Raw genomic sequence first — 71,578 nt, forward strand, 5'->3', positions numbered from 1 at the left:
TAGGCATGTTTCCTAAATATGCATGCATAACCTTATGTTCGTCTCTGCATATGATGACAAAACTCCCCTTTCTAAATGTTTACCTCAACCCTAAATAAAAAGAACCCACTCACTCCTGCCTGGGGAGTCACAGCTTTGGAAGTTATTTCCTGTGATCTCCTTACTTGCTGCAGATAAAGTTTCCTTTGTGGACAACTCCATTTGGTGTAATTCTTTATTTGTAACTCAGCAAGGAGCAAACTCTTTAGTTAAGTTACAAAGGGATATATATAGTGTTACAATTGGCCAGGCCTAAGTCAAAGGGCTTTCTATGGTCAGGGTTGGGATCAGCTAGCTCCGCCTGAACCCTATAGTCTAAGAATGAGAAGTGGGTAGTTCCATACGAAAATCAGAGTGCGATTACTAGAAAAAACTAGACGCTAGGCAGGTGAAATCACAGATATCCATTACACAAGATGTGACAAGGGAAGTGCAGGGAACGTTTGTAAAAGACCTATTACATAGACTTTTATCCTTTTCAAACTTCCAAGTTGGGACCTGTTGGGAGAGAGCATAATCAGTGTGCATTTATCATTACTTTCAGTATCAAATTACCTCATCCTTTAACTCACCCACCTGTGGGGAGTGTGTTTGTGTGTGTGTGTGTTGGGGAGGAGGGTGTTGTGATCTATCCCATCCTTTCAACACACTTATCAGAACTGACCACTACTTTAACCTGAGGAGCATGTACAGATAGATTCCCAGAGGATTCTCAGTGTTACAAATCTCATGGAAACAGAGGGAGAAGGAAAGTGAGGACAGGATCCAGAAGGGAGCAGAGAGAACAGTGAAGGGGAGAATCAATGTCCTTTATTAAGACAAGGTAGGAGGGGGCGCCTGGGTGGCTCAGTGGGTTAAGCTGCTGCCTTCGGCTCAGGTCATGATCTCAGGGTTCTGGGATCGAGTCCCGCATCGGGCTCTCTGCTCAGCAGGGAGCCTGCTTCCTCCTCTCTCTCTGCCTGCCTCTCTGCCTACTTGTGATCTCTCTCTGTCAAATAAATAAATAAAATCTTAAAAAAAAAAAAAGACAAGGTAGGAGACTACCAAAAGGAGGGATAGCCAGTATCGTCAATCCCCAGGTTAGGGAGATATGCTATGGATTGATTATGTGTATTGCTCCCAAATTCATGTGGAACCTTAATCCCCAATGTGTTGGTACTTGGAGATGAGGCCTTTAGGAGACAAGTCATTAGGGTAGAGTCTTCATGATGCGTTTAGCATCCTTCTATAAAGAAGAAACACACGAGCTATCTCTCTTTTTCTCTCTCTGGTGTAAGGACACAGAAAGAAGGCAGCCATCTGAAGTCAGGAAGAGGGCTCTCACAAGAACCCAAGCATACTGGCTGGTACCCTTGATAGAGTTCCCAGTCTAAAACAGTAAAAAATAAATGTTTTTTTTAAAATTCTCCCAGTCTGTGGTATTTTGTTAAAGCAGCCTAAACTAAGTAAAAAGGATTAACACTGAGACGAGAAAAATTAATTCGATGGTTAGATAATCATTTATGACTTTGAAGGAAGAATTTCCATAGCCTGAGGCACGAACCCACTTAAGAACCGAGGGGCTGATGAGGAAGTGTAGATATATCACAAAATGAAAAGTGAACAAATTGCTTAAGAGACCAACAGCCTACTCTAGACAGAGCACTACGCTAGGTACCAGGGTCAGCCTCATGGGTGTGTATGACAAGACATTCTACACGGGGTACACACGAGCAAGGGGAGGGGTAGAGGAAGAAGGAGAAATAGACTCCTGCTGATCAGGGAGCCTTGAGTAGGGCCTTATCCCAGGACCCCGGGACCATAACCTGAGTGAGCTGAAGGCAGGCATTGAACTGACTGAACCAATATGGGATGCCCCATACACATTCATATATTTTTAATGCACTCATTAGGTCTAGAGGAATATAAATGGAATTTTGTTTTATGTTTTACTTTATATACTCCTTATTTAAAAACCAAGATTTTAGGAAAATAAAGCTATTATTACATTCAGAATATAGTGGTGGATAACTAAACTTACAGTATACCACAATTCCTCCTAAGAATTAACCTTCCTCCTTCCAAAATATTTTCAATTTCCATTCTCTTTAAGTTCTGACTCTGGCATAATTTGCTATTAATCTTAGAAAAAATCAACTCCTTGGTCTGCAGAACAGCTTCCTCATTCATAAAATGAAGCACACAGTCTAGGTAGTGCTTTACAACTACTGAAATTTGGCATGCTGGTGTCCTGAATGTGGATTAAGGAACTGACCTCTCCTGCAATGGGGCAGTTGAGAGGGGTCAGGGAGAGCCAGAGCTCCCTATGTCAGTACCTCTGGCCATAATCCACCTTGTTTAGGTCTCCTTAGAGCAGCCTGTGCAGAGCAGTCTGGGATATATGCCAAACCAGCAGCAAGCACTGTGGACAACAACCAGCACTTATAGTCCTGCTGAATGTGCACGGCCAAGGAGATGTCTGTCACATGGGCATCCATATGCAAAGCACTTCACTGCCGTCATGGACCAGAGAGATGTTGGAGCCAATTCTTGAGTGTGTGATCCAGATATCCAAGGGGCAGACCACACAGTCTCAACGGCAGTCTGTTAGAGGGTAAAAGAGGAGCCTGGGCAGAGTGGGGTTTCCAGTGGGCTCAACTCTAGGCAATGCCCTTAATATTTTTCTTAACATATAGTGGCTATTTCTACCATTTGTAGCAATGCACTCTTTTTTTGGCTAGCTGTTGACAATGCATGCATGTTCTGAAGGCTAGTTTCAATGTGGAAATCCAGATATAAAAAAAATACTATTGGGTTTCAAATCTTTTTGCATGTAAAAGAAAAGGAAGAGTTGTTATTCTTTAAATTTAATTGTAAATTCTGAATGTTTATATAAAATAGTTTGAAATATTTTATCACCCACTTATGTGATCAGAGTCCCTCACTGATAATTACTATTTGGAATATGATAAATTTATCATTAAGAAGTTTAGATCAGGGACACCTGACTGGCTCAGTTGATTGAGCGTCTGCCTCTGGCTTGGGTCGTGATTCCAGGTGCCTGGGGTCCAGCTCCACATGGGGCTCCCTGCACAGCCTGGCACCTGTTTCTCCCTCTGCCTGTTCCCCTCACTTGTGCTCTTTCTCTCTCTCTCTCTTTCTCTAATAGATAAATAAAATCTTAAAAAAAAAAAAAAAAAAAAAAAAAAAAAAAAGCTGGGGCACCTGGATGGCTCAGTTGGTTAAGCAACTGTCTTCAGCTCAGGTCAGGATCCTGGAGTCCCAGGATTGAGTCCCAGAATTGAGTCCCGCATCTGGATCCCTGCTCAGAGGGGAGTGTACTTCTTCCTCTGACCCTCCCCCCCAACCAACCCCCCGCCCCTGTTATACTCTCTCTCTCTCATTCTCTCTCTCAAATAAATAAATAAAATCTTAAAAAAAAAGTTTAGATCAGAAACTGCATAAAGTCACTTCAACCATAGAACCTAGTATGAAAATATATTCACAGAAACGAGTTCAAGTTGATCATTAAAAATGTGGAAAATTTTGATTTATTCAAATGTGATTTTTAATATCTTCTCTAGCACACTGTAATTTATTTTATAACTATGTAATTTAAAGATAATGCTATGAATTTTTTTTTTACCATTATTTAGATGCTTCCAAATCTTGTTTATGTAACCTAGGGTGCTATGCAAAAATTATCATTTTCTGTATGTGTTGTGATAGGGAAGAAGCAGAGAGGCCCTGATATAATTTATTTATTAATTATAAATTAATTAATAAATATGTCTGCCACGTCATCTCACCCTAGGGCCCTTGTCCCCTGCCTCCCACTCATATATTACAGGGATAGACAGCAGCCAAGGTTCAAGTCTCTATCCAACAAGGTCAAGAACTCCAGCATGGCTATTTATATGAGATACCATGTGGCTGCAGGGCTGGAGGGCAAGTTTACACAAAAACATAAAAAATAGCTAATGTCTAAAAATCACAAAGTCTGGATGAACAACAAACCTGGACAAATCCAAAGAGAGGAATCTATATTTACTGAAGGACAAAAGAGGAGAATAAATGGACTGACATACCATTCCTGGATGAAGTACTTATTATCACATCTCCCATCATTTCTCATATGAATATAAGAATTTAATACAGTTCAGGGATGTCTCAGTGGCTCAGTCAGTAAAGCATCTGCCTTCCGCTCAGGTCATGATCCTAGGGTCCTGGGATAAAACCTCACACCAGGCTCCCTGCTCAGTGGGGAGTCTGCTTCTCCCTCTCCTCCTTCTCTCTCTAATAAATAAAATCTTGAAAAAAGAAAAAAAGAATTGGGGCGCCTGGGTGGCTCAGTGGGTTAAAGCCTCTGCCTTCGGTCCTGGGATCGAGCCCCGCATCCAAGAAAAAAAGAATTGGGGCGCCTGGGTGGCTCAGTGGGTTAAAGCCTCTGCCTTCGGTCGTGGGATCGAGCCCCGCATCCGGCAATCTGCTCGGCAAGGGGCCTGCTTCCTCCTCTCTCTCTGCCTGCCTGTCTACTTGTGATCTCTGTATGTCAAATAAGTAAATAAAATCTTTAAAAAAAATTTAATACAATTCAAAAAAGAAAGAATTATAGCAATTATGATTGTTATTATTGATTAGGAATAACTTGGTTAGGAAACATCTAGACAAACATTCCCTATAGTGAAGCCAAAGGATCAGACTGCTTGATCACCTCTGAAGCACCTCTTAGGTACCTTGGTGTGGATACCATCTTCCCAAGGTCTTTAACTTTGTGTTTTCCTAGGTACTCCGTATTGATTAAGTTAACGCATGACTATTTCACAGTAATAAAACTCACAAAGCCTTGATGTATAAACAAATCACTAAGGGTATACTTTTTTCTGAACGTCTTAACTACTGTTTGTGGCTATCAGGAGTACCAGATAAGAATACTTAATGGCTCCCTTGTGATTTGGAATCATAGTAACAAGAGGAGTCTGGTTTGGAGGGTTATTTCATTCAAGTTGTATTAAGGCCTGGTGACTGGTTTCTCTCGCAGAACAGAGTACTTTTTGTTCATGTCTCCCAAAGAAAACACCTGTTCTGCTTGGCAGTGATAGATGAACATCAACAAATTCTTACTCTGTTTTCCCTTTTCCAAACTCCAAACCGACCGTTCCCCATTTGGTTTTTTGTTTGTTTTTTTTTTTTCCATTCTCCACTTAACACAAACTTTTTCAAAAAATTTATAATATTTATGATTTTATTTCTAATCTTTCCAAGGGCGGGCTTGATCAAATCTAAAGAAGCTGCTCTTACAAACTGCTACATTAAAATACAGGGCATTTCTAAGCAGGGCAGGGAAGACTTGTAAATTGTGGTCACTTTAATCAGTACCTTTGTTTAAACATGTTTAAACATTATTAATTTACAGTTCTCACAGGTGTCGGCGATCACCTAATTTCACTCCCATTTTCATTAAAAAAACACACACACACACAAACTAAAGCTCAGCGAGATCGAATAACTTAAAATTACTTGGTTAGATCAAGGATTATTAGATCTCTGGTTTTTAACTCTTTATCTCGCTCCTTATACTTCGAGACCGAGTTGGAAACATTAAAGTAAAACCCACTCCCGCAAAGGGAGCCTATCTGTCCATCTTTTAGAAACCTTGTGAATCGTTCCTTATATTAAATCCACAAGAACTGCTGCTTCAGCTCTTGCCACAGAAACCATGAGTTAGTAAACAGTGGCGACAGATTTCTTGAGTTCGGTGAGTACTTGAACTGACCTCGACCAGGTCGGCCTCAGCTCATTAAGGGTGAAATTTCACTGTCAGCCGCGTTTTTGAAGCCTTTCCAAGGAGCCCATTGATTCATGTAAGTCGGGGTCGCCAAGAACGTTCAGGGAAGCCCTCACAGTAGGCGTCGCAAAGAAAATGGTCTCTGGCATCCGGAAACGTGTGAGATGCCGAGAAGCCTAGAGGGCTCTTCTGCAACCTTTCAGTACAAGAGCGAAAAGTGGGGTTTTATTCAGGCAAGGGAAAGAAATGAATTCGTAAGTGAATACCGAGAGGTCTACGTGGGGGAGGGGAAAAAAAGGCCAGAAGAAAAAGAAAGGCCTTTTTCTCCAGTGACGAGCGGTCACAAGGCGTACTCCAGACGTGGGCGCTCACCATTCGCTGAGTCCGAGATGACGTCACCGCAGCCTCCCCGGCGCGAACGGCGGAAAGGGCGGCACCGCACTGGAAGTTGGCGAGGCGCGCGCGCTCCCGCGCCCCGGCCCGCCCCCGCTCCCTGCCGGCCAACCCGCTTGTCCATTCTCTTTTCGCGCCCAGTTGACCACGCCCCCTTCCCAACTCGCCCCTCCCCCACCAGCGCGGCGGCGCGCGGAAAGCGCGTCACGTGATGACTAGCCCCGCCTCTTCCTCTCGGTCCCATATTGAACTCGAGTTGGAAGAGGCGAGTCCGGTCTCAAAATGGAGGTAAAACCGCCGCCCGGTCGCCCCCAGCCCGACTCCGGCCGTCGCCGCCGCCGCCGGGGGGAGGAGGTATTAGGGGGAGAGCGGGGGGTTGATGGGTAGTGGTCAGCATGGGGGACCTAGCTCGGTGGGAGCGGGGAGGCCGGGTGGACCGGATCGGCCGTCCCGCGCTCTGCGTTGAGAAGGGCGGTTGGGGGGAGGGGAGCGGGCCTCAGAGGTCGCCTTGGGGCCCCTCGCCTTTCTCGCCTTCTTCTTCGGCTGCACAAATGGCCCTTCGGAGGCGCTGCGAGGTTGGGGAGATCTCCGGAGGCGACCCGGCCCGCCGGCCGCGCGGCCTCGGATTCGAGGCCGAGGGTGGCATGGCGGGCCCCGGCGGGAGCGGTTGGGAGGAGGCGGTGGGGGAGGGGAGGGGACGAGCAGTCACATCCGGGCGAGCGAGCAGGCGGGCGGTGGCCACATTGACATTGATCCGCTGCCGCGTTACGAAATGGCGCATTGGGCCGCAATGGCCGCCGCCTCGCTCCACCGCCCGGAAAGAGAGCGCGGGATTGGAAGGAAGCGGGAGGAGGCGGCCCGGCAGAAAATGCCACAAATGGCTTCGGATCATGCGGCCTACTGCTTTCGCTGAAGTTAATGCCGGCGCGTTTCTAGTCCTTGTAGATCTCTGAGGCGACGAGAATTTTAATTCTCCTGTTTTTTTCTTCTCAGTACCCAGTTGACAGTACGAGATTTTTTTAAAAGTTTGCTGCCTTAAAATACTTCTTTTTTGCCATTCTTGCTAAAACTATTTAGAATTACACGTATCTTCGCGTCGTGCGGGTCGACTCTGGTTGTAATTTCTTGGATTTTTGTTTGAGAGGACTGCAACCACAGTTGAATTTTTCATGTTAGAGATAATTTTATGTGGGTTAAAATTGTATTCTGTCATCTCTGTGTTCTATCGATTAATTACAGCTAACCAGGATTTGAAACGATGAGACCAAGTGAATTGATGCTTTAGGCTATTAATCATTTAACATTTTTTTCTAGCATGTCACAGTGTTTTCATATTAAATGCCTTAACATCTCTACTTTGGAAGACACAGGAAGACATTAGAATGTAAATGTGAGCCCCTTTATTTAAGGACTTTGGATGAACTATACTTAATGCATGCATTAAATGTCAGTTAATTTACTAAGGAGCTAATTCAGTTGCAAAACAATTCAGGCCATATCTTAATTTTTAAAAGTCTCTTTCTCGTGCTCCATTATTGTCAAAAAGCATATACTATATTTAATATAAGTGCAGCTTGCCCTGTTTGTGACCGTGTATTTTTGAAATTTTTGCCATGTGATACAAGTGCAAATAGGTAACTTTACAGTATATACCCTAAAACAAATTGGTTACAGAAAGCTATTCTGATATTGGTCGGTGTCTTTTTGTAATTTTGGGGGATGGGGGAAGAGTGCTGGTTTAGCCTTGAATTGAGGAATATCTGTTTTAACCTTGATATGCTTGAAAGTGATGGATTTTTTTAAAAATTTGCTGCTCAGAGCCTTTAAGTTACATACTTCAGTTTTGTGGTTTAACATTAAATGTTTGAAGTGTAGACTGATGAGGGAAGACCTGAAAAATGGTATGGATGGAACACTACTTATACAGCACTTCGTTTTCTTACTTAAAGAGAAGTTTGTCAGTAGCAACTTCTAAAATAATTTGTCCCCAGATACTTTAGTTGTAGTCCAAAGTTAAGGGACTTTTGATTGTGGAATTTTCTTGGACTTAAATGTAGTTGGAGTGATACTGGCATTTGTAAGGCTGTGTAGATTTTTTTTTTTTGGTATTTGGGTACCTTTCATCAGTTGGTGTGTGGTCTTACTCCAGTTTTTAATTGGACAGTGTTAATGGTACAGGAATCTGATACTGAGTTTATTAAATATTTGTAGCAGATTAAAGACATGCATCTCAGCAATTTACCTGGTAAAAGAAATAATTGAAATGTATTTGTTTCCTCAGGGCCATGATCCAAAGGAACCAGAGCAGTTGAGAAAACTGTTTATTGGTGGTTTGAGCTTTGAAACTACAGATGATAGTTTAAGAGAACATTTTGAAAAATGGGGTACACTTACAGATTGTGTGGTGAGTTACTAAAGGAACAAAAAAAGGCTGTTAAGGGGTGTAGGGCCTGTACAGATGTATTTCAGTACTTTAAAATTTTGTTTTATAGGTGATGAGAGACCCCCAAACAAAACGTTCCAGGGGTTTTGGTTTTGTGACTTACTCTTGTGTTGAAGAGGTGGATGCAGCAATGTGTGCCCGACCACACAAGGTTGATGGGCGTGTAGTGGAACCAAAGAGAGCTGTTTCTAGAGAGGTATTTTCATAATATTATGCTGTGTAATATGTGAGATAGTTGGAGAATTTGGTTTTTGACTAATTTTTTAATCTGTAGGATTCTGTAAAGCCTGGTGCCCATCTAACAGTGAAGAAAATTTTTGTTGGTGGTATTAAAGAAGATACAGAAGAGTATAATTTGAGAGACTACTTTGAAAAGTATGGCAAGATTGAAACCATAGAAGTTATGGAAGACAGGCAGAGTGGAAAAAAGAGAGGATTTGCTTTTGTAACTTTTGATGATCATGATACAGTTGATAAAATTGTTGGTAAGTAGAAACTTCTTGGAACTTGAATGAGAAAACAGAAAAGGTCCCTTTGTGCTATGTTAGATTTGCCAGATTGCGTTATCATTTTGTATTGCATTTAATAGCCTATAAAGCATGTGGTTCAGTTTTCATAAATGACATTCTGGAACACTCCCTCATTCTTGAAGTGACTACTTTCTTGATATTTAATAAGTTATGTAGTGATGTGTTTTTCCAAACATCAAATAACTTCTGTTTGTTTGTTTGATTAAAAAAAATTTTAGTTCAGAAATACCACACTATTAATGGGCATAATTGTGAAGTGAAAAAGGCCCTTTCTAAACAAGAGATGCAGTCTGCTGGATCACAAAGAGGTGAGTAGTACAATATATACACATAGAATAGGTATGAATGGCATTTGTAAGGTTTTTTTAAAGCTCTCCCTTTCTCTTGTTTAAAGGTCGTGGAGGTGGATCTGGCAACTTCATGGGTCGTGGAGGGAACTTTGGAGGTGGTGGTAACTTTGGTCGTGGTGGAAATTTTGGTGGAAGAGGTAAGAGGGTGATTGTGTCTACCTGAAGTTTACTGGTAAGTTGTATGTTTGGTTTTAATTCATACCTTGTTTTTCCTCAGGAGGTTATGGTGGTGGTGGTGGTGGCAGCAGAGGTAGTTACGGAGGAGGTGATGGTGGATATAATGGATTTGGAGGTGATGGTAAGTTTTTAATGGGTATTTGATATTTTGATTTTGTTTCTATACTTCATGGAAAGTTACTTGTTTATATTTTTAATTTCAGTTATAATTGGCATGGCTTGACTACATTAAAGTAGACTTTTCCCCCTTTAACTTATAACTTTAGCTAGTTCTTTTTTGGCCAGTAGCATTTATTGTACTAGCATTTGAGCTGAATTGTGTCTTGGGAGATAGTTTACCATTTTCTTTATTAGTGAACTTAAATTTCAAAAAACTAGATCTTTTTTTTTTTTTTAAAGTATGGAAAGATACTTAAGCATTCATCTTAAACTCTGTCCTCACTAGGCCGTGCTGCTGCCGCCGTTGCTGCTGCTTTGGACTGCACAGGCAGGGGAGGTGGGGAAAGGCAGAGGGAGGAGAAGAAGCAGTTCCCCACTGAGCAGGGATCCCGATGTAGGGCTCAGTCCCAGGACCTTGGGATCATGACCTGAGTGGAAGGCAGCCACTTAACAGAGTTAGTCACCCAGGTGCCCCAGCCCAGATTTTTGATGCTCTGTTAATGAGGTGTTAACTAGTCTTGAGTGTTAAATTAAGTCATTGATTTATTTCCAAGTTGATCAATTGTAATATAAATTAGAGTTCAGTAACTTAACACATTGATGTTTTTGTGTGACTTCCATTTTTCTTAAGGTGGCAACTATGGTGGTGGTCCTGGTTACAGTAGTAGAGGAGGCTATGGTGGTGGTGGACCAGGATATGGAAACCAAGGAGGTGGATATGGAGGTGGTGGTGGAGGATATGATGGTTACAATGAAGGAGGAAATTTTGGAGGTGGTAAGCTTTCATTTGTTTTATATGTTCAAGATGTTTATAGTTCATAACATATTTCAAAATGTGTTAAAATGCAACATTTGGTCAAATAGTAATACTAGAAAATACTAAAAAGATGAATGATTAAACTGAATTTTTTTGCTTTGCTGGCTGTTTAGCAAATTGGTAAAATATGAACATATTTTTATGTTCATACATTTTTATGTAATTTTTCAACATTTTCTAGTTTTTCAACGTTTTTATGTAATTGAATGGATGTGTCTCAGTAATGTATTTTTTGCTAGAATTTTGATTCTGCGCACTTTTAAATTGGACAAATGGGAACAGTAAATTGAATGTGCAGACACATTGAAATGAATAGAGTGTGGTCTGGAGTTCGGGACAGAAGTACTTTAAAGATTTTATTTACGTATTTGACAGATCACAAGTAGGCAGAGAGGCAGGCAGAGAGAGGAAGGGAAGCAGGCTCCTTGCTGAGCAGAGAGCCCGATGTGGGGCTTGATCCCAGGACCCCGAGATCATGAGTTGAGCCGAAGGCAGAGGCTTTAACTCACTGAGCCACCCAGGTGCCCCCCTAGGTACATTTATCTTTAAGCTATATGCCCAGCGTGGGGATTGAACTCATGACCCCCAAATCAAGAATTGCATGCTCTACCCACTGAGTCAGCCAGGCACCCCTAGAAAAATTTTTTTAACAGCCAATTTAGAATACCTTCTTTGTCACTGACTGAAAAGTTGAGCTAGTTCTAATTAGAGCAGTTCAGGTATAGTTGATGATAGTGGTATGAAGGCAAGAATGTGTGCTAGGGTGTTGGCATCTGATATGGACGAAAGATGGCACCTATCTGTATACATGCTTTTCCTGGACCATCTTTTTATATCCTCTCTTCCTACTTAATGCCTGAGGTCTGCTAGTGGCCCTCTTGTGGAGTCAGTACCTCTGTATATGGTTTTCAAAGGGTCGCCTTGTAATAGAGTGATGTCATGATTGTGGAAAGGTAATAATCAGTATATTAAAAAGAAGAAAATAATTGTGTAGGTTAACCACAATAAAACTTTTGTAATTTCAGGTAACTATGGTGGTGGTGGGAACTATAATGATTTTGGAAATTATAGTGGACAACAGCAATCAAATTATGGACCCATGAAGGGGGGCAGTTTTGGTGGAAGAAGCTCGGGCAGTCCCTATGGTGGTAAGTACTTTTCTTCGCCTCCCCACCCCCTACCCCTTTTGGTTAAAAATTATTGCAGATTTCTTAATTAAAAACTTATAACATTTTTTTTTAAACCTGTGTATTTCTAGGTGGTTATGGCTCTGGTGGTGGAAGTGGTGGATATGGTAGCAGAAGGTTCTAAAAAATTTTCAGAAGAAAAGGGTAGGTATCTTTAAAATTTTATCATGATGATAAAGAATATGTGGAACTGTTCACTGAGTGTAATAATTTTTTTATCCTGTATTATTCAACAGGCTACAGTTCTTAGCAGGAGAGAGAGCGAGGAGTTGTCAGGAAAGCTGCAGGTTACTTTGAGACAGTCGTCCCAAATGCATTAGAGGAACTGTAAAAATCTGCCACAGAAGGAACGATGATCCATAGTCAGAAAAGTTACTGCAGCTTAAACAGGAAACCCTTCTTGTTCAGGACTGTCATAGCCACAGTTTGCAAAAAGTGCAGCTATTGATTAATGCAATGTAGTGTCAATTAGATGTACATTCCTGAGGTCTTTTATCTGTTGTAGCTTTGTCTTTTTCTTTTTCTTTTCATTACATCAGGTATATTGCCCTGTAAATTGTGGTAGTGGTACCAGGAATAAAAAATTAAGGAATTTTTAACTTTTCAATATTTGTGTAGTTCAGTTTTTCTACATTTTAGTACAGAAACTTTAACAAAATGCAGTTTTGAAGGTGTTTCCTTGTGAGTTAACAAGTAAAGAAGATCATTGTTAATTACTATTTTGTATGAATTTTGCTAAAGTTAACTGTAAAGAAACACCTGCTGACTTGCAGTTTAAGGGGAATCTATTCTCTGCATTTCCAAACCATGAAATGAATGGGCTCTGACATGTGGAGAGAATAGATAATTTGTATGTTTGCAATGTGTGTTTTAGATAAATAGAATTGGGTATTTAAATTAGCATACTTGTGAATTTAATAGCATTAAGATTTACCTTCAAATGAAAAAAATCTCAAAATTTCTATTTGGTTTTTGTGCATTTTCTTTCAAAATGTAACCATATGATTTTAGTGTGTTAGTTTTGCTAAGAGTCCTAGCCATGTTTAGAGCATCTCCATTCTACATTCACCTTGGTCACATGTGAACTGCCATAGTTTTATTTGGGTGTAAAGAATGTCTACTGCCCTTTGTTTAAGTTCTGGAAAGGGGCAGTGGATGTTTTCCCTTCACTTAAAAACCATTCTTAAAAATTTAAAAATACAGGACCACTAAGTTTGCTGTGTCTGAGCAAATACTAGTGGCTACCATTTTTTTTTTCCCTTCCCGTTTTCAAAGCACAAGAGGCCCATAAATCTTCGGTTATTTTCCTTGGTTTAATATATATATTTTTTTGATACAAGCTTTCAGAAACAAGAGAATAAAAATCATGCGTTGTTGAACCCTTAACTGGCTGGCATGCTTTCCTGTTTGTACCCTCTCTATTGGATAAAACCAAGGACAGTCTAGATAAAATCGTAAATGACTTCACTGCAGTAGAAGTGTAGCACAGTTGCTTAGTACAAGCTTCTCACTTCCCCACAGACCTGAATTAAAAGTTGAATAGTCTGAGTTCTTGCTCACTTAAAATCTAAAAGAACACACTGTTACTCCATGTGTATGCTTGAACCTGAATCGTGTCGGTATGAGTTAACAGTTTGGAAGACCTTGGTTGAGAAGAGTTTCAGATAAGGTCATATATAAACACCAATGTCTACTGTTTCGCGCCAGCTAGTGCTTACAATTTCATTCGAGCCCTAAGTTATGTGCTCTGCTGTTACCTTTCTTTGGCAGTTGAACGTTGAATTCAAGATTATTTTTGTTTTCAGAAGTACTAAGCAAAACAAGCAATAAAAAGGGGAATGGGGCGTGCTAGTGTTTGAATATGCTCTCTTGTTGCTCTAATTCTGTGCCTCTGTGCATTATTAATATTTGGATGCATGCAATGCCAGCATGGAAATCGGTCTTCACAGATACTGCAGTTTTCCAGAAAACACTCACAAACCAATAAATGTAACAGACAACATTCCATTTGTTAATGGACATATGTGAATAAGCAGCGTAGAAAATAGGCTAATATTAGAAAATGGTTAAGTCTTTAACAACTTCAAATGTGGTTATATAAATGGACACTGTCAATGTTCATAACTTAAACCTGGGTACCTGGTCAAAGTACTGCTTGGGAAACATTTTATTAAAATTGAGCTAAATTGTCTCAAGTTCTTTTATTCATATAATAAAGGTTGAAGGAATGGGGGAGATTAACATTTCCTGTTGCTATGTTTGTGAAATTGTTTGACACAACCTTGACAGTATCCTTTAATGGCATATGAGGTTAATTGTACTGTTAACAACCTTTTTATGTTCTGGAACTAGTTTAATAGTGAAAATATTTTCAGTAAGTTGATGTTTGCAACCTATAAGCAGGTGAAATCTGTGTATGTGACCTGTTTATAAGTTGTATTAGCTTAGTTCTTGTGAACAGTGTGGAAAAGTAAGCCATGAGGAGAGCGATTTAACCAGCTTTAAAGGACCTAAGGTGTGCATTTTAAGCACAGTCTGGATCAAAGGAGACTCACTAAGACAGGACTTCAGCAGCCTTTTGAGTATGGACAAGTCAGCATAAATAAAGAATGACAAGGCAGCAGCAAGAGCTTCAACTACAGAGAAGTGAAGGCATAAGATACTATGGTGATAGTGAGCAACTTTCCAAAAGCTAGTTAAATCTGCTTATTACAACTGAAATATCGAAGAAAGTCTAGCAGGAAGGAGCTCTTCGCCTATTGGAACATCAATGAGAGATAGTTGCCACAGTCACTAGGTCTAGCATTTAGACCTGCAAGGAAGGGCAATAAGCATTAGGTAAGGCTTGAATTTGAATTTTTTCACTAATTAAAGAGTAATTTTTTGTAAAGCAAGGTAAGAGTAATCTTTTTGATTTGCAGGTTGAATGAGAACCCTTCTTGCCTAAATGAGGAATGTCTTTCCTACCATCTTAAATACGAAGGTTTCTGGCTGGGTAAGGTTTGTAGCTCACAGTAAAAGCTGATGACACCATTTGTTTCCCTACAAACACATATTACATATTTTCAAACTTAGGTCCACTAGCAAAATTATTCAGCTGATAACTTCGAGAACCACATCCAACACATTTTAAAACAGTTTTAGGCCCTGGCAACAACCATGAGTATTTTGAGTCAGCTATGGCTCCATGTATATGATTTATTCTTGGTGTCTTTAGGATAAAGTTAGTTTTCGATAAGAGGAGTAAGGTAATAAGCAGAACACTTGTAACAGAAGCATTAAGCTGCCAATCCTCATTCTATGAAAAACCCCTTAGAATGAACTTCCAAAATTGCCAGGCAATACAGACTGAAAAATGGTTTTCATTCAAGTGGCCTCAAATTCTCTTGCATGTAAATTCAGGGAATTACTTGAATAGGGTACATTTTTGGTTCTTTCTAACCAGTTAGCCAGAAGTAGTAGGGGCCTAATTATGCTATTCCCTTTTTAAAATATTTCCCAAAGAACATTTTAAATATTCCTGTCACTATTCATATCAGTTGGTGATTATTCATAAGGGCTATTGCTGGCCCAAAAGGGCTTACTAAAATTTGAGATTTGAGGGGTACCTGGCAGGCTCAGTTGGTAAGAGTTGAGCATGCAGCTCTTGCTTGGGTTTATGAGTTCAAGCCCTGTTTTGGGCAAACACTTGGGCAGGTTTAAAGCAGTTTCTAAATTATAAAGTTCATACGTAGTAGATTTAGTTCGCCAGAGTTTATTCTTGGAAAATGACTGGTTGGCTCTGTTTCTGTACCTAAATCAGGATTGAATTTCTACACAGAAGTGTTGAAGGTAATAGTATTTTGATGATTTTTTTTTTTTTTTTTTACTAAGTGGTTGTAGTGTGACATTAAGATAGGAAACATTTTTTTAAAAAGGCATTGTTCTTTACAGTCCATCTCATTTCTTGCAAAATAAATAGATTTTATTTAAATGTTCCATTGTCATTCCTGAAAATGTGCTCTTCAGTCATAGTAGCAGTTTAAAAAAAAAAGGAAATTCTAAGGAGGGGGAAAATGGTTGAGGAAAACATTTCAATCAGTCTTGTCAAGCCATCTCACATGTTACTGCTTCCCACGCTACATTTTTTCAAAAACAAACCTGATACACGCTGAAATCTTGAAGAAAATTGGGTAATACAGATCATTTAAGGATCTGAACAACTGAAATGAGCTTGTTTCTTAAGAGTTCCACTATGTAAGTTACAACTTGAAACATTTCTAGTTATGGACAGTCTCTCAAAGTTCCAGTAATTGATGTCACAAGTAGTTGAATGATTTGCAAGTTAATGCAGGGGTGAAGTAAGGATTGTTAGCCTATATAATATTCAAGATTACTTCTAAATTCAATGTTTTATCCTGATTTTTAAGACTTAAGAGGTGGTCTGTAATGGATTCAAATGTTTCATTTGTAGTATAATGAGATGTTTACAGAAAGATAACTTTTTCATTAAAATATTTTTAGAAATGTGTGTGTTGTTTTGTTGCTTCACAGTGTTGATGTGATTTAAACACTAGGTGAATATTACATTAGTAAAATAACAGGAAACTTGGAATGATCCTTTATATAGCAGTTAAAGATCATGGATTCTGTTCAGTGGAAAATGAATACACGACACTAGAAGTACATGTTAAAAAAAAAACCAAAAGCGTATTATTTAAGGATATAAGTCTTGAATACCAATAGGTGAAATGTTGGAGTGATGAGGAATCTGAACTTCTGGGGAAAAAAATACAAAGTTACGGATACTCGGGAAGAGATGGGGACAGGGTTTCGGATGTTGGATGAATTCCCCTCCCCACCCCTATCCAAGGCAGTGGATTGCTTGAGTCTACTGTGGTGTGATGGGCTGGGAGGAAAAAGCATGAAATTTTGTCACACTGCAGTGGTGCATTTTAATAAAGGTGATAAGAGCAAAGTGATCAACTGTAAGGGCTTTGAGAATTGTGACTTTTAGGAAAACTTTATAGCACAAGTATTTAGATTCTTAGTGTTAATAATAGCATATTAAATACAGTTGAAGCTGTGTGAGGAATTTGAGCTGTTAGGATTGCAACACATTTTGATCACAACACAATATATGCAGTGGTTTCGTATTTTGCAGCTTTAAGTACTTAATAATCCTGTTTTAATATTTGACTTCCAAAGTAACTCAGCAAGGGTGGACTTAATTTCTACCAAAATAAGTAAATTTGTCTTTCAGAGTGAAAATGATACTCAGGCAACAAAACATTGGAATCTTCCATGTATTCATAGACTAAATCTTCGAGATGAGTGTTTTGCAAAAACTGGACTTGTTATAGTTGATTTAAGTTAGGATTGTATAGAAAGTACCAAGGATTGGGAAGGGGTTAAGATTAATAGGTAAAATATGCCATTTTTGGTTAGATTTTTTTCAAAGACCAGTAATTACAGATTGTATTGAACTGCCTTTCAAGCGATAAAGGTTAAGTGAACACCATACTGAAAGCTAGTTAGGAAATAAGAATTTGCCCAAGATACTCCACTTGAACAATTTATTGATAAATTTAGATAAAGTTAAGTATAAGGTGTTGGCAGCTTTAAGGTATGAAATGGTTTAGTGTCACCTAATCCATGTATATAGGCATTCTAGTTGTTAAAAGGGCCTATATAATCACAAGGGCAACTCAAGTGTAACGTTGCACTTGACATCAAAATACATCATTAGTCTGTGCATTGTTGACAGAAATGTTGAATAAATTGTTCTTCAAAATATTTGGGAAAAGAACTGATAGGTGCTCTATTTGGATTTAATCTCATTTGTCTCTTACATCCTTAATAGGTTAGAAAATTCAGTTAGGTTTTTGTTTCTTGGAATCAAGTTTAACAGTAAAATACTTAATAAATACAGAAGTTTTGTGAGCTTTGGCAAGTTTACTTGGGGTTTCTTTTTTATGCATGCTACACTTAGGCAGTTGGGTGATGCCAGCAGACCCCTAGGAATGGTGGTTTTATATACATTAAATATGTAGAATTAAGCATTATATTGAAAATAGTAATCAAGGGACACCTGGGTAGCTCAGTTGGTTGGGCATCAAACTGATTGCAGCTCAGGTTGAGAGATAAGCCCCATTGTAGGGCTCTGTACTGGGGGCTCTGCTCGGCCTGGAGCTTGCATAAGATGCCTCCCCTCTCCCCAGTAGTAATCAAAATATACGAAGTTTAACTTAGTAGCATATGCTTCAAGTATTGAATGAGGCTAGTGGGATTGACTTTGGATTTTGAGGTTGTGATGCATAAATGGTATTCTGAAATAACAGGCAGCTGGTAAGGATTTTTAATAACCGTTAAAGCACCAGTGTGATTTGTTATAATATTGAAGGAAATGTTAAATTTCATTAAATGTCAATAACTCAGTTCAAAATCCTGACATCCTGTCCAGATTAGTAGCTGTTTTGACCTAATATTTTTTTCATTTATGAAATGGAGATTATACCTACTCTCGTTAAGTCTGAAGGTTAAATCTGATAATGGGTTTAAAGAACTTAATCTGTTACCTGGCCCATGGTCCCTAAAGATACTTTCGGTAATAATTATGGGTACTGTCTTAATATCTTAAAGCATAGTTAAAACTTTAATGGACAAGGTTAATTATGCCATTCTTTTTTCTTTAAAGATTTGAGAGCAAGAGAAATAGGGGGCACAAGTGGGGAGGAGAGAGAATCAGTCTCCCCACTGAGCAAGGAGCACAACTCCACTCTTTCCCAGCACACTGGGATCATGACCCTGGTGGAAAACAGATGCTTGACCTTAACTGAGCCACCCAGGGGGGTCCCTGTTATGCCAATGCCTTAAAGAGGTTTTTTTCCTCCACAAACTGAAAGTTTTTGAGATTTTTAAATTCTTCTCCAGCTCTCAAAAAGTATAAAATGCAACTGAAAACTGAACCTGTCCTGGTAAGTATTTTCAAAATAGGAATGAGAATTATTCTGCGTATGTTTTGAGGCTGAGAAGTATGGTATGAGAAGTACAAGTTGAGCAGCCACCCCTTCCCTAAAAATCCTGGCCTTGAGAAATCTCAGCAAGTTGTTTCGTTGCCTTTCAGCTAAGGTTTCTAAGAATGCTTGACATATGTCAGTGTAAAAGGCATAGGTACAGATTTTAAAACGAGTCAAATATTTCAACAATTGGATTGCCATACTTAATCTGAGGACACTAAAAAGTCCAGGTGGACTCAAGTCCAGATGAGATGAACACTTGGCTTCATTTTGTCATGAGGTTAGGATTTGGTGTATTTAAAATTGGGGTTTCTAACTCTGCATAGTATGGTTAGTACTTCAAAGTCAGTTTTTCGGGTACTGTAAAGAACTATGGTTACTTGAATGAATGAACTGCTCTCCGGCTAGAAGTCTGTTGCAGTCTGCCTGGCAGTGCTTTTCGCTCCTGTTAAGTGCCAGCCCGTTCCAGGTGTTCCAGGTGGGGCTGCTGGTTTTGGACTCCTGCCACATTCCCAACATGCTCACACACCTATAATTTTGTCTAAGGGTGGGGCACTTTTGTCAAGATCCTGAGATTAATTTTGTTGAGTTTAGAAAAAAACAAGGTTTCCAGGATCTCAACACCACCACTTACAGGAGATACTTGACTGCAGGAGGAGGACCAGGGCAGAATCTGAATGAGTATTAAGATATACCCATTAGTTCTTGAATTCACTTTCAACCCTGAGCTTTGACCTTTGAGTCAGATTCTCTAATTTGCTAATCTGACTTCAGTTTCTTTCACTAGCAGCTAAAAGGCATTCTAGTAAGGCTAATAAGGAAAATAAAACACCCATTTGCAGAGTGCTTAATGAGCTTGGCACATTACTTTCTGTGTAGTAACTCAATACTTGCCCTACAGATGAGGAAGTGAGCCTATGTGCTTTGAGTTACTGGAGGTCATTCCAGGAAAATGCTGGCAGCAAGCTCAGTCAATCTGGCTTTAGGGCCTGTGGACCTCTACATGTATCACTCCTAAGGGATTAATAGGATTCAGTGAATAATCCACATGTACTTAACTCTAACTGTACATAACTCTCAAGATGAATCTTGAGATTCAATTTACCCACAATAAAAACACAAGATAGATTAGATGAAGAAACAGTGAATCGATGCTGAGTGGTCTACTGGACAGCCTGCAGATAGTTTTGTGGGGCCTTAACTTGGTCTTATTTTTATGTTTAATCTTTCAGTATGTCCTAAAGTGAACGGATTTTCCCACCTAGACTTCCCTTCTAACCAGTCTTCATCTCGGGGCAACTCAGTTCTTAAGTATGTTCAGGTCCTTGAGTGCACCTTCACCCAACATCCATTCTTTTTTTTTTTATTTTTTAAAGATTTTATTTATTTGACGGAGATCACAAGTAGGCAAAGAGGCAGGCTCCCTGCTGAGCAGAGAGCCCGATGCAGGGCTCGATCCCATGACCCTGAGACCATGACCCGGGCCGAAGGAAGAGCTTAACCACTGAGCCACCCAACATCCATTCTATCAGAAAATTCTTTACCTTTGAAACCTACCAAATCCAGTGCCTTCTCATTCCAGCTATCACCTCCCTAGACCAAGACAAAACTATCCCTCCTATGTGAGTTATTTCACAGCTTCCCCACATTCATCTAACTGCTCCCATCTTCACCCTCTAGACTATTTTCAACACATAAGGCTAAGGAAACTTAAACGTAACACAGTAGCTCCCCATTTTGTAAAAGCCAAAGCCATCATGAAGGTGTTAGGGGTTCTGTGCCACATTACACTCTACCTGCCCTCTTTCTTCCCCCTCCATTTTCAGCCATGTAGTCCTTTTTCTGTCTCAAATAGGCTTCAGAACCTTTGGACTTTGGTGTCTTGTCTGCCGTATCTTTTTAGCTAATAGAATGGGTCTCCCTCATCTTCAGATGTTGCCATCTCAGTAAGGCTTCTCTTCTTTGCAACCCTATTTATTCTAGCATGGGGGCAGAGGGAGAGGGAGAGAGAATCATAGGCAGGCTCCATGCCCCAGTGCAGAGCCTGACACAGGGCTTGATCTCATGACCCTAAGATCATGACCTGTATCGAAATGCTGTCTGACACCAATTGACTGAGCCATCCTGATGCCCCTCCAACACCATTTTAAATCGCAATGCTTCCTTTCTACTGGCCTTCCCAATCCTGGCATGTGTCAAGTTTGCTGTCTTCAAAAACAGATTTGGGGGCACCTGGGTGGCTCAGTCATTAAGTGTCTGCCTTCTACTCAAGTCATGATCTCAGGGTCCTGGGATTGAGCCCCACATCACGCTCCTTGCTCAGCAGGGAGCCTGCTTCTCTCTCCCACTCCCTCGGCTTGTGTTCCCTCTCCTACTGTGTCTCTATCAAATAAATAAAAATCTTAAAAAAAAAAAAAAACGGATTTCCACTGTGTTCTCTGTATTTTAAAAAATACCTAGCACATGGTAGGCAAACATGCACTGATATGAGTAAACACAATGTTTTCATGTCAGCATACAGTATTTTCCTTGGTTTGAGAGGTACTTGCTATTGAAAGAAAATATCTTTTTGATATACTTTATAATCTCTGGAACCAGAAGTTTAGTATAAAATACTTGTCATATTATCACTGACTGGAAACATTTTGAAAATGCAAAATGCCTGAATATGTTAAGTGTGTTACTGTTATGGAAAATAACTGTAAATAAATGCAAATAAATTCCAAAGATTAACAGTAATATTCCTTTATTAGTACCAGCTTTTCAACTAAATTGGTTTTTGCCAGAGCTAAACAATTTAATATAAAAAAAATGCTTTTGTTCATACAGTATTTATAAAAAAAGTACATAGTGGTTAGTTTTACAATTTGCTTTTAGCCAGATATCATATAAATCTATGAATGTAACAAATTAGGTAAGAACAGTATAAATAAGAAGTTTTTGTAGTATTTACACTTATACAGAAACTAGCCCAAATGGTGTTCTAAGAAATGAAGTTTGCAGTTAAAGTGAAACTACTGATTCAGCATACTGATGAATTATTTTAATGCTTTTTAAAGTCTGTATTATTTTCTATACTAGTTTTGACTACAGTTTTGCATAGAATTACTTATAAAGTATATTTTTGCATTTCACATCACAGTAGGAGCTTTTAGTATAACAGTACAAAAACAAAACCAAAAAAACCCCCAAAACAACCCACTAGCTCAGAAAAGGTCAGATCTTCCCAAATCTAGTTTTTCTTCATATCTGGCTTCTTACTTTTGGGCACAAGGAATACATTTCCATCTCTTGTCTGCTGCAGGGAGTACTCACTAGGAGAGTAAGGTTTTCCATCTTCATCACGGAGCATGCTGAACACTTCGAGATACAAGGTGCTCAGTTGTTTTTTCAGTAGATGGAGGCTTTTGTCATTCTCCCCTTTTTCTTTGAGCAATTTTTCTTTTTCATCTTTTAAATGATCCAAATCTTGTTCCAGTTCCACTATATTTTCCAGTTTTCTTTTTCTGCAATTCTGAGCAGCCACTTTATTCTTACCCCTCCTGCGAATATCTCGAATTAATGCCAACTGAGCCTCATTGAACTGCTCCTTGGACATCATTTCATTGAAGTCATCAACAGGGAGGTTAATGATCTTTTCAACAGGGAATGGGATATGGAGAGCTTTTGCCCTTAGCTCATCTCTTGTGAGATGAGCCTCTAAGCGGCTCGAATGTTTATCTTTTGTGAATGGGGTTTTCCGATGACCAGGGCTTACAGGCAATTCCTTCTTTGGCGTGTTTTCGCACTGGGTATCACGTACAGGAGCGCTGTGCCCTGGAGATGGTGACAGGGGTTGGGCTGTATCTCCAGCAGACTGTACTGGCTGTGTTTTAGGACCATTCTGTTTAACACTTCCAGGAGCACTATCTATCTCTTCCATTTCCGAATCACTGAAGCCAAGTGGTGTGTCTCCATAGACTGAAGATTCCACCGAGTGTTCTGGTGATGCCATGCCAGGACTTGTGTTGAGTGAAATGCCAGAGTCAGAATCATTGAATTCTGTGCTTTCAGGCTGGTTCTGATTGAAGGCTTTACAGAGTGATAGATCAGAAACATCAATTGGCCCATTAAGAAGTTCAGAGAGTGACTGGCTTAATGTAGCAGAGGAGGGCACACTGTTGCTACTACTGGGTTCTGCTATGAAAGCAGAATAAAATTCATCACCAAAATCTGTGTTTATTGTGGCATCTGAATTTAATGAGTTCACGGTCAACTGGCTGGAATCTTCTGTGGAGAGGATGCTGCTGAAGGAATCCTCGAAAGCACTTAGAAAATGTGGACTACAGTTACCTACTTCTTTTTCCAGTGAGGGCACTGATGAGTAGAAATGGTAACTGTTGTCGATTTCTGTCATTTTGGTTTCTGGACTTGGAACCGTGCTAGTCTCAACCAGTTTGTCATTTTGAATATTAAGACACTGGAAAAGAAGTTTTTACTAAATGTAAATCAGGTTAAATATTTTAATAGCTGATAATCTATATCTCACGGCAAATATTTAATATTTATTTATTTTTTAATTTTTTTTTTAATTTTAAAGATTTTATTTATTTATTTGACAGAGAGAGATCACAGGCAGAGAGGCAGGCAGAGAGGGAGGAGGAAGCAGGCTCCCTGCTGAGCAGAGAGCCCAATGTGGGCCTTGATCCCAGGACCCTGAGATCAAGACCTGAGCCGAAGGCAGCAGCTTAACCCACTGAGCCACCCAGGCGCCCTTATTTATTTTTAAAGGATTTTATTCTGAAGTAATTTCTACCCCCAATATCGGGCTTGAACAAGACAACCCCATGATCCAAGATTCACACGCTCCAGTGATGAGCCGTCTAGATGCCCCTAATGGCAAATTTTTTTTTTTTTAAAGATTTTATTTATTTGAGAGAGAGAGACAGTGAGAGAGAGCACGAGCGAGGAGAAGGTCAGAGAGCGAAGCAGACTCCCCATGCAAATATTTTTAATACCGGATAATCTGCATCTGATGGTAAACTCTCTCCCCACCCCCATTCTTTCCAGGCTCTTCTGTAATTCAGACAATTCCCATTTCTGATAGATACTTATGTCTAAGCATACGTATTATTTTCAGAGTTCCTAGATCAGACTTCTGTCCTACAAAGACCAGATCTTTCCTCAAGACATCCAGTCCACTTAATTAAAGTGCATGGAAGTGAGCACGAACAGCCCTCATGACTAAATTTATTTAAGTAACCTCTACACCCAGCGTGGGGCTCAGACTCCCAACCCCGAAAGAGTCACATGCTGTAGGGAACTGGGCGGCCCTCCCACGATGGATTTAAAAGCCCCCTCCAATCCTTCCCCTAAGTCGGTGACATGTAAATAACTGCAGTAATTAGTTTAAAGGCACTGAATATGAGAGTGTCTTTGGCATTTTCTAATAGTAGATCTTAGTTACCTGCAATTCTGGAATGGATAATAGCTCCTCCCAAACTTGCTCAATGTCCTGCTGCATATTGTCTAGATCAGCAATGACTGACTGAACGAGGAGAGTCTGGGGTGACTGAGCCTGATTAGAAGCAACGAAGACGGGAGTCTCCATTTGGCTGGGAATATCAGGAACAAGTGACTGAAACGCAGCTGAAGAAACCTAAAATTGACCAAGCATGTATCTACGTGAGTCTGCGGGCAACACTGAAGAACTCCCAGGCCCCATCACAACACCTTACACTGGACCTGGCTAACAGTTCTGTGCTTCTGTAGTTAGAACCCTATTTCTACAAAACGAAAACACATCTTTTCTCCCCTGACTCCAGATGGACTCATTTACTAGTTTAACTCTTTTATGCTATGCATTTGAAGGTAAATTTCAAAATAAGTAACAATCTTGAAGTTTTAACTTGTATCTCTTGGTAAAAATACCTAGTACAGGGCTTCAATCACACACACACACTATTTAAATGGTCAACTGAGCAAGTCTTGGTTTAATACCCGGTTTACTTTTTACTCACCAAAATTTATTTCTAAGTACCTATAACCAATGGATTATTTGTTTCCATGGTTATGCAGATCCATGCTTCTAGGTATGCAGGGTAAGTGGTTTTGGTTTGGTATTGTGTAGGGATTTGTTTTTTTTGCTTTTTTTTTTTTAATTGTGAAGTTAACTGGAGGCTAAGTTTTCTTCGACAAAATTTCCTCCTAAAATATTTTTTTTTAATGGGAGACACACTTATAGGACATACTAAATTTAGTTGGGGAGCTTCAGTGTTAGTCAAATGCTATACCTCATTGTCATCGACAAACGGGAATGTCTCTGCCAAAAGCTGCATGCAGTCATCAAAGTACGAAGCGTCTGGTTTGGGAATGTCGGCAACCTTGATAAAAGGGAAGGGGACATCAAAGAAGAAAAAGACTGCTCAGTATCAGACAATGTTTATAATACAGTTAACCAAACACTTACCTTCTTTCAGAGATCAGTTTAGTATAGAGCACAGAATCAAACCACTAAGACCATCTGGGTTCCAATCTTGGCTTCCCCCATTTCTTGAGTGCTCTAAGCTTCAACTGCTCATCTATAAACAAAACGCTAGCAATCTGTACTACTAGTTTTACTGCTGCTAGATCCTCACGTTCTGTTCCCACAGCTTACAAAGCGCTGCCAATGTAAAGTACGCCCTTGCACTCCTTACAACTCTGTGAGGGCAGTCAGTCAGGTTTGAACTCGTCAGGAGGCTGAGGTTGGGAAGCTGACTTGATTTGGTCATGAAGACAGTAAAAAAGGCAAAGCTGGAATGCAAATCCAGACGTTTTAACTCTTGGGCCAGTATCTCTTCCTTAAACCCTGACACCTTCCCAAGAACTGAGTTCTTTGTACCTGGGAGTAGTTGGCAGAGCTGCTGGTTTCTGATGGGATGTGTTGGGCTGGCTGAATTGGGAGGAATTCACCTGTTTCTTCATCTAGTTGTAACTGAGCAAAAAAGGCTTTCTCTTGCTCCTTTTGGAGTTGTTCTTGTCTTTCCTTTTCAAGTTTTTTCTGTTTTTCCAGCTCGTGCTCCTTCCGTCGTTGACTAAAGTCAAATACTTCTCGACTTACCCCAAGATCTATATCTTGCCTCCAAAGTATGTCAATCAAATCCATGTCCTGTGTTTAAAAAAAAAAAAAAAAAAAAAAGCCACGGTTAAGATGGTTTTTAAAACGGCAGGTACCATATAATCTACATTATGCCATTGTTGATGGGGGTAGGTAATGACCATCTGAATGGGAACACAGATCCAGTGTTCTGGAAGGGCACAGTTAATTCCATTCAATTAATCTATTCATTAAAAGAAACAACAACCTACAAACACAGCCATCCATTCTAACCACTTATTACTTGATTATTAACGACTGGATGATGGCAGAGTTCACCAAAGAGCCAAGTAACATGCTGCACATTAAAGTTCTTGAATTTTAAAAAAATCCCACATTTGTTTAATGGAATACAGAAATTACAGCCAGGACTCTAAGTCACTGGTTTCTTACGAGAAATGGAATTTGGAAAACATGCTCAAATATGTGGAATTTTTTCTAAACCCATTTTACAGCTGGAGGGAAGGTGGGGAATGGGACCCTTGTTCAATGTCAATCTAGCAGCTGTGAAATTTCACCTTCTTTTGGTATTTCCTACATGAAGTTATTTCCCCCCATCATTTCTTGCTATTCTTGTCCCCATGACTCATTTATTAAAACAATTTCCTCTTGACTTGAGTTTTAGCTCCTGAGGCGTGAACAAATTAGTAAAGAAAAGTCCTAGCTAATGGTGATCTTGTGACCCATGGGTGAAGCAAGAGGCTGCCTTGAGAAAGAGGTAGTGCTCACTAGTTTCACTTCTGAGAAATCACAAGCAGTCTTAAGAAAATAACACAAAATGAAAAACAAAAAACCATGGCTCCAGGGAAGGATGGAAGTTACCAAAAGTTTTAAGATAATGGGGAGAATCTTACAATGAGGGATGGTTATTTTGATTTCTGTAACAAAGCTAGGCCTTGGTTCCACGTCCAGACTTTCCTACCCATGTGTTAAAAGCAGTTTTCTGATTTATACCTTTCGTTTTGGGCAAGTCTACCCAGATAGGAAATTTAAATCACTCTCCATTGAAGAAAGCCATCTATACTGAAAATAATATGAGATGGAGACCAGAAAAATCAAGACATGGGGGAAGGGAGTTGGGGCCCAAAGGCAGGGTAGACACAGTGTGCACAACCAACACCGACATTTTTGGTCCTGGTGATGGCGAGCCGCACTAGGTTGCCCCATGTGTCTGGACTCTACTGCTTTCCACCTCCAAGGACAAAAATAACATGGTTATTGCTTCACTGAGCAGTCAGGCTATTTTTACCCGACAAAGGAGGAGCAGGCCACCCAGCCTAAATGCAGCACAGCAACATGTATAGTAGAGGCCATCGCTATAGCCTTGGTGGGAGAATCCTAAACACCACGAAATGCTGCTCCTGGGGTTTATCATCCTTCTAGCCTCGAGCAGGGTTAAAAAGTGTCCCCCACACACGGCAGGTACAGTTAGAACAGCTGTAGCTCTTCTGAACTACAGCCAACATCTGTCAAAGGCTTTCTACCTGTCAAGCATCATTTGAAGTACTCTACATACAAAGAGATCCACAAGACAACCATATGTAGACAATATTCTTATTTTACAGATGAAAATACCAAGGTTTAGAACAAAGGGAGACTGCTAGAAAGTGTACAGGGATATGTCCTGGGCAGCCCCAAACTTGGACTTGTGCTGTCTTAAACCACAGGTTACACTAAAAAGTATAAAATCTGATCATTGACCAGTGGGCAGGATATAAAATCCACTGTCATACACACACACACACACACACACACTTTAACATCTTGGTGGTGTGAAAAAGTGGCCAGTTTACGGAAGGCTGGATTGAGCACATCCACTCAAGTCATCTTCCTGGCCACGACAAGAACACAGCAACCACAGAGCATTTATTCATACGTGGCTAGCTCCTCAGGAAGCTCCCCACGAACAGTAAGCATGAAAATAATTTCCAGGTTAAAAATGATGGGTCTCCTTCTGATCTCTGTCTGTCAAATGAATAAATAAAGTCTTTTAAAAAAAAAAAATGATGGGTCTCCATTTTAATGGACATGTTTTATCCAAAGGCAGAGAGAAAGCTACTTCAAAATTCTGATCTCGGGGTGCCTGGGTAGCTCAGTGGGTTAAGCCTCTGCCTTCGGCTCTGGTCATGATCTCAGGGTCCTGGGATAGAGCCCCGCATTGGGCTCTCTGCTCAGCGGGGAGCCTGCTTCCCCCTCTCTCTCTGCCTGCTGCTCTACCTACTTACGCGCGTTCTCTGTCAAATAAATGAGTAAAATCTTAAAAAAAAAAAAATCTTTAAAATTCTGATCTGGTTAGGTAGTAGCTTCTCAGTAGGTTCAGATGCAGCCAAGTATCCCATCCAGCTTGGAGAACTGGACTAAGGCACCAAGTTACTGAGGTCTTCAGACTATTCACATCCACTAAAAAGCCAGCGCTGAAAATTAAAAGAATGCACGATCACACAGTCTCAGCTGAACTCCAGTCCCTCTCAAAAACGGATGCGGACTGCGTGCTAAGCTCTTCAGAGCAACAGAAGAGAAACGCGCACATGTGTCCCTGCAGCTGGGGTCACTCTGCCGTATCCCTCCCTCACTTCCCCAGAATGCCCAGGCGGGGGCTTCTCCTTGTCAAGCGATCCCAGGATCAAAAGAACACTCAGTTTTGATTTGTTCCTGAAAGAACTGAAAGGACAGTGAAGCAGTTTATGCTGCAAATACCTGCTCACAATATTCCAGAGTAGCCCCAAAACCCAGCTCTATGGGCTGAAAGAAAATTTCTACTGTAATTTTACTCAAAAATTATCAGTGGCGGTCACACCAAGAGTTGATACAACTCTATTCCTTCCTCTCCTTCTCCAGATGAGCTGTCTTGAGTGGGTTCAGATGGTCTAGTTTCACGTTCACGACCTAATTGTTCTATCCCACCCCACCCGCAGATGTTGGTGGATCAAGTGAGACGTGAAAGAAATCGCTCTTTACATGTGAAGTCTATGCGAATGTCGCTGTGCACGCTGGCAGCGATGGTTCTAGTACTCGCTGTCATAGGAGTGAGATCGAACTCGGGGCAAATGGATGATCATGAAGTTGTGGGCCTAAGTGTAGCAGGAGCCCGCGACAACCTTCAGCGACGAAGCTACTTGGTTCCTCCTCCTTCGGGGAGGGTCTGAAACAGACTCATGGGCTTGTGCAACATGCACTGAAAACAAAAACACGTAACACACACTTTTGTGTTTATTTTCATGTACACACCCACCCACACCCATTCAACTGTCATTCGATTCCTGACAGGACTACCCTTCAATGTACAGCTCGACTGATTCAATTTTTAAATATTTCCCTAACATGCTCAGAAAAGGACACCTTGACGGATCTTTATCAACACACAACAACAACACAGATCACGAAGCATCACCTGGCCCAGCTCTTGAATATCCTGTTCTCGGACCTGAAACAATGCACTGCCAGGAGGCAGAACAGCCCCTCCAGCCTGAGCATACGGTCTCCACCAGGAATGCCACCAAAAGAGGTTTCAAGTGACAACATCTACTTGTTCTTAATGCAGACTGGGCAGCCTTCAGTGAGGTCACCGTGGGCCCAAAACAGGTTTCAAAGTGTCCTCAGAGGGGTTTTCCTCTGTGTTTTAAAGTTTATTTTGATGTAGTGTTTATTGTTGCTATGAAAAATCTCTAAAAGAAACCTTCTGCTTAAAAATAAAAGCAAGGGTAGTCTTAACCACCTCGAATTCCTTAAAGCAGATGTTCTGATCAAATTTATAATGAAGCAACAATGGGTTTCCTGTCCTGGCCTTCGTGTATTATCCTGTGTTACTCACATTTCCACATCATTTTCAAAAGAACACGCCTTTGGGGATCTGATATTGTTTGAAATCCTCAAAGCTCTATGTTGCAAATGAGAACTGTGTCCACCCAAGACTTGTCGCCGGGGAGCCCCATGGCCTCAGGACTGTTCTTTGCTACCCTCACGGGCAGGGAGCACTTCCTGCAAGGAGCCCCATGACTGGCACATGACTTCTTCCACAAATGACCCATCCCAGCGACTCTCGTGCTACATCTGAGAGGAAGGCGTCCGGGTGGAGCCCATCAACAAACAAGAACAGGACACCGGACAGTGGGGAAGGGAAATGCCTGAGGAAAAGCTAAAACTGCTCTAAGGCACATAAATCCCAGGCCCTGAGAAAGAAGAGCTTCTAATTCCCTCCCAAGCCCCTGAAGAGGAAGGCCACCACGCTAAATGGCAGCTCAGTAGAGTCTGGGGAAGGAGCGGAAGCAGGGGGACAGTTCCCGCAGCATTCCAACAGGTATTCCTTCGGACTAGGCAAAGAGCTGGCTGCAAGCCTTCACACGCCATATGGAGCCGCTCAGCATCGTGAATTTTTTTGTTGTTGTCCTTTAGTGATTCCTGGGTGTGTTGCAAATTATGCTACTAGCTTGGCTTACACAAAAGATGACAATTTAATAAGAAACATAAATGTTTGACAATTCGCATTAAATCACCATCTGGTCCAAAGGAATTCTTCATATTTAAAATGTATATATCATCATTTGCCATCTGTGTAATCTATTACACATTTTACGGGCAATCTGAAGTTGGATTATTAACTTATACCACTTCAAAACAAACATCTCTATTCCAGGATAAAGAAAGGAGAAAGGCCTTGAACAAGTCAGCATTTTTCATACTCAGATGATCCAAAAAATTAGAAAAGATAAGGCATGATAGCATCATCTCCTCTTAAGAAATTCTGTAATCTGAAGCTCTGGGAAAATATCTGAAATGAAAAATAAAATGGCTTCTATAATATATTCACAAATGTAAATGAGACTTGCACCTCCCAACCCACTGCCCTCCCCTCCCTCTCCCATACTTCATTTTGTCTTGAGGATGGGAAGGCAGTGCGAAATTTGCTTCTAAAAACAAATCACCAATCAACTTAAAAAATTAACTCCACAGAGTACGAAACTTGTGAACAGAAAATGAAAACTCCTCACTTTCTCTTTTACTGTGTAAGCATGAAACCATGTCTCCAGCTACTCCTAAAAATCATGTATTTCCATTAAGAAAGTAATAAATGAGGCTTTTAAAGTCTATTCTCCTTGAGATCTCTCCTTCATCCAAATATTAATTACTGGCATTCAGAGTCCAAGATCCCCATCCATGTCAGTCTTTAGATTATGCCCAGGTGGTTACATTATTCATCTGAAAACGAAATCTGGGTATCTGGGTTAATATTTTTTTGACAGAAGATACTCAAATATTTTTTATCAAAACCAGATGGAACAAGTCCTATCCTGCTATCCGACATGAAGAGCCAAGTGGGCTACAACACAACCAAGGGCCTGCTCAAATTCTGAAGAAATGATAGAACAATAAATCTCTCCTTGACTCACAAGTCACCGTCCTTAATAAATCAAGTAAAATGATAGGGGCGCCTGGGTGGCTCAATCGTCGGGCATCAGGTCATGATCCCAGGGTCCTGGGACTGAGCCCCACATCGGGCTGCCCGCTGAGCAGGGGAGTGCTGCTTGTGTTCTCTTTCTTGTTGTCTCTATCAAATAAATAAATAAAATCTTAAAAAATAAAATAAAATGACAACAAGCAGGTGTGGTTTTAAAATATTTTTCACTGAAGACTATTATATTTCATAAATAATTATCTGCCCATTTACTTCTCTTAGCTTCTCTTCCACTGCTTCATTACAAGAAGATACACAACAGGGACACTTGGGTGGCTCAGCTGGTTAAGCCCCTGCCTTCGGCTCAGATTGTGATCCTAGGATTGAGTCCTGCGCTGGGCTCCCTGCTCAGCGGAGAGCCTGCTTCTCCCTCTGCCTGCTGCTCCCCCTGCTTGTGCTCGCTTTCACAAATAATTAATTAAAAAAAAAAAGGTAGAAGATAGACAACACAATGCCAATTGTTTTTTCAGTGAGCATTCTAAAGAAGGCAGATGACAGGTTATTCTTGCACTGTTGGTTCTACTGGACTGGTGGGCTAATATTTAAATACATTTGCTACAGTATGTGAAGTAGATAAGAGTCACAAAGTGGTGTGTGTGTGTGTGTGTGTGTGTATGCTCATATGTAAAACCACAGAATGTTAGGTGTGGAAGGGGCCTTTCAGCCATCCAGGTCAAGTACAGATGTCACTGAGTTAACTTCTGTGTAACTACAGTTCCATTTTTAAAAATAACTGGCCTAACAGAAAGTTCTATGTCTGCAGAGGCTCCTAGCAAGTAGTAATAGTTACCACTAGTCCAAGTTTTCCTTTTAGAGACATCTTACGGGCGATTATTTCCCCAATCTTTAACAACCAGCGATTTCTAACAATAAATATTCTCTCACATATACCAAGATCACAAGTTTGCTCTTCTCTGAGGACTAGAACCATCCTTCCCACCTTTCTGTCTCGCAACTAGAAAACGGTCCAGTTTCCTGAGTCTGGCGTGTTACTATGCACAGACATTTTCATGGGCTGCTTCCTGTTCACAAACAAGTTTCTCAGCAATGACTCAGTCTAAGAAATATGATCCAGCCGGTTTACTGGAACTCTCACCCATTATGCTCGTCTGCAAGCTGCAAACACAATACAAAGATAAAGCAAAACCAGACAGTGAACAGAATAGGAACTTGGACTGCTGGTTTGCTCAGGAGACATGTACGTGTTTAGCCAAAAAGAAGTCAGAAAGGACACTGCATTTCCAAAAGGGTCGGTGAGCCCACCTGCTGCAAAAAGGGTACAGATCCAACTCTTCCATGAGAAGTTTCATACCTGTGTCCCAACAGACTTCTTTTGGGTATTTGGGTGGATGGGGCTGCCAGGCCTGGGAGGGCTTCTGGGACGACAGCTTACCCTGAGTTTGCCAGGAGAATGGCTTGGTTTGATAAGCAAACTTGATGATACATTTTCCTAAACTCTTTTGCATTTTTTATTTTTATATTTTTTTATTTTTTTTAAAGATTTTATTTATTTATTTGACAGACTGAGATCACAAGCAGGCAGAGACACAGGCAGAGAGGAGGAAGCAGGCCCCCTGCCAAGCAGAGAGCCCGATGTGGGGCTTGATCCCAGGACCCTGAGATCATGACCCGAGCCAAAGGCAGAGGATTAACCCACTGAGCCACCCAGGCGCCCCTCTTTTGCATTTTTTAAAGAAGATTTTATTTATTTGACAGAGTTCACAAGTAGGCAGAGAGGCAGGCAGAGAGAGGGAGAAGCAGGCTCCACTGAGCAGCGAGCCTGATGTGGGGCTTGATCCCAGGACCCTGGGACCATGACCTGAGCCGAAGGCAGAGGCTTAACCCACTGAGCCACCCAGGCGCCCCTCTTTTGCATTTTTTTTTAACAAGCCACATATACACATTCAGTCTGGACCCTGTCCTCCATACATGAGAGGAACTCTGAGTAGGTCCTCCATCACTATTTGAATGATTCTACTGGGGGGACACCTGGGTGGCTCAATTGGTTAAGTGGCTGGCTGTCTTCCACTCAGGTCATGATCCCAGGGTCCCGGGACCAAGTCCTGCGTCTACTTCTCCCTCTGCCTGCTGCTCCCCCTGCTTATGCTTTCTCTCCCCCTCTCTCTAACCAATAAAAAGAATCTTTAAAAACAACAACTACTACTACTACTGGGAAATACACACCTAACACACATACACACACACACACACACACACGCCCCAGAAGAAACTTCAGCAGCACTGGATCTAAACGCTCTACCTACCTTGCTGAAATTCACCAGGTGTGAACACACCACATGGCTCACCCATCCACGCTGAGGTCCAACAGCGCTGTCTGCCCATCCTGGTGTGCCTTCCTCCGACAGGGTGGCCGCCAGGAGGGAGAGCAATGCTCTAGCACAACTCAACGGCTGGGCTCTTTATAGCCACTTCTGCTACTTCTAAACACCCTGTGTGATCCTTCACCGTCTTTGGGTCCTGCATTTTTTTTATTTTTTTTATTATTATTATTTTTTAAGATTTTACTTACTCATTTGTCAGAGAGAGAGAACAAGCAGGGGGAAGTGGCAGGCGGAGGGAGAGGCGGGCTCCCTGCTGAGCAGAGAGCCTGATGTGGGGCTGGATCCCAGGACCCTGGATCAAGACCTAAGCCAAAGGCAGATGCTTAACCATCTGAGCCACCCAGGTGCCCCAGGGTCATGCATTTATAAAAAGAAATTATTTATTTCAAGCTTAAAGCTCCTTTTCAGATTTAACTGCCTACCATTTGCTTTAAGAAGTAAGAATCAGGGGCGCCTGGGTGGCTCAGTGGGTTAAAGCCTCTGCCTTCCGCTCAGGTCATGATCACAGGGTCTGCATCCGGCTCTCTGCTCAGCAGGGAGCCTGCTTCCTCCTCTCTCTCTGCCTGCCTCTCTGCCTACTTATAATCTCTGTCTGTCAAATAAATAAATAAAAATCTTAAAAAAAAAAAAAAAAAAAAGTAAGAATCAGGGGAATCACCCAGGCTTGGAGGCTGAATAAGCACTATGTGGTAGGTGACCGCCACTAGCCAGAGACCTTGTTTGCCAGGGCGGGGGTGTGTGCTGAATATTAAATACAGACACAGGAAATGTGGTAATACATAGAAACTACCTAAAACACTAAGATTTTTTTGTTTTGTTTTTTTTAATTGTAGATTTGTTAAAATACATTCTAAAGGGTGTTTTTAGCTTTTTTTTTTTTTTTTTAAACATGCCGTCTTCTGAGTATGAAGTTATTTCCTGAAAAAAATGAGCCGCTGATGGCTAAAACCCTGTTTTACTGGGATGGTGGTAGTTATAATACGGGGGGTGGGTCAAGAGCAACAAGACTTGTGCCTGTAACTACCGTACACAGATCATCACTCCGCCTCCCACCTAACACATGTGTACAGAGCACCTCTCAGACACCAGCAACTGTGCAAGGTGCCCGGGGGGACAGTAAACAAAGACAGTCTCTGATCTTAGTTCGGACACGCTGAGCCGCACACAGAAGCCAAGGCAGCATGAAGGCAAGTATCACTAAACTACACAGACAGACCTCACCGAGGTCACAACCAACAGAGTCACAACTATGTGGACGTGAATGTCCCACTCGATAAACAAGGTTACGCCTGGTCTGCAAAGGTCTACTCCAAGCGAACTTCTGAAAGCAAAGGAGGTAATGGAGGTGGAGAGAACAGAGAAGGATGAACACATCACCACTCCGCTCACTTCTAGGCATTCCTGGTCTCCTCTCTTGGTGGTGGTAGTGTGTGCCCACCCATTCTACCCACAGGGGCGTGGCTTCTCCAGAACAAGGACAATTCTCCGATGCAAAGACTTCCTCCCCATGTGGACTTCTCCGTCAGCGTGACTCGTGTCAGCTGACCTGGGCATTACTGCTCCTGCCACACGGTCACAGAATGCTGCAACTGGAAGGGACCACAGAGCTCACACAGACGCCCCGTTCATTTTTCAAACAGGGAAACAGGCCTGAGGATGAAATGACTTGCCCCAAGGTCAGAGGTCAAGGATTCCCAAACTACCAACCTTTCTACTCTGCAACTCTTCCAAGTTATTTGGCAGAAGGGAAGAGATACACTGATACATTTTTGCTCCATCTTAATTTTTAAATGAACCTCTCTTGCTCTAACTTGCCAGCCTGTGGGCTCTTATTACAGCTGGGCTTTGCCAAGCACTCATGGGCTATTCGCCGGCAAGATCTCATTCCGGCCTCCTCGCGGTGCCCCAGGGAGCTGGTTTATCTTCATTTAGGGATGAACACACTTGCGCTTTGGGCACCAAGGAACCCTGCCCCAAATCACATGTCTGGCAAGCAGCAGAGCCAGGATTCCAACTCAGAACAGACTCTGGGCCTGCCCAGCTCTTCCCAAGCCGTGGGGCCGCTGCCTGGCATTCACGCCCCAGCAGGACAAGGTCTGGAAACTGCTTTAGCCCCAGTGCCCCCTCCCCAGGCAGGCCAGGAAGACTTGGAAGCTGCGCCTCTTTACACTCAAACCTGCTGCCCTGGTGACTGCTGGCAAATCAGGTCGACTTAGCTGTACCAGGAGACATCCACATCTCAGTCTACCTTCCCGTAAAGACGGTAGTTACCCCATACTTCCTTATGTCCTCTCTGGGCTCTCTTACAATGCTCTGATTCAACTGCGAACGACTTAAGGGCATGACAATGTTCTTTTTAAAATAGATAACACATGTGTTTGTGGTACAGAATTTAAAAGATGCAAAAGTAATCACCTAGTTACCTTCCCCAAGGCAACTGCTGCCATCAATTTTTTGTGTTTTCTTAGGAAGGTAGTCTATTAAATACACACAAATAGCGTATTATCATTGTGCTTTCTAATGTATTTTGGAGACAGTTCTAAATCAGGGCATAGAGATGTTCTAGTATTCTTATTTTTTAAGATTTTATATTTAAGTAATCTCTACACCCAACATGCAGCTTGAACTTACGACCCTGAGATCAAGTCACACACTTCACTGATGAAGCCAGCCAGACTCCTGGTTCCATTATTTTTAATGGCTGAGCGGTATTTCACCATAAAGATGCACTAGAATAATGTATTATTTCATAATATAACCATTTCATTAGTCCCTCAATGGGTTTTGAAGTGATTTTTGGATCTTTTACTACAACAAATAACATTATAATGAATATCCTTGTACAGAAATCATTCCATAAGTGTGTGAAGACATCTGTGGAATACAGAATTATCAGTGGAACTGCTGGGTCAAACAATACAGCTGACCCTTGAATGACATGGAAGTCAGTGGCACCAACCTCCCCACAGTCAAAAACCCATGTGTAGGGACACCTGGGTGGCTCAGTCGGTTAAGTGGCTGCCTTTGGCTCAGGTCATGATCCCAGAGTCCTGGGATCGAGTCCCACATCGGGCTCCTTGCTCAGCAGAGAGCCTGCTTCTCTCTCTCCCTCTGCCTGCACTCTGCCTACTTGTGTTCTCTCTCTCTCTCTGTGTCAAAAAAATAAATAAAATCTAAAACAAAACAAAACAACAAAAAAACCCATGTGTAACTTTGGACCAGAAGAAGCCTCACCAGTAACAAACAGTAGATTAACACTGGTTTTGTATGTTCTATGCATTATACATTATATTCTTACAATAAAGTAAGCTAGAGAAAAGAAAAACATTATTAAGAAAAATCAGAAGAAAGAGAAAATACGTGTAGCCAAAAACATCTGTGTATAAGCGGACCTGGCCAGCACAGCTCAAACCTGTGTTGTTCAAGGGCTAACTGCGTGGGCACCTGTCGTGAGGTCAGACACTGCCGGATAGCTATGCGCATCAGCTGTGCCTTTTACACTACCCCCAACACTGTGTGGGGTGCCCATCTCCCAGTCACGTGTCCAGCGAACCTGTATCATATTGGCATGTGGTACCCACACGATAAACGTGTATTAACTGTACAAGGCCTCCTATGTTAACTCCAGAACCATTTCAAGACCAGCCCCTCCCTCTACCTTTTAATAATGAAATTAAGGCTAACAGTGAGATAAACATCACAGTCGGTTGACCAGCAAGCAGATCTTCTCTAACCACCAGTCTAGGTCCAGCCTTGCTCCTGCCAACTTAACCTTGGTTGTTGCCTTTGGAGCTAGCAGAACATTTGTAGGAGCAAGAGAAGGAGAGGCCAGCGGTACACACAGGTAAGGCAGAGGCCGGGCAAGGCCTCAACAGCGGAAATACCACAGCAGGTCAGGCAGAACCAGAAACCTCTGCCTTTCTCACGAACAAGGCAAATGTCAAAGAAAAAAAGCAAGTCCAGCCTAGTTGCCCCTCTCCCAAGTTCTTAAAGACCAGGAGAAAGCATTCTTTCTCGGAATGAATCCCTCAGGAACAGAGGTTTCTTGGTTATTAAATTACATTTAGAGTACGCACAGACTAAGGACAGCTGACCATGATCTTGGGAGACCACAGTCCAAACCCCAGGTTTATAAATGAGGTTCCTGAGGCCACGAGAGGCTAAATGAGTAACTGTCCCTAGGTCTCATATGATGAAGCAGAACCAAGGAGGGGTCATATGGTCAACCTAACACAAATTAGATTTTAAGGGGGACTTTCTAATTCAACGTCTATTACTTAGGACACAAGAAATATTAGGAATTACTCTGAAAACAGACCTTCACAAAACTGTTGTGTGGCACTGACTCATGCAGCCAAATTAATGGCCTATAAAACCCTGTTATTTGACCAATGTCTAACGTGCCTTTTTCTGTGCAGAACTTTCCTTCCGCCACTCCCAAGCTCTAAATAGCTTCCTGAAGACTGCCCCTGTTCAACACAAGAGAGGTAAGCTGCTTCAGGCAGATCGTCTCTGCTACGACAATAAAAGCAACTCAGAATCAACGTGGACAGAGGGGACAGTGTTCCAAATCCCCAAATCCCAGAGATAAGGCCATGGACCCACTAAATGCACATTCCAAACTTGATGGAATCATCAAGGGTTCACGGAGAACAAGTGCAGTCCAAGAGCTAATTCTACACTGTGTATGAGAAAGAAAGCCATTGAAGACCGCAGCCCATAACACAGTGCTTTAAGATCAGAAAACTCTTTCACAAACATTCTTTTTTTTTTTTTTTTTTTTTAAAGTCAAAGAGGGAGAGAGTGAGTGAGCACATGTGCACACCAGTGAGGGGCAAAGGGGTAGGGAAAGGGAGACAGAGAATCTTTTTTTTTTCCAATTTATTTATTTTCAGAAAAACAGTATTCATTATTTTTTCACCACACCCAGTGCTCCATGCAAGCCGTGCCCTCTATAATACCCACCACCTGGTACCCCAACCTCCCACTCCCCCCCGCCACTTCAAACCCCTCAGATTGTTTTTCAGAGTCCATAGTCTCTCATGGTTCACCTCCCCTTCCAATTTACCCAAAAGCACATACCCTCCCCAATGTCCATAACCCTACCCCCCCTTCCCCCAACACCCCTCCCCCCAGCAACCCACAGTTTGTTTCGTGAGATTAAGAGTCACTTATGGTTTGTCTCCCTCCCTATCCCATCTTGTTTCATGGATTCTGGGAGACGGAGAATCTTAAGCAGACTCTGCCCAGGGCGGAGCCCACCTCGCGGCTCTCGATCTCACAGCCCTGAGATCATGACCGGAGCCGAAATCAAGAGTCAGAGAGACTCCCCAACTGAGTCTCCCAAGCACCCCTCACTTGCGTTCTTACGTCATTTAATCCTCACGTTACTCTGTGTGAAGATCAGCAGGATGAAGAAACTGAGATTGAGAAGGGGCTGCATGTCAAAGGTTGCATACTTGTCACCTGTGTTTTAGGCAGAAGCAGCCTCCTCTAATCTGATGGACATACTCATAAATCGAATCACCACCTGGTAAATCATAATGCCTTCCTTTCTTCTTCCATGCCTCAAAATACAAATAAAATTCAGGTTCGCTCTAAGGGTGTTCCTTGTAGTTTGTGGTGGCTTCTTTCTTTCAATCAGTTTTGCTACCCTTGTAAAACAATACCATAAAACATACCTAGACTTTTACCAAATGACCCAAGACAACCTACCTAAAGAATAAATACATGAAGTCAAGCTCTTAGCCTTTTTCTCAAGGACAAAAGCTGTGGTCTGGTTTAAAATCCTCTGGCTTTGGGAACAGGACTTCTTCAAGTATGAAAGCTAGATGTGTGGAGGTTTCCAAAGTAAATGTTCATACAAAGCATGGGAATTATTTCTACCTTATTACTATTCCTCCATGACTATCATTATACAGCCCAACAAAAACACATGTCAAACCCGGAATCGACCATCCTGTCCACTGGTAGGCAAAGCAAAAAAATTATTTTTCCTTACCATGGAAAATAATTTCTTCTGAAAACCCTTTTCTTCAGTCTGCAGCTGGGGAAGTTTAAGTTCTTTGCAGCCCTTTCCAACCAAACCACAGACCCAAGGCAGTAAGTAGGCTATCAAGAACACCGGTTTCCAGTCCCCATGTAGTCCTGCCATTTAACTGTATGTTTTAGCCTCGGGTTCTTCCTCTGCCAAAGGACAAGCCTGGGTTAGGTAACTCCTAAGATCCCTTCCTCTAAATACCTCTGACTGTATGATGTCCAAAATGTAAGTCTGAAATCTAATTTTGAATTTTAAGACAAGCTAATTTTAGCTATCTGTAATAGATGCTCTAAAGCAGTACTGTCCAATAGAAAAATAATGCAAGCCACCTGTATCATTTAAAAATTTGCGGGGGGCGCCTGGGCAGTTCAGTGGGTTAAGGCTCTGCTTTCAGTTCAGGTCATGATCTCAGGGTCCTGGGATAGAGCCCCACATCGGGCTCTCTACTCAGCAGGAAGCCTGCTTCCCCCTCTCTCTCTGCCTGCCTCTCTGCCTACTTGTGATCTGTCTCTGTCAAATAAATAAAAGAATCTTATTAAAAAAATAAAAATTTTTTGGGTATTATAGAGGGCACAGCTTGCATGGAGCACTGGGTGTGGTGAAAAAATAATGAATACTGTTTTTCTGAAAATAAATAAATGGGAAAAAAAAATAAATAAAAAAAATAAAAATTTTTAGTAGCCTTAGTGAAAAGACCAAAAAAAAAAAAAAAAGGTGAATTTAATTTTAACAAGATATTTAATCCAATAAATTAAAAAAATCATTTTAACACATAACCAAAAATTTAAAATTATCAGTGAGGTATCAGATGTGGTGAGCACACTCAATATCCACAACAACAGATCACATGGTCATGACCACATCACGTGTAGTGCACTCCCAGAATAAAAGTAACAAAAAATCTTAACACCATTTCTGTTCTAATTTTTTTTTTTAAGTTAAGCTTAAATTAAAATTCACTGAAATGAAAAATTCAGTTTCTTTGTTGCATTAGTCCCATTTCAAGGGCTCAGAAGTGACAAGCTGGTTAATGATGGGGCACAGCTGGGAGGGAACTTACAAAGTCAGCCCTCCACACTCCTATGGGAGAAATTCTAGTGAGCCAACTCTTCTGTTTTGCAAATTTCTTCCTGAGGATACAATGGGAGCATTAAGTCTTCCAAACTTCACTAGGTAGTACTTACGCCGCTAGCAATTATTTGTAAAAAGCTACTACAGTGACCTGCAAGCGCGAGTGTGACTCTGAATGCCTAACAGGGCTCTTAAAGACTGACGGGACCTTGATGGTCCCTCAGCACTTGTCTAGTCCAGACGCCACACAAATACCAGACTATTGCAAAGGTCATCGGAGGAATGAGGGAGAAACAGGGGGCTTAGGTGATGGGGAAGCACTATCTGTTCCAACTAAGGATATGAATTAAGCTGAGCTGGGAAACTATTTCAGCTACTTTCAGATGCATACGTTTGAGGACGCACAATACCCACTGTTGTTGCCAACCGCCAGGCAGCAATCTGGACCTCTTAGAGAAAAATTGTAATTAGTGTACATATCCTAGTTCATGCTCTTAAGATCTGTACAGAAATCTTTTATATTCCTTAATGTAAATCTTTTCAATTAACTTGTTAAAAATGAATATGTAAGGACAAGAGTTACCTGGTGAGCCTTCACATTAAGATTTGAGAATGAAAGATCACTGTGCCATAGGATTCCAAATCCAGATAAAGAGAGGTATGACGCAATCGAAGTCATACTAATGATGATGCCTACCATTTACTGTGCACTTTCCATGTACTCGACACTTCTGCAAGTACTTGTGTCTATTATCTCATTTACTCACACCAAGCTGCAAGGTCGGTGGTATAATAATCATCCTCTTTTGGAGCAAGGAAACTGAAGCACAAAGACCCCCATCTCTTAGATGACCATGAGAATAAGCTAGGCTTCTGCTGTTAACTAACTGCAGAGAGTAGCTTGGACCTGGCCACCTAGCCTCACTGTGCCACCCCTATCAGGAGTAACTGGGGACACTAAGACTAGCCTCACAGAGTTGTTTTCTGTAGGAGAAAAAAAAGTATGTAATGCCCTTAAAAATATAAAGGACAATCAGGGCTGAGTTATTACAACTGTTAATAAGTTCAACTCCTGTTGTGATGTCAAATGAACATGAAAGCCTCTAATTTTTAGGCTTCTGGGTCTAACTACTACATAAAAAATAGAAGTGAGGTCATAATTTATTTATGTACAGACATCTGTATGGCAACATCAAAGGGTAGTGAGTATAAGACAGTTTCAGCTGTGTCATCTCCCCTCAAGGGTTTTCTAGAAGGTCTTCTTTCCCTTTACCATCCTATTCCTTAAGGCCAGTTACTCAGGGGTAGCTATTACAAAAGCAACAGTTCAGTCCTGAAAGGCTAAAAGAAGGGGTAGGATTGGGAAGAGGACAAGGCTGCAGGATCAGCTCAGTTCATGTTTGGATGTGGCCTTGTACTAATACACTTCTATTCCCCAAACTCTTTCTGTTCGTTCAACTGCTTCTTTTCCAGACCCAGAACCCCAGAGTAAGCAATTCTGCCACGAGTGAAGGAGTCTGTCTGGCAAGGAGTTCAATGAGATGGCTTATCTATCCGCATCACTACAGGGAATCTGGCAGAAAGGCTGCAGGGTCCCACAGGGGAGACCAGGGCAGCAGGAGGCCCTCTATGGCTCCAGGGCACTTGTGAGGTCTTGCCACGGACTGGTTTCCTGTCTCTGGAGACTTCAGTGCCCAAGATGAGGGACATGCACAAGGAAGACCACAGGAGAATGTTTAGAGCAAAGAGCAAAAAGGGGCATGAATGTTCATGCCACTACACAGCTAGAATTCAAGGAGGGTTTTGGTTTTTTTTTCTTTCAGGTGTGCTCAAGAAATCTGAGCTCCCCCCCAACATCAATCATCCCTGACCGAGAAGAGACACAATCGTGGTAACAATAAGCAAGCACAGCCACTGTTTGTTGAAGGTGTGCAGGGGACTCGCTCTCGGGCTGGTTCTTTTCTGGGTTAGTAAGAGCGCCAGGGTCAGGGTCCTCTCCATTCTACTGATGAGGAAACTGAAGGTCATGCCGCTGGAATATCCCGCATCTTTGCCTCTCGAGGCCTCGGTTCTCTGCCTGCAAGGCAGGGATCGTGCCCACCTCACAGGGCAGAATCAGGAGTTCACAGGAGGCGATCAGTGGGCTGAAGCGCGAGCACCCTGCCCAGCACTGGGGAGAGCCCGAGAGACCGCAGCTGCCACCACTGGTATTGTTAGATGCCCCCTCTGTTGGCTTGAGGCTCACAAGCAAAACACGTTGGGGAGGACAAAAGGGAGGATATTGTCTGTTTTCCTTCTCTGGGGTGAATACTGCTCATCACTAGGCTTGGAAGCCAAGGATGAGACTGTGACAGCTGAATAAAGGCCTTAAGAGTGAATCAATCTTAGAGGAGGGCCCGAAGAAACAAACTCCCTCTGTGCCACCTTGGAGAAGAAAACAGAGCCATCCCTCCAGCAAAGCTGCAACTTCTGGCTCCTCCTCCCTCCCTTCCCATCAGGGGAATGAACACAGTGGCAGACGCTTTCTCTTACAACACTGGAACAGCAGGGTATGCGAACTTGAGCACAAGTGCTATCAGGATGGGGCCAAGAGAAGGAGGACATCTCCCCTCCTTTGAGAAGGGGGCTGAAAGCATTCTTCTTAAATGGCTAACAAAGGTGGCACAGATTCGAGTTACCAATACAGATCCTCAGTACACGTGCTGATGCCTAGTCAGCTAAGCCTCTCCCACACCTCTCTGGCCCCCATCCTTCTCTCTGCCTCCAGCCCGTCCCTCTTCTGATTCATGGGCCATAACAACTTCCTGTCCACATCCAACTCACGTGTCTTGCCCTTTTCAAAGCCTGTGATTTTGAGCTCTGTACATAAAAACTTGAAACAGCACCTGTGGACACTGCAGGACTCTCTACAGTCAGCCCCAGATTAACCTTTTCACCCCTAGTGACCCAATTGGTTGCCAGAGCCTAGCTCCTGCCTGCACCCTTCTTGAGGCTTCCAACAGAAGCGTGAGCCAAAGAAATATGACTGACTTAAAACAACAACAAAAACTAGTTAAAATGCTACCTCCTCCAGGATGTCCCCTCTGAGTACCCCAGTTGGAAATAACATTTTCTCCTCTGTACTGTCACAGAACTGTCACACGTCACCATGAGCTCGTATAAATACCAAGCTCATGGGGGGCAGGAACAGGCTTGCCCTCACTTTACTGAGCAACTACTACTACATGGACACTAGGCACGATGCCAGACACCAGAGTTATAAAAATGAATAAAAAACATTTTTGGGGACGCCTGGGTGGCTCAGTTGGTTAAGCAGCTGCCTTCGGCTCAGGTCATGATCCCAGCATCCTGGGATTGAGTCCCACATCGGGCTCCTTGCTTGGCGGGGAGCCTGCTTCTCCCTCTGCCTCTGCTGCCACTCGGCCTGCCTGTGCTCGCTCTCTCTCTCTCTCTCTGGCAAATAAATAAATAAAATCTTAAACAAATAAACAAACATTTTTTGTCCCTGCCCTAGAGAAAGTCATACCGTAAGCAGAGGGGACACAGATGTAAAGTAGTTTATGCTCATGGATATGAAACATGTACAATCTAGGTTTACAAAGAGCAAAGGGACTGATTGGGAGGAGGGCTATTTGAACAGCACAAGTCCTTCAAGAAGAGACAACACATTTGCTGTATTATCTTGGTGTTATCTTGGTATTATCTTGCTGTATTATCTATTAATTTCATGCCCTGGAAGTTCCTAGGGTGTGTAAGTACCTAATAAATATTTGTGGAATGAGTAAGTATTCATTTAGGCTCAGGATTCAGTATTTTAACTGAATACCTAAGGCATCTGGGATCAAAGAATTCTAATTATTTGAATAATTAAATAACAAAGATACCATGTTTGATATCAGTTATGACCCAACTACTCGCCACAGAAAAAGTATTTAATTATTAAAATCACTTCATAGTTACCAATACTTCAAATTACTCCTTGGGTGCTCTACTAAAAACAATGTATCACACCTTAAAAACTATAAACACCTCCCCCTTCAAGTTAACAATATAACTGATTTTTTGTGGGAATCAACAAGATAGTATCTTCAAATATCTACCAAAGAATCTTGCAACCTGAGTAACACATCAGTCAACATAAATGCTAAGTGTATGTTCTTACAGGACAACAGTTATGTCCCTCAGACTGACGGTCAAAACACGGCAACCTCACTTGGCCCCCATATTCTGACTTTCTTCAAAGCATCAATCTATTACCATAAGGTCTCAACCTCTTCAACTATTCTACATGCAGTACTCAAGACTTCTTCACGATGTCCCAGTAGAAATGGCAGTAAAGACCCAGAGAGATAATGGTACATGACCTTTAACTTCATCTTGAAAACTTGAAACAATGTGTAGTTTATCTTGTGAGGACAGGTTCCCTGCAGCTGTAGGCCTGAGAAATGGTAACTATCAGCAGGGGAAGGATTAGGGTATCAAATGACACTGAACTCTGTGTTAAGTGAACTGGACCCGACACTCTACCGGAATAAATGAAATGTACTTGGCTTTCTGGTTTCTGGCGCTTTCATCACTTTCTCTATCACTCCCTTCTAGTTCGGAATAAAAGGTGTGAATACGCTGCCATCTGAGGAGATGGGGGCTTCCCTACAAAGAACAAGGGAAGGACCCATGGAAAGCCCCCTGACCCGCGGTTTCATTCTCCACCACTTTCAGTGACCTGCAGTCAACCAAGGTCCAGAAGCAGACGATCCTCTCTTGATGTATTGTCACAGGGTCAACAGCAGCCATAGCAAGGCCTACGTCATTCATTTCATCTCATTACGTGGGCATTTTATCATCTGACGTCTTCGCAAGAAGAGTGAGTATAGTATAGTATTTTCAGAGACCACGTTCCTAACTTTTATTACATTACATTGTTACAATTGTTCTATTTTATCATGCTGTTGTTAATCTCTTACTGTGCCTAAATAATAAATTAAACTTTGTCCCAGGTATGTAGGTATAGGAAAATCATAGTATGTATAGGGTTTAGCACTATCTTGGGTTCAGGCATCCACTGGGGGTCCTGAATTTATCCCCACGGATAATAAGGGATTACTGTAATATCCTTAGCTTTCCTGGGAACAGTAACGTCCTAGCTTCAAACTAGCTCTAGAAGTTGGCGGATCACCGTGGTTCCAATGAGCCTGGGACTACCCCCGTGGAGCAACTGATCCTGGATGGGGATGAGGAATGGGTTTTCTAGTTGTCACAATGGTGCTGAATATCCTGGAATGTGGGACAGTCCTCCACACCAAAGAGAAGTCCAGCCCCTGTGCCAGCAGCACTCACTCCTTCCGATAAACACTGAGCAAGATCCATGAGGTAGGGACACTGCCTTAATTCATCTTTGTAAAGGAGTCCCTCACTCTTGAGCACCTAACACAACACTCACAGTCATTAGACAAGAAAAGAAGAAATGGAAGGAGGAGGAAAACAGGAAGGGGGAGGACAGGGATTATGGGCATTCTAAATTCCTGTTCTGCCACTGGAAGGGCCATGGCCCTGGACAAGTTACTTAATTAACCTCTTTGAATAGGTTTCCTCGTCTGTAAAATGGAGGTAATGGCTCTTATCACCATAGATTTATTGTCAAGATCAAGTAAGAGAACATGCCCAAGACTTACTACAGTGCTAGCAAATGTTCAGTGATCCTTAGCTTCTCTTCCTTTCCTTCCCTACAAAATCGCTAGCTGTCTCTATTCAGATGTCTTGTAACATCAAAAGGCTGACTCTTCACACCAGAAGTGAGTTAGTGAGTTGGTAAAAGGTGAACTGCAAAGAATAATTGTCCTCCCCCCCCCCACCCATTACTACCTTCACCAGCAATGCTGAAGAAAGGGAGAAGGATGAGCTATCTAGGGGAGTCATTTCTATTCCCATCTCTCTGCACAAGAAAAGGCTTTATTTATCAGGACCAATAAGAAAAGATGTGAGGCTCCCCAGCTCTCAAGATACTTTCCCCCTCCTTTCTGAACTCCCCAAGTTCAGGACCCAGAGGCCAAAGTCCTTCAGCAACACCAGAAGCAGCCCTAAGCGTAATCTATCCTGCCCTTGCATCCCAGGGACACCTCAAAGGGGAAAGAAGCACATGACCTAGCAACAATGGGGGCACTCCCCCAAACTGGGAACTCCCTGAGTGGAGACTGTGTCTGTCCTCCACAGGAATTTCTAAGACTACATTATGACTGAATTGCCCAGTGGTCACATATGTGCACTCTGCTAACTAGAAGGGGTACAGGAGGGGTGCTGGGGGGTGGAAGGGAGAGCCTTTCTCTCAGGGCTGCCAGCTCCTGACGTGGTGCCAACTTCTGGCTGCTCATCTCTGGGTTGTCTTCCCATCACCTAAAGAATTAATTTCCTATATTAAATTCCCTGCTTAAAATATCATGCGGTTTCTGGTTTCCTAAACTGAACTCTGGACTCCTTAACCTCTCCAAAGAGTTTTCTCAAGAACGACCCAAACCTGTATTATCAGGGTCATTACAAGAACTAAAGGTTATGAGTGTAAACAGCACAAGTAAATACTCGAAAATGCTCTCCCTGTCCTCACATGGAGAATCTAAGGGCAAGCTGCAAAGTAGTAAAGATTTAGAAGATCTTCAGTTAAAAATTCCAGGTCCAGGGGCACCTGGGTGGCTCAGTGGGTTAAGCCTCTGCCTCTGGCTCAGGTCATGATCCCAGGGTCCTGGGACCGAGCCCCGCATCGGGCTCTCTGCTCGGCAGGGAGCCTGCTTCCTCCTCTCTCTCTCTGTTGGCCTCTCCACCTACTTGTGATCTCTGTCAAATAAATTTAAAAAAAAAAAAAAAAATTTTTTTTTTCCTCAGGAAGAATCCAAAAGGTCTATATTCTCCCTGGGTTCATTAAAAGAAATCCCTTAAGCTAGTTTTCTTTTTCCTCCCAATCTCTTTCCCTTTCATGATAGAACCTTTCCCCCATGTCAAATAGAACCTGGAATTTTCCTTCACAGAGTCATCATCCTATTCTCAATCCACTGCCCCAAGGATTCTCTCAAACACGCAGCCAGGTAAAGAATTTTCCAGCACAGGGGGCGCCTGGGTGGCTCAGTGGGTTAAAGCCTCTGCCTTCAGCTCAGGTCATGATCCTAGGGTCCTGGGATCGAGACCCACTCTGGCTCTCTGCTCCTAGGAGAGCCTGCTTTTTCCTCTCTCTCTGCCTGCTTGTGATCTCTCTCTGTTGGATAAATAGGTAAAATCTTTAAAAAAAAAAAAAAAAGAGAGAATTTGCCAGCACAGGGTGAGCCTCTGTTTCTGGAGGAGGGGAAAAAAAAAGCCTGCATTCACAGAATGGTTCTTATTCTTGGTCCTAATCTCAGCCTGGGAACCAGCAGAAAAACACACAGGCCAGGGCCCACAGCTAGCACAATATAAACCAGCCCTGTTCCTGTCCTTTGGGGCTGTTCTCTCAATGTATATTTTAATTATGTTTCATTGAGACTTACCAAGAACAAAAACAACTTCAAATATTGGCCATTTTTTTCCCTACTTCGATTAAAAAATACAGTTTTTGTTTTGGGTGGTTTTCATTACCAGGATTTTAACGTTAATACTTTTTATTTTCCCCCTGTATCAAAAAATTCAAGGCTCCTCAACACTGCAGACACAGCAGCAAGACTCCCGGATCAATTCAATACTATAACAGAGCAGCAAAAAGGTCAAACCGCAAGCTCCTATAGAAGCAGCAGCATTCTACAGAACACAGCATTCTACGGTTCACTGTGTATCATACCTGTGTTCCAGTTCTGTTCACAAAAAGCAACAAAACACCATAATCCTTTCCCCCTGGATTCTAATCCCTCAGACTGGAATAGGCCCGCTTCTACATGCACGTGTGTTATTATTTTGTGCAGAGGCTGGAGCGGGCTGCCTGTTCCCACCCCATCCGCCAGGCGGGGCTACGCCAGCTTCAGAAGGCCCCACACCTTCAGTTCTCCCCCCGGGGTACTCCTGTGCCGCGTAACACTCGCAAATGATACAGAAATTAGCCTGTTTCCAAAGACGTACAGCAGAAAGCTATTCAGCTAAGTACAACTGGCAGCCACTGAGGTCGGAATATAAAGTAGACGTCACCAGGCAGAAAACAGGGAGTCAAAAAAATGAATTGCTAAAAGCTGCCTTGTAGATTTAAGGTTTTTGTTCTTTTTAAATAGGATAATGAGGCCAAGGAATGCAGAGCAAGGAACTTTCAGGAATAAAGCAAAGTCTGTCCTGACCTCCAGGCTCCCCAGCACGTACCCAAGCACACAGCCCTCACTGCCTTTTCTGTGCGAGTCCCAATCACAGGTCACATTCCCCACCAAAGACAGGAAAATTCTGACCCACTTGGAGAAAACGTTTTGATAACAAAACTGCCACCCAAATCAACTTCAAGAGCTTAAAGAGCTCAAGTTATTTTGCCAGGCATCTTGAAAGAGTTCCCAGATTTAGGTGTAACCTTAGGTTGTGAAGGTCAGTGATCAGATATAAAACCACTTCTTTTCATGGATTTAAGAAAGACATTCGAATACCATATCTTCGATGGGTACCAAGACCTGAGCTCGGGGCTCTAGGGCACTGGTTCATAAACCTGACTGCATACTGGAATCCCTTTTCAGAAGCTTTAAAAACAAAAACGAAACAAAAACTTGCTGCCTGGGTCTCATCATCACAAACTTTCACTTAATGAGGGATAAGGCCTGGATGTCAGTATTTTGAAATACTGATGGTGATTCTACCAGACAACAAAATTTAAGAACCACTGTTGCAGGGAACAAAAAAAAACAGGTAAAGTAGAAACAACCCAAAAGCCCATCAACTGATGATTAGATAAATTAAATGGGGGGTATCCATACAGTAGAATAGTACTCTGCAACAGAAAGAAATGAAGTCCTGTGCTACCCCATGGTCGGACTTTATAAACACCACATCAATTGAAAGAAGCCAATCACACAAAATGGTATGATTTCATTTATACGCTATTTCCAGAATAGACGACTCCACTGAGACTGGAATGGCTGCACGGTTACCCGGGACTAAGGGAGCTGAAGGGAAATGGGGAGTTACTGCTAGTAAGTACGGGCTTGCTTTCTGGGGTGATGAGAATGTTCTAAAATTGACTGTGGTGATGGCTCCACAACTCTGAACACACTAAGTCACTGAACTTGTTATAATGGATGGAATATACGGCATGGGAACTCTAGCTCAAAACAATGTTCTTAAAAAAAAAAAAGGACACAAATACAAATTCTATGCCCAGCTTTTAATGAATTTACAATCTAGGTGTCAGGGGAAAAAAAAAAGATACACAGTCAAGACAAGTATCAGAGATTTTTAAAAGCAATATAATAAAATTGCTAACAGAAAATAAGAAGTCTAGGTTCAGGCTTCAAAGCCAAAATGATTTGATTTTTTTCTTTTCTTACATAATCATTCTTCACTTACTTAAAAAAACAAAATAAAACAAAGGCAATGGAGAGCTCAGATCTGGCCACTATACTGTTACTCCGGCCCCAAAGTCTCCATTTCCAGGCTCGTGAGAAAGGAGTGACTACTTAGCTTTGCCAAGGAATTTTTTTTAATCCTCCAGAACACAGGCTCTTGATGGGATTATAATGAGTCTCAAGAGTCAGTTATCAACAGGACCATTGAAAGATGGACTTGGTGGGCGCCTGGGTGGCTCAGTGGGTTAAGCCGCTGCCTTCGGCTCAGGTCATGGTCTCAGGGTCCTGGGATCGAGTCCCGCATTGGGCTCTCTGCTCAGCAGGGGCCTGCTTCCCTTCCCCTCTCTCTGCCTGCCTCTCTGCCTACTGTGATCTCTCTCTGTCAAATAAATAAATAAAATCTTAAAAAAAAAAAAAAAAAGAAAGATGGACTTGGTGATCTAAATCCTTCTCCTGTCCTAGATTTCTCTTTACCACCAGAGTTTAGGCCAAATAAATTTACATGCTTACATACACAGCAACTCTCATATATGAGGCTTTATGACACAAAGGTATTATAGGCCACATGCAACAAAGATGACTGGTTAAAAGTGCCTTCTACACTAAGAGTTCCTAAAATCATCCTCCTCCTTCTTCTTCTTCTTCTTTTTTTTTTTTTTTAAATAAAGTAATCTCTACACCCAACGTAGGGATCAAACTCATGACCCTGAGATCCAGAGTTGTATGCTCTACCAACTGAGCCAGCCAGGTGCCCCCTTCCTAAAATTCTTAATAGTTAAACAGTTTTTTGTAGCAGGGGCTGACCCACAGAAAACTCCCAACTTTAGGCAGAATGGAATTCTGTTTAGCAGTCTTGATTTTTTGAGGGGGGTGTCCATGTGTATGGGAGGTTAGAGTAAGAACACCATTTCCCCCCTCCAATACTGTTTGAGAATGTAAATATTATTAACTTGAATGTATTTTTGCTTTTATTTCTAGAAAACATACCATTATCAACTGAGCAATTGAAAAAGCCTTGGCCTGTATCTTAGAGCTGTTTAAATAAACGTTCGTTGGAGCATTTTTTTTTTTTTAAGATTTTATTTATTATTTATTTGACAGGCAGAGATCACAAGTAGGCAGAGAGAGAGAAGTGGAAGCAGGCTCCCTGCTGAGCAGAAAGCCTGATGCCGGGCTCGATCCCAGGACTGAGCCGAAGGCAGAGGCTTTAACCCCCTGAGCCACCCAGGCGCCCATTGTTGGAGCATATTTAAAAGCAGGTGACAGGGGCGCCTGGGTGGCCCAGTGGGTTAAGCTCTGCCTTCGGCTCAGGTCATGATCTCAGAGTCCTGGGATCCAGTCCCACATCAGGCTCTCTGCTCAGCAGGGAGCCTGCTTCCCCCCCCCATCCCCTGCTTACTGCTTTGCCTACCTGTGATCTCTCTCTGTCAAATAAATAAAATCTTAAAAAAATAATAATAAATAAAAAAATAAAAGCAGGTGGCAGTGAAATCTTAGTAACCCCTAGAAATAGTATTACCAAAATATAAATTCTTTTCTCCATATTACAGTAAATTTAAAACAAACATACAGCCAAAGGTAAAGGAGGCAGGCCAAATACTGCATTTAGGAAACCTCTCCTTCCTGTATCTTGGTGTGCAGCAGATTTCAGCAAACCTTCAAAGTGGCTGGACCATGATCTACTCGATGGCAGCATCCTTAATTAGATGAGTAAGACAATAATTCTGAAAGTGCCTTGTTTAACAATAAAGACTAAGAAATAATATATTTAATTTTGAAATGTACTAACTCAAAACCCTAATTTAAGCTTCAACAAGACAGATGGGAGCTCTTATGCTTGCTTCAATTCAGAAATGCCCCAAACAAGAGACCCGTGCTTAATTTGAGCCAACAAGTTTCTCCTAGCCATTTTCCACTCGGATTCTCCCCATCCTATCCACTGACCTTCAACCTAGCTTAACCCAGTCTCTCCCACTCTTCGCCATACTATGTATCTTCACTATCAAATTTATTTTCGACTACTACTTGAAAACAAAAAAAGCCAATGGAACAGGAGAATATACCAACTAACTAGACAAATAAAGGTAAACAAAAAGTCTGGAGCTAACAGATTTAGTTAAGAAAAAGGAAAATGGTCCCTGAAAAATGTGATGTCCTAACCCCAATCCTATCCTTAATCTGGAACACTGCTGAGATCCCAGAATTTTGGGGTGGTCCTGGGGTGCTGGCTGGTTCACTATAGCATGAGACTCTTGAGCCCGGAGTTTTGAGTTTGACCCTAAGCTGAGCAGAGATAACTTAAAAATAAATCTAGAACAACAACAACAACAACAAAAAGGTCTTGCCTCTCTAAATTAAACCCCTCTAGGTCTGTACCTTCCTTAAAAGGCCCCCATGCAGCAATTCCATTGACAGGCTATACTTACTCTCACTGTATTTAAGGTCCACCTCCCCCAATACACACACAGTTACTGAATTTCTTGTTAAGTGGAAAAGGTGCAGAGATCAATCTTTTTGATTCCTGCCTTTCCTTACCCGGGTTTTTCCTCAAATAATCCACTTTTAAAATAAAGTATGAGCTTTTTCTTCTGTTTAAAGGTTAAGCGGTCCTGGTCTACTTTGGAAGCGGTGAGTAAAAGCCACTGGAGTCAGACTATGTAGGTTTGATTCCCATCTTCACCACTCAATAATAGTTGGGGCACCTCTGGTGTCTGGCTGGCTCAGTCAGAGGAGTGTGTGACTCTTTTTTTTTTTTTTTTTAAAGATTTTATTTATTTATTTGACAGAGAGAGATCACAAGTAGGCAGAGAGGCAGGCAGAGAGAGAGAGACAGAGGAGGAAGCAGTCTCCCTGCTGATCAGAGAGCCCGATGCGGGGCTCGATCCTAGGACCCTGAGATCATGACCTGAGCTGAAGGCAGCGGCTTAACCCACTGAGCCACCCAGGCACCCCGAGTGTGTGACTCTCGATTTCGGGATCATGAGTTTGAGCCCCATACTGGGAGCAGGGATTATGTAAATAAAGAGATGAATTAATTTTAAAAAATAGTTGGGGCACTTTAAGCAAGACTCTTGGCCCCTTTACTCCCCCTGGAAACTTGAGATAATAGTATTTCCCATGGGGTTAGTGCGGAATTATGCATGTGAAGCAATTATTGCAGCGCCTGGCACGAAAGAAGTGCCCAATAATTCATCTAGTATCATCTTAATGCCAAATTCTTCCTGCACCCAGGAGTCTGCACTGAAAAATTAACCTCAGATCAAGGAAAAATTAAAGAGAAAATATTATTTATGCAAAACCCCCTTTAAATTATGCGCAGCCAGTAGGTAGGCAATTTCCAGAAAAATATGCTTACAGTCCACAGAGGGGTTCTTTTCTACATAGCTCTGAAGGATATTTCATCCTGAATGAAAGTCAGTACTGAAAAAAATAGTCTATTTGGCTTTCAACTCATCCCGGTAATCTTAAAGACAGTTCTTTTTCTCAGCATTGTTAAAAACCCAAGTTAATGAGAAAGAAAGATGCCAAAAGGCCCAAGTTATTTTTAATGCAGAAAAACTATTGTGAACTGTGTATTTATTCTCCAACATGCGGCTTTTATAATCTCTCAAAAGTCTAAAAAGTCGTATTTTAAAAAGTCAAGGTGTTCTTTGCTCAACATTCATTCAGAGAGGCCTGTCCTATTTTTCTTTTTAAAAATAATCTTATCAGTCTAGTCCAAGATCAACTTCATCCCTTCTTATATAAAAGTACTTTTAACTCCCCAAGAACCCTTGGAAAGGGTAATGGATGGTTCCTTCCACTTAACGGAAATACAGAATCTAAGGCTTTCCATACTACCCTGTTTATCAACATCTCCTCCCCACACACAGGATGAGAAATTGTATCCTAGTACCACCTCACATCTGCAATTCCTTTGACAGAGGTCAGAATCTATTTTGACTCTATGGAAATCTTTCCAGAATACCAAAAATTATTTAAGATCAAACGGATTCTAAATTTTACTCCATTTTTTTCATAGCCTTCAGATATGAAAATTATATCTGATAAAAGGTGGGAAAGTAGTTATCTTATCAAATAAAACTGTATATTCACTTTTAAAAGAGAAAGCAGTACACATGCTTTTTGAGCTTTTGTATGCATGGAATATTAAATCACACTGTTCTTTACTATATTATTTAAGAATAACAGAGGACTCGAGGCTACAGTTTAGAAAAGCAAAAGTCCATTAGCCTCATATCCTTTGATCATGAAGACTACTATATAAACGGCTACACAGCTATATGAATACTGTTGAATAGCGGCTAAATTGAAAAGCACAATTTACTTCATACTCGTGGGAATTGGGGGAATACGATCCTAATCATTACTGGGAGAAAGTTCAAGGTAAACAGTTTCAAATAAAAAAGCACAATTAATAAATCAATAACTTAAAATCTTACTTTAAATCTTCAAGATAAATGTAAAGCTTCACAGATAGGAATATAAACATACGCTCTTACTGTACTTTTTACGTTACACATTTCCTTGAACCAAGTATTTTTTCCTAAGGAACCAATTACCAAAAACAGTTTTAAGTATAAATATCTACTCCTTTAAAAGTCCCTACAAAGTATGAACAGAAACTTTTCACTTTTACAACAATTTACAAAACTTGTTAGGAAAACACTATGAAACACAAGTGTCCCTTCCCTCTGCCTTAGCGAAAGAAGCAACATGCTAAGAAATCGATGCAAATTCTTAAAAAAACAGAAAAACTACATAAAGCATCCAAGGGAAGAAATAGTTTATGATAGCAGAAATTTTACTAACAACCTAAAATCAAGAGAATTTCTAATCTACACTCGAAACTCTTACCCTTGACAGCACAGAACAGAATATCCTGCTTTACACATTTTGTAATTGCAATTCTGAAACGTTAAATCCAAAGACAAAGCCGCCCTGGGGAAAATAACAATTGCGCAACAGATCAACAGCTCCAACTTGTCCCTTGGCCCTGGCGCGGCAAGGTTTGCACGCTATAAGGCAGGAAAGGGCCAAGCAAGGGCCGCCGTGACAGCCAACCGGCCACTCTCATGGAGGCCGAGTCCACGCACGCGGCGTGGCCACTGGAAGGCATCGCGCGGGGATCGAGCTGGGGCGCGGAGGCATCCGACCTCAGTCTGCCGCCTCGCCCCCCATTTACCGCCCGGTTGCCAGGGGATGACCTCGGATCTGAGAGTCGGAACTTTTTCCACTACTCGAGCGAGCGCGCAGGGCCGCTACTGCGGCCGCCGCACGTCGGGGCATCAGAGCGCGCCCGGCCCTTCGTGACCTCTTCCCTCCCCCACCCTGGGGGCTGGGCTTTCTCGCTAGGCTGCCTACCAGCGATCCGACGGACAGACCGACGGATTGCTCTGGAAAGGAGCGCTCTTAGACGGCTCAGCGGGTGGGCGCGCAACGCCACAGTCCGCTCCCACGGAGGCCGTGGATGGGCGCGGCGGCAGAGCAGGGGCTCCGGGTCCCAGTCCGGAGGGGACCTCAACTCCCCCGAGAGCGGCCCCGTGACTAGGCACATTTTTGCCGGCTCCGAGGCGGAGGAGCAGCGCAGCCCCGGAAGGGCCGGGCCGCGCCGGCTCAGACCGCCAGCGTCCGCCCCCTCCTCCAGCCCAGCCACCTCTAACTCCGGGGGCCAGTTGGGGCTCTGGAGTCCCAGCTCCGGAAGCTGGGGACGCTGCTAGCGAGGCCTCTACGCCCGAGAACGAAGCCTACAGGCCTCCACCCATCCACCCTCGGGGGCCGCACCTCCTATTCCCCTCGCTGCCCCTTGGGTCCTCGTGGCCCTCGGAGGTCTCGCTCCTCTCCCGACCCGGGCCCGGCGCAAACGCAGCGGCTCTACTGTACGGCCGCTGCAGTCCGGACTCCGGCAGTAGACGGGAGACACCGGCTGCGGCTGTCCCCGCCCGGTCCGCGGCTCCCTCACTCCCCTGCCCCCGTCCGGGCACCACCGCGGGGCTCCCAGGGTCTGGGCAGCACCTGCTGGGACGGCAGTCCGGGCGGCGGCAGCTCCAAGTCCATCATGATGAGCTGGTGACCGTGCTCTGGCGCTCCCCGACGGCGGCTGTGTCCCAGTTGCCGAGGCGCGGCGCGGACCGGGCGGCGGCGGCGGCGGCAGCAGCGGCGGTAGCTCCTCCAGGATCCCCGGCACTCGCTAGTCCGCGACACGGCCCGAGTGGCCAGTCGGGATGTTGCCCCGCTCCGCCTCCCGCCCCCCCGAGGGCGGGGCGAGAGCCCGGGTCCTTCCTTCCCGGGCTGGCGGCGTGGGCCGAGCTTCCGAAAATCCCCCACCCCCGCTCCAGCTGACGCAAGAAGCTCGCTGGCCGCGGGTGGCGAGGGGTGGGGGTGTCCTTGGGGTTGGCCGTGGGTGGCCGGGGGCAGCCACGGGTGGCCACGGGCGGGCGGGGTGCCCGGAAGAGGGTTGTATTAGCTCCCCGCCTCCTGAGCTCAAACCCTTCTCCTCCCGCAAGTGAAACCTAGGCTCTCGGCCCGCGAGATTAAGAGTTGTTTGCCGAAGGTCGCTCGGATTCGAGCGCTTTGAAACAGTTTAAACAGTTGGAACAAACACGCCTGGAGACCCGGCAGACGCGCCGGTATCCGAGTTGCGCCTCCCCGATTTGGAAATGCAGAACCTTGCCGGACTTTATCTCACTCCACCGCTCGAGAGTGGCGCCAGCCCTGGGGGCGGGGGCTAGAGGTTTGGACCCAAGTCCTGCGCAACGCGGACTGCCCTCTCGCCCTCGGTCCGCTCCGGAGTGGGGGCCAGCGGGACTCGCCCAGGGCAGATATGGACCGCGCGGGGATCTCGTGCTCGCAGTCACCCTGAACGCCCTCTGCTTACTCCCCTGCCCTGGCACTCCCGCTGGGCCCAGATCGCCAAGGGCAAACGGGGAGGTCTCTTTGGGTCGGGAGAGTGGTCGGTATGGCCTAGCAAGAGTTTTCTTTTCCCACCAGAGCGCACACACCACACTACAGATGGCGTCTTTGAACATTGCAGTACTACAACATGCCGTAATCTCTACAAGTTTCTTTTCACGTACCCAGGGTAAAATTTTAAAAATAAGAATAAGAAAGACCAAGTTATAAAATAGTTTGGGTAGTATGGATCTGTCCTGTAAAAACATACGGTGTCTAGGGAAAAAAATAGTTCAACAAAACAGTAGTAACATCACGAATGATTTTTACCTTTCTCGTTATTTTCAGTAAATTTTAAGTCTACAATGAATACGTATTACCTTTTACGTTAAAAGCGATTATTTAAAAAGTAATCATTGTCCACGAAAAAACTTCAATTTTTTGAAAACAGGAATATTGTGAATTTTTGAGAGAAAAGGTAAATGGTTTTATTTTCTCTTATGCATCAACAATCTTTCTAACTCTTTCAGAACAATCTTTAAATTTCTAGTTTCTTGGAATTATGCAAAGCTGGGTGAAGTAGACAGTGTTGTTAGAAGTTTTACTATTTCATTCAAGAACCTGGCAGGGAAAAAAAAAAAAAAAAAAAGCCTGACTATTGCAGATCAACGCCCGCCCCCCCCAAAACTGCAAAGAATTACCTTCTTTTGGTTGCGTAATTTGACACTCCCAGGATTTATCTGTAAATTTATATGTTCAAATATTCCTTGAGATAAATGAAGCCTAAATTAATTGCTTGTAATTGAAGGAAACGTCTTCAACTTGAATTAAACCTTTTCAGCTGTTATTTAAAAAGCCAGCAAAATGATCTGAACATTGAAAACAAGCTTAGGAGCAATTACTTAAAATGAACCTGACATGAAACAAGCAGAGACATAATGAAAAGACATTTCTGCGTCAAAGAAGGGCACAGAAGTATATTGTTTAACAATTCAAGTTACTTATTAAAACTACTCCATAGGAGAAAGTAGACAATGAACCCTGGAGGCAGGACATACCAGAGTCATATATGACACAGTTGCTGCCCTCAAGGAGTTTATAAAGTATTTTGTTATTTCCTTGTTAACCAACAAATTTCCATTGAGTTTAATGAATGAAATAACCTTTATTTTTCAAAACTGTGGTTGCTGGGAGTGTATTATTTTAGGCATCCCCAGAGTACATATTTTCAAAGGGAGGAGAATAATATGATAGCAGTCTAAACATGTTAAAGAAAATAAACATTAATGAAAGCTGCTTGGTGTTAAATGGTGATTCCACACGAGAAAAGGGAATCCTAGTCTCAGACCATCCATGTCAAAGAAGTTCCCAGATTTTGTAGACACTAAAATGACGTTGTCCTCATGTGAGAACCTGGGCTCTTCCTTGTTCTGTAAACTTTCCTATTGTGCTGTGGGGGCACAGATACGAAGCACTGAGAAGCTGTGGAGGAACAGGAAGGAAAATGCTGGTTTTCTTCTGTCCTGGTGCCATGGAATCTTTACTGCCTGCTCCTCTAGCTAATAGTTAAAATTTCCCCCAATTTGTTTCACATGCTACTAAATCTTGCACATTTCCATTGATGTCTGAATTCTCTGCTGTCTATGGAAAAACAACCCTCCTTATATGCTTCAAATGTTTCCGAATTATAATACTTTGTTCTAGAGTTATTATTTTAAAAAAATAAGCATTATTAAGTCTTCTGAGTACATAAAGTTTGGATAGTGGTGATGCAGTGACCCACTTATTTCACCTTCTCTGTGATCTAATCTGCCAAGTTTGACAAGGCTATGAAAGCACCTACTGCTTCAAAATCCTTTATCACCTTGAGGCGACTTCCCTTTTTTTTTTCCATTTTCTTTCTATTTTATATTTATTTTTAAAAAAGATTTTATTTATTTATTTGACAGAGGGAAAGAGATCACAAGTAGGCAGAGAGACAGGCAAAGAGAGGAGGAAGCAGGCTCCCCACTGAGCAGAGAGCCCGATGTGGAGCTCAATCCCAGGACCCTGGGATCATGACCTGAGCCAAAGGCAGAGGCTTAACCCACTGAGCCACCCAGGCGCCCTATTTTTATTTTATTTTTTAAAGATTTTATTTATTTGTGAGAGATCACAAGTAGGCGGAGAGGCAGGCAGAGAGAGAGGGGAAGCAGCCTCCCTGCTAAGCAGAGAGCCCGAGACTTGGATAGTGGTGATGGTGATCCAAGCAGAGAGCAGAGGCTTAACCCACTGAGCCACCCAAGCCCCCCTTCACTTTCTTTTTAATTGTACTCTGTGTTTGAGCTAGAAAATATCTTTTGGAATTATAGTCAAAATTCTAAATTTGTCCAGCATACAGTTGGAGGATATTGAGTAACTAGGTTCCAAAAATGGCACCCAGTGAATCACCCCTCCTCATATTGATATGCTTGTATAGTCCCCCTACATTGAATCAAGACTGGCCCTGAGTTGCTTTGACTTATGGAAAGAGGGTGAAACTGATACTATGCCAGGTCTCTGCCCAAGTCATAAAGTCCTGAAATTTTAAATTTTCTACAAGAAGTCAGCCATCATGGAAGAAGTCTATCAGAAACCCTGGAGGAAAAGACTCCAGGTGGAGAGGAAGGCTATGTGAACCAAAGCACCAGACGTGGAGTGAAAAAACCATCTTGGAGCCTTCCAGCCCACTTAGTCAAGCCTCCAGTGAACTCCAGCCCCCAACTGCAATCTGACATCATCAATGAGAGACTCCAAGCAAGACCTATAGAAGACTGCCTGGCTGTGCCTAATCAGCCCAGAGAATTGCAAGAGATTATAATCAGTTGTTTTCAGCCACTAAATTTTGGGGGTGGCTTGTTTCTCAGCAATAGATAGCAAAAAGCATATATTAAATATCAAAGGCAAGTTTTCTCCTGGCTGCTTTTTGTTTGTTCACCATCATTGGGAGCACATATAGGGATGGTATTTTGCAATTTAATAGAGTCTCAAACCCTTTGAAGCAAATTGACTTCCCTGTGAGTGAGGAAGATATCTTTCCTATAATATAGACTTGTTGCTACATAAAAAGTAAGTCACTTTCTCACAGCATACGTCAGTATCATACCATTAGATAGATGATGGTGGATGATGAGATATTCTTATCACAATACCCCTAAGGAACATAGACATTTCATCAATAATAGGTGGAGATATAAATGCATATAGAAATTCTGACCCTCATAATGACTTCATTTATACCAGTTATGTAAGATTCTTGCTGAATATCTGCTGAGGGAATTTGAACTTCAGGAGCAGTGTGGCCAGTGGATAAACTGAGCTCCTGTACAGCAGTATTCAAAGTAATCGGTGTATTAATTTCAAAACACACCCATAACCTTGGTTCCTTGGCGTGCATACCTCACTATGCAAACTACTGATACAAAGAGCTGTATATCTCCAAAGCCAGTTTTAACTTGTACAGTTTCCTGCTGATAATAGAAACAATGCTCTGCAGAAACTGCAATGCAGTGAGTGAAGAGAAAAACCCAGTTTAAAGAGTGCTTTTGAATTCTGTGTTGATACTTATGTAAATATATATGCATAGGGAAAAAAAAGATTGAACATATATGCTCCAAAATCTTAGTCATAATTATTCTTTCTTTAAAAAAATATTTTCTTTATTTATTTGAGAGAGAGTATGGGGGGAGAGGGAGGTGGGGGGAGAAGCAGGCTCCCAGCTGAGGAGGGAGCCCAGTGTTGGGCTCTGTCCCAGGACCCTTGGATCAGGTTGAGCCCCTGGGATCATGACCTGAGCCAAAGGCAGATGCTTACCCAACTGAGCCGCCCAGGCGCCCCAATCACAAATATTCTGATTAGATTACTTATGGTTTTTTTTTTCCCTCATTTTTGTCTGTCTATATTAAATGCCCATTACTTTTATAATAATAAGCAAAAAAAAGTGGGAGTGGGGTATGGAGTAGAGGAGGAACACTTGCTTTTTTCACAAGCCACTGGGTCCATTTCATTTTTTAACCACAAGCTTTGCAAATCTTTTCATTCTGTATCTACAGAATGGAGCCTGGAGAATTTGTCCACATCTTTAAGTGTGGTGTGATAAGGGACTAAAGATCCTTTACTCTTTCAATCTACTGTTATCTTTGCTAAGTTTCACTCTGAATAGGAGTCCCCACACAAAGATGGAGTTCTGTGAGTACACTGAGGAGAGACTAAGAACCATAACTTCAGAATGATACATAACATTGCCATATTTAAAAAAATAGAGTACAGAAAACACTTATACATAGAGCTATGTCTGGAAGATCAGTTACCAAATAGTAATAAGCAGTGTTGGGTATCAGATAATTTTCACTTTTATTTTGTACTTTTCTGCACTGTTCAAATTTTTACAGTAAACATTTTTAGAATTAGAGAAAAAAATGAAACTGTGTTCATTCTGGACAAACAAAAAGCTGAGTGCAATCATGGAACAGCAAAGTATCCTCATGGACAGGGCTTTCAGGCAAAGTCTTTAACACTCTCAGAGATTGGAATGTGAAAAAAAGAAGTAAGATTTGCCATGGTATTTGTCTTTTGGCGTTTGCTATTTCATAGATTCTCATTTTGGCCTTTGAGTAATATCAGAATCAGAAAAACCTTTAAAGCTGGCCCAAAGGTGGCAAGTACGTTTTACTTTGATTACCAACTCTACAATGCTTTGTTGAGAATTCAGAAGCAGCTTCCCAGTTTGGTAGAAAAATTTCAGTGGTTGATTAATAATATCTGCCCTGGGGGCACCTGGGTGGGTCAGTGGGTTAAAGCCTCTACCTTTGGCTCAGGTCATGATCCCAGGGTCCTAGAATTGAGCCCGGCATTGGGCTCTCCACTCAGCGGGGAGCCTGCTTCCTCCTCTCTGTCTGCCTGCCTCTCTGCCTATCTGTGATCTCTGTCTGTCAAATAAATAAATAAATAAATAATCTTAAAAAAAAAAAAAATGGTAATGTCTGCCCTGGACACAGAATGACAGGAGTAGTGGCACATATTAGGTGTTTTTCCTCCCTGATCTAGCCCAACTTTTACATTTGAGAAAACTGAAGGGTGAAGTGATTACCAATGATCACAGAGCTAGCTATTGTGATCTAGCTAGCTATTGGCAGAGGCAGGAATGGAATAACATTTCCTGATCTTGCTAGTACATTCTTCTCATGCAACAAATTGCCCAGGACTTACTTTCTTCCTTCCTTTCTTTCTTTCTGAGATTTTATTTCTTTTTCTTTTTTTTTTTTTTAAATTTTAAAAAAGATTTATTTGTTTGCTATATGGAGAGAGAAAGCACAAGCAGGGGGAACAGGAGAGGGAGAAGCAGGCTTCCCACTGAGCAGGGAACCTGATTTGGTACTTGATCTCAGGACACTGGATTCATGACCTGAGCTGAAGGCAGATGCTTAACTGACTGAGCCACCCAGGTGCCCTTGACTAGGACTTTTGAAGGCAAACTTAATATTGGACCAACCCTAAAGGGTTAGTTGTAAATTTTATTTATATCCTAGCACCTTATTTTTAGAGGAGATTAATAACCTAGTTTCTTAAAGATGATAATTATTTCATATATTTAAAAAATATTTTCTACAAATCATTGTGACGTGATTAGATCCAGTATTATAAGTCAGAGGGCTACAAAACAATGATGTGAGTTGCTCAAAACTCAAGAAAATTATTTTATGAGGCTGGCCAATTCTAAAGCCAGTCTCAGTCCACTCTAGGTCAGGTCTCTATAGAGTCCCTTGGCTGTGCTCTATTTACTGAGAGTACTGACAGCAAGACTCCTTGGAGATGACATTTTTCCACGTTCTGTTTAATTAGTTCCCCATAGACAGAATGATAAAATATTTTTCATTAGAGAGAAAACTTGTAAACAAATATGAGAACAGGATTTCTACATGTAAGATCCTCAAAGTGAAGGGCAGGAAAAAACTAAATGAACTGTTTGCAACTTCAGCCTCTCTACCTAATGGTAGGGTTTTTGTTTTTCTGTTTTAATGAAAAGGTCTAAGAGCATTGGTATAAAATGTACTGACAAGAATATATACTATTATAACCTTTGCACTTCTTCCAATAAATTAAATTCCTCTGGTTGTGTGCTTCTAAAAAACCCAATATGCAGTATCTTTGCTGCCAGTTTAAAGCTATCTTTCCTGGTAAGGTTTAGGTAACTGTCCATCACATTTCTTTCTTTTTTCTTCCTTCCTTCCTTTTGTTTCCTTTCTTTTCTTTTCTTTCTTCTTCTTCTTCTTCTTCTTCTTCTTTTTTGGTTGTTGTTTGTCTTTTAAATATTTTGTTTGTTTATTTATTTATTCGAGAGAGGGAGAGCTAGGGGAGGGACAGAGGGAGAGGGAGAGAGAAAATCTCAAGCAGACTCCACGCTCAGCATGGAACCTGATGCAGGGCTTGAATTCACAACCCTCAGATCATGACCTGACAAAAACCAAGAGTCAGATGCTTAATCTGGGCCATTCAAGTGCCCCCATCACATTTCTTTCTCCTCATGAAAGATAAAATATTTCAGTATTCAGGGTTCATAAACTTTAAAAAGTTTGTGATGGTAAATGTATGAGTTCACTTGCCTTTTAAAAATTGAGTTTTGGGTGTCTCACTGGGTTAAAGCCTCTGCCTTAGGCTTGGGTCATGATCCCAGGGTCCTAGGATTGAGCCCCGCATCAGGGTCCCTGCTCAGTGGGGAGCCTGCTTCCTCCTCTGCTTCCTCCTCCTCTCTCTCTCTCTGCCTGCCTCTCTGCCTACTTGTGATCTCTGTCTGTCAAATAAATAAATAAAATCTTCTTGTAAAAAAAATTGAGTTATGAGGGGCATCTTGGCTTAGTTGGTTAAGTGTCTGACTTCAGCTCAGGTCAAGATCTTGGCGTCCTGGGATCAAGTTCCACATCAGGCGTCCCACTCAGCAGAGGGTCTGCTTGTCCCTCTCCTTCTGTCCCTTCCCCTGCTTGTGCTCTCTCTCAAATAGATATATAAAATCTCAAAATAAAGTAAAATAAGATTGAGTTTTGACTATGGGCTATGCTTTTTACATGGTTCATTTTATTTAATCCTCTCAGAAAACTAATGACATAGGTATATATATATATTTTAATTTTATTTTTTTATCTGACAGAGAAAGAGAGAGAAAGAGCAAGCACAAGTAGGCAAAATGGCAGGCAAAGGGAGAGGGAGAAGAAGGCTCCTTGCAAGGAGCCAGATGTGGGGCCTTATCCCAGGACCCTGGGATCATGACCTGAGCCAAAGGCAGGTACTTAACTGACTGAGCCACCCAGGCACCCTGACAGAGGTATATAATCACCTTCTCTAAAAATGAGGAAACCGAGGCCTGGAGTGCTGGCTATCTTATCTACGGCCAAGTAGTAAGTAGCTGAGCAGGTCACTTTGGCACTTAAGTCTTTAAGCATGAAAATTTGCTGCTTCCCTTGGATGTCAAAAAAAAAAAAAATTGTTAACCAGGGAATTTGAGTAGAACTGTTTTCTGAAATGTTTTGTCAAAAAGTATCTAGGTAATTTAATCATTTAAAAAATGACAGTTGATGGGACTTTCTGTGCTGGGGGGTTGAGGGAAGACCCAGATGAATGAAATATGAATTCTACCCTCAAGGCTCTTAAGGTCCAGTAATGAAACATCAGAATTGCCCACATCCAGGAAGTGGTGGATGCCACAGAAAGGGGCAGTGGATCTACCCAACCTAATGGCACAGGGTCAGGTTTGTCTCTTCATTTTTATGAAAAATTGACACAAGGCTTTCCCCTAAAAAAACAGTTTTAGGAAGTGCCTGGATGATTTAGCCAGTTGATTAACTGACTCTTGGTTTTGGTTTAGGTCATGGTCTCAATGTTGTGAGATTGAGCCCCATGTGTGGATGGAACTTTGTATGGGGCATGGAGCCTGCCCACAAAATAGATATTTTGTGACAATACTTATTCATAAGATAGATTTGTGACAATTCATAAGATAAGATTTGTGACAATACTTATTTAAGATTCTCTTGCTCCCTCTTCCTCTCTTTTTGCCTCTCCCCTACCCTTTAGGGAAAAGAACAAAGAAATTTTGCTGTTAGATAATCAAAGAGGAATTATGGGAAAAAATAACATTAACTATTGATTTAAATGACATAAAAATTCCAGAAAATAGAAAATAGGCATCTTAATGCAAATTTGAGTTTATAAAAAAAGAAACTACAAAATACTAAGCTTTTACTTTCTACTGGTATCTCAGAATTTCTTCCATGCACCATGCATTGGTGGACCTACTTACTCATACTTTCTGAACTGAGTTGAGAAGCATCAAATATTACCTGTTTCTTTTACCTCCTTGAGCCCTCTGTCTTTGAAACCCTAATTACCATAAACAGTTTAAACTGAATTAGTTAAAATCATCTATTAACTATCCTGACAAAGTCACTGAAGATTTATTAACAATGATAACAACAAAGACCTAAACACTGAAAAAATAGATATTTTGTGACAATACTTATTCATAAGATAGATTTGTGACAATTCATAAGATAAGATTTGTGACAATACTTATTCATAAGTTTTTGTGTATACTATAGACTTCGCCATAAAGGAACATTATGGAGACATTTCTTACTAAGGTTGGTCTGTTTTAGTCTTCTAGGGAAGTAAGTACTGTATTGTCAGCAGGAAATATGTCCTTTCAATTTCAATTGTCAATTCCAGGAGGAAGGTCATATAACACCAGCACTTAATTTCCTCTTTATCAATTCAATTTATTTGTTTTTTTTTTTTATTTTATTTATTTGTTTGACAGAGAGAGATCACAAGTAGGCAGAGAGAGAGAGGAGAAAGCAGGCTCTCCATTGGGCAGAGAGCCCGATGCGGGGCTCGATTCCAGGACCCTGGGATCATGACCTGAGCCGAAGGCAGAGGCTTTAACCCCCTGAGCCACCCAGGTGCTCCATATCAATTCAATTTAATACAAAATCATCGTACTTACTTTGTGAAGTGTCCCATGTGAGACTTGACTTTATTGAGCACCTACTGTATAAGAGCCTTTACTTCCAAACCTTTTGTCAGTCATTACTAATCCTCACAACAACCATTTTACAAGTGATAAAGCTTAGTTCAATCTGATATAGTAACTTGGCCAAGCTTCCACAGCAGAGTTCATGTGAAATCCTAGGTTTAGCTCATTCCAAAACCTTTGCTTTTTCACTAAGCCAACCTAGGTCCCAAAATAATACCCAATTCTTATTTACAGTAATTTATTCACAATAAATCAAGTATTTGTAAATAATTTAACAACATACGGACTATAATCTATACCATAATTTTTGCCATGGACATAACTTAAGTGTATGATATATTTTGAAGGGTACAGCATAATTTCATGCTTTTGGGATATAATAAAGCTATATATATGCTGTGGTATAATTTTTATGTTGAAATTACATTTAAGATTTCCACATTTTTGTCTTTCTTTTTTGATTGCTGCTTACCAACCCTCTCTAATAATCCAAATGTGTAGATATATTAAAAAAAAAAAAAAGAAGAAAGAAAGAAATTACAAGACCCCCTAGAAACCTGTATGTGATTGCTAGTGGCTCACAGGTGAATTTGAAGAATATCACTTTAAGGAACACAGTTCAGATTTTATGGTCTGATTCCAAGGTCCAAGGTCTTTAAAACCAACCTACAATCAGTGGCAAATTCAATCACAAGACTCTACCTAAATTATCTTTTACTATATAGATCACCTTCATGATCTATGCAAAATCCAATGATCTTTGCAAAAATCCAAACCCTACTCTGAGTAAGCTGTGCATCAATAATTCACTGTAAAGTGATTGTCTTGCTCTTTGGAAGGCTTAAAAGCAGAGGAGCTTGTGTGTTAGGAGAAGAGTCACACCAATGTGGCTAAAAAAAGAAAAATCAGGTACCTTTTTAAAAACATAATAATAGGGGCGCCTGGGTGGCTCAATGGGTTAAGCCGCTGCCTTCGGCTCAGGTTATGATCTCAGGGTCCTGGGATCGAGTCCCACATCAGGCTCTCTGCTCAGCAGGGAGTCTGCTTCCCTCTCTCTCTCTCTCTCTCTACCTGCATCTCTGCCTACTTGTGATCTCTGTCAAATAAATAAATAAAATCTTTAAAAAATAATAATAATATAACATAAAAATATTATAGTAACTTAAAAAGATATAATAAGACTTGATATGGCTATTCAAAAGAGCAACGCAGTTCGATTGAACAAAAGATAGGGTTATAAGAAGGTTTGAGGATAAGGGTGCCTGGGTGGCTCACTTGGTTAAGCGGCTGCCTTCGGCTCGGGTCATGATTCCAGGGTCCTGGGATCGAACCCAGCATCTCTGCTCAGCAGAGAGCCTGCTTCTCTCTCCCTCTCCCTGCCGCTCTGCTTACTTGTTCTCTCTCTCTCTCTGTCAAATAAATAAATAAAATATTAAAAAAAGAAGGTTTGAGGATAAAAAGGTAAAGGACTATAATGTTGGAAAAAACCACTAACTTCATTTATACATTGGTCATTTTAATGCAGAGTACTGTAGTGACCAAAACGCATAGTTATCCAGTGTCATTTCATGGTCTTCTTGAACTGACATTAAGCTGCTCAGAAATACATTGTTTACAGTTACAGTGTGCTTTTCTCTAAGAAATTCTCTGTGAAGCAGCGGAATATTTAACAATCAAAATGACAGTGACAATCATGTACTCTTAAATATTAATACTAATTACAATTTGTAAAGCTTACATTTTGATGCATCCTGCTGGGTACTATGGTAAGAACGAATACAAGCACTATTGACAGATCTCAGTTCATTTACTTACTAGCTGTGTGATGCAGGGAAAGCTGATTAATACCCACATCAGTTTCCACATTTGTGAAACGAAAGTTTTGTAAAGCTGTTATAATGTATATGAAGTTATTTGCAAAGATGAAGAGCAACTAGATCCTCTGAAATGATAATCCAAAACCAAAAAATTACTATGTGAAAACCTTGGAGTAACACTAGGCAATTGCCATTCCTTTAGATTTAGTTATTTTCATAAATGCTCGATGTTTGGCATAATCAAAAGAAGTACTCGTCTGAACTCGAGACCTAGAGATACCTCAAAATAAAAATAAAAGAGTTAGTTCAGGCGAGATTCGCAAGGGCCAGAAACTGTGTTACACATCATCTTATCCTATTGCTTTTTACTTTGATAACATGGGCGCACTAGATAAGTATTTGTTAAAAGAATGAGTGATTGTGTGAGTGGACTTGTTGATTTCTAAAGTTTCTTCCAACAGCAACACACCACTTTTATAAGAAGAGAGGAAAGAGAGTGTACTGTATAAACATAGGTTTGTTGTGTTGTAATAAGGCACATGTATTAAAAATATCAACTACTGGTTTGGCTAGACACTCTGATATTTACTTTGAAATGGGGAGGCTCTATATGTTTTTTTCATAGCTACTTATAACATTCATTTACTACTCACCAAGGAATTTTCTGAGTCAAAGAACATGATCTTGAGGGGATCTTGGTAACATGGTATTTGCTTCATTGCACCAGTGGAATGTCAGATTCCAGCGAGAAAAGATTTTTAATAATTTTTAATAACAGCAGTGGAAAATCAGGAATAATTTTTAGTATTCTTTGCAACTCTTTTATGTTTGTAATTTAGAAGCCTTTGCTGGCCGAATTCTGTGCTTTCATTGCCAAGACTTTTCAGACTACATAAACATTTTCATTTGCTGAAATGTTAATGTCTTGATTTCACATCCACATAATACTTAGCCCATTAGAGTTAATGGCCTCTACCATTCACTTTTACATGGTTACCCAATTCAGAATTATTCTAGTTCTAATTTTACATATGCTCGAACTTACATAGGGTTGAATGTGCTATGTAAGCCCTGCGGCTCATGGTAAGTGTGCAGGAGGCCAATATTTATTTCCACTACTCATCTCTGGTCTAAGTGGATTTGGCAGTGCCATGACAACATTTCAGAGCCTCAGAAAATAGTGTTTTCCTTGCCTAATACATGATTTTTAAAAAAGTATCCTGTCTCCTTCTCACTGACTCAGTCTCTTAAGGTCAATAGCCATCTGTTGACATTGGCCTTCTCTGAGTGGTAGGTTTAGGGGTAGGGGAACATTCAAGTCCTACTTTAGGCATTTCTATATTGATTTTTTTCAGAAGCACCTTTACAGTATTTAATATTTGCATAATTAATATATACCCATGGCCCAAATATTTAAAAAATATGAAAGGTGATAATTTCTCTCCCGTTCCTGTCTCCCATTCACTAGATCTCTTCCCAATCTACTGTTACAGGTTTCTTGGACTGTTGTTTCAGAGTAGTTTAGGCATACACAAACACATACTTATATGTATATATTTTTTTGTTTTTTTGTTTTTTGTTTTTTTCACAGAAAAGGCAGTAGATAGTATATACTGCATTTTGGAGATTTTTACATATCAGTACAGCATATTTTTTTATTTTTTGGAAGATATTTATTTATTTATTTATTGACAGAGAGAGAAATCACAAGTAGGCAGAAATAGGCAGAGAGGCAGGCAGAGAGAGAGAGGAAGAAGCAGGCTCTCTGCTGAGCTGAGAGCTTGATGCTGGGCTCCATCCCAGGACCGTGGGATCATGACCTGAGCCAAAGGCAGAGGCTTTAACCCACTGAGCCACCCAGGCACCCTCATTCTTACTGAGCCACCCAGGCACCCCAGTACAGCATATTTTTATGTACATACATATATTTATGTATTTCTGTCTTTATATGGCTGAATAATATTATAATATATAGAAAGCATTATGATTTACTTAACCAGTTTTCCACTGATGGACACTGGCTTGTTTTCAGTTCTGCTATTACAAGTATTGCTACCATGACTAACTTTGTACCTAGGCCATTTTATGTATCAAATATATTCATTTGATGTATTTGATTACAAGGAATTATTGGGTTAAAGGATATGTACATTTGTAAGATTGATGCATTTTGCTAAATTCCCCTCCATGGAATTGTATCAATTTATAATCCCACAAAAATAATGTAACTTTTAGGTGTTTGAAAATCTGATATGTAAAAAATGATATATCAATAGAGCTTTAATTTGCATTTCTCTTATGAGTGAAGTTGAATATCTCTTCACATATTTATGAATTTTTCTTTGAGGTGTGACTTTGTTATTTATAATAAGAAATATGTGTTTGGTCTCCACAAGTTTCTGGCAGAGCTCCTAAAACTCTTAGAATTTCCTAAGTGATGAGCCACAATAAAGATATGTTAATGAGGTGACTTTTGGATGGCACCTAAGGATGGGGGCTAGTCGCCAAGGGAGCCAATCTTTGATTAGAGGCTTGGAACTTTCAGTCACACCTCTCTAACCTCCTGGGATGGGAGAGGAAGTGGACATTGCATTCAATCACCAATGACCAATGATCTAATTAATCATGCCCATGTAATGAAGACCCCATTAAAAACAAAAACAACAACAAAAAACAGGGGCACCTGGGTGGCTCAATGGGTTAAAGCCTCTGCCTTCAGCTCAGGTCATGATCCCAGGGTCCTGGTATCTAGCTCAGCATTGGGCTCCCTGCTCAGCAGGAAGGCTGCATCACTCTCTCCCACTTTCCCTGCTTGTATCCCCTCTCTTGCTACGTCTCTCTCTGTCAAATAAATAAATATTGTCTTTTTTTTTTTAAAGATTTTATTTATTTATTTGACAGAGAGAGATCACAAGTAGGCAGAGAGGCAGGCAGAGAGAGAGAGGAGGAAGCAGGCTCCCCGCTGAGCAGAGAGCCTGATGCGGGACTCGATCCCAGAACCCTGAGATCATGACCTGAGCCGAAGGCAGCGGCTTAACCCACTGAGCCACCCAGGCGCCCCTCAAATAAATAAATATTGTCTTAAAAAAAAAAAAACCCTCCTTATCTGGTATTTGTAATGTACTTTAATGTATAATGTGTAATATGGGTCCAGTTTTATTCCAGATGGCCATTCAGTTATACCAGTGCTATTTACTGAATGGTCTTTTCCTTGGCAATTAGCAATGTCACCTTTATCTCATACTAATACCTGCATCTCTTTGGGTCTGTATCAGAACATTCTCATCTGTTCCATTCATCTATACGCTCATTTATGGACTAGGCCCACATTGTTTTAATTACTGAGGCTTTATAATGTGTTTTAATATCTAGTAGGGCCAGCCATTCCACCTTCTACCGCACACAGAAGTACATATTTCTTCTCTTTTAAGAACTTCCCTGGCTATTCTCCTCCTCTTCC

General features: G+C 41.7%; 2 protein-coding genes across 6 annotated transcripts; one reads left to right on the forward strand and one right to left on the reverse strand.

Moving 5' to 3' along the window:
* Window positions 1-6,426: 6,426 nt before the first annotated feature.
* On the forward strand, window positions 6,427-16,372 carry HNRNPA3 (heterogeneous nuclear ribonucleoprotein A3). 4 transcript variants are annotated; one of them, XM_044242398.1, is made up of 11 exons: window positions 6,427-6,487; window positions 8,481-8,603; window positions 8,692-8,838; window positions 8,917-9,127; window positions 9,391-9,480; window positions 9,567-9,659; window positions 9,740-9,820; window positions 10,490-10,633; window positions 11,701-11,823; window positions 11,934-12,006; window positions 12,099-16,372. In XM_044242398.1, exons 1-10 carry the CDS (start codon window positions 6,482-6,484, stop codon window positions 11,984-11,986), a joined length of 1,071 nt encoding a protein of 356 aa, XP_044098333.1. In that variant the 5' UTR covers window positions 6,427-6,481; the 3' UTR covers window positions 11,987-12,006; window positions 12,099-16,372. The 4 variants fall into 4 exon arrangements, with proteins under 4 accessions (XP_044098333.1, XP_044098330.1, XP_044098331.1 ...); XM_044242395.1 differs by having other exon boundaries at window positions 6,430-6,553; XM_044242396.1 differs by having other exon boundaries at window positions 6,430-6,553; window positions 14,784-16,372.
* A 5,217-nt stretch (window positions 16,373-21,589) lies between these two features.
* Window positions 21,590-56,570, reverse strand: NFE2L2 (NFE2 like bZIP transcription factor 2). Of its 2 annotated transcripts, none has more exons than XM_044242399.1 (5): window positions 56,383-56,570; window positions 25,723-25,989; window positions 25,133-25,222; window positions 24,307-24,498; window positions 21,590-23,319 (listed from the first exon to the last, which is right to left on the reverse strand). In XM_044242399.1, exons 1-5 carry the CDS (start codon window positions 56,425-56,427, stop codon window positions 22,093-22,095), a joined length of 1,821 nt encoding a protein of 606 aa, XP_044098334.1. In that variant the 5' UTR covers window positions 56,428-56,570; the 3' UTR covers window positions 21,590-22,092. The 2 variants fall into 2 exon arrangements, with proteins under 2 accessions (XP_044098334.1, XP_044098336.1); XM_044242401.1 differs by lacking the exon at window positions 56,383-56,570 and adding an exon at window positions 55,225-55,351.
* Window positions 56,571-71,578: the final 15,008 nt, after the last annotated feature.

Source organism: Neovison vison, chromosome 3 (genome assembly GCF_020171115.1).
Source record: "Neovison vison isolate M4711 chromosome 3, ASM_NN_V1, whole genome shotgun sequence".
Classification (NCBI taxonomy): domain Eukaryota; kingdom Metazoa; phylum Chordata; class Mammalia; order Carnivora; family Mustelidae; genus Neogale; species Neogale vison.

Excerpts from the sequence above, each read along its gene's own strand:
- HNRNPA3 (XM_044242395.1), top strand. The coding sequence starts at position 6,482 with ATGGAGGTAAAACCGCCGCCCGGTCGCCCCCAGCCCGACTCCGGCCGT. Across the intron at positions 9,128-9,390 it reads TACAGTTGATAAAATTGTTG|TTCAGAAATACCACACTATT; the intron begins GTAAGTAGAAAC and ends AAAAAATTTTAG. Across the intron at positions 11,824-11,933 it reads CTCGGGCAGTCCCTATGGTG|GTGGTTATGGCTCTGGTGGT; the intron begins GTAAGTACTTTT and ends GTGTATTTCTAG.
- NFE2L2 (XM_044242399.1), bottom strand. The coding sequence starts at position 56,427 with ATGATGGACTTGGAGCTGCCGCCGCCCGGACTGCCGTCCCAGCAG. Across the intron at positions 25,990-56,382 it reads CCGGACTGCCGTCCCAGCAG|GACATGGATTTGATTGACAT; the intron begins GTGCTGCCCAGA and ends TTTTAAACACAG. Across the intron at positions 25,223-25,722 it reads GCTCTGCCAACTACTCCCAG|GTTGCCGACATTCCCAAACC; the intron begins GTACAAAGAACT and ends CCTTTTATCAAG.